At 42.0% G+C, this 68,788-nt stretch overlaps 8 protein-coding genes and 1 non-coding gene across 14 annotated transcripts in view; 4 read left to right on the top strand and 5 right to left on the bottom strand.

Annotated features, from left to right (window-relative positions):
- The window catches only part of LOC109898613 (heme-binding protein 1), a 7,898-nt gene extending 5,047 nt beyond the window's left edge, over positions 1-2,851 (top strand). The window contains exons 3-4 of the mRNA XM_020493647.2: positions 240-420; positions 561-2,851. Coding sequence (XP_020349236.1) covers positions 240-420; positions 561-738 — 359 coding nt within the window. The 3' untranslated portion in view covers positions 739-2,851. The remainder of the gene's footprint in view (positions 1-239; positions 421-560) is intronic.
- Positions 1,634-8,644, bottom strand: LOC109898614 (WW domain-binding protein 2-like). Its single transcript, XM_031827604.1, has 8 exons — positions 8,435-8,644; positions 7,519-7,627; positions 6,105-6,243; positions 4,500-4,592; positions 4,072-4,257; positions 3,727-3,810; positions 3,194-3,270; positions 1,634-3,081 (listed from the first exon to the last, which is right to left on the bottom strand). Exons 1-8 carry the CDS (start codon positions 8,491-8,493, stop codon positions 3,007-3,009), a joined length of 822 nt encoding a protein of 273 aa, XP_031683464.1. The 5' UTR covers positions 8,494-8,644; the 3' UTR covers positions 1,634-3,006.
- Positions 8,645-10,042: 1,398 nt separating this feature from the next.
- Positions 10,043-14,776, top strand: LOC109898611 (zona pellucida sperm-binding protein 4-like). 2 transcript variants are annotated; one of them, XM_031827603.1, is made up of 12 exons: positions 10,043-10,395; positions 10,493-10,610; positions 10,709-10,829; positions 10,947-11,081; positions 11,248-11,420; positions 11,576-11,655; positions 11,758-11,885; positions 12,032-12,215; positions 12,329-12,473; positions 13,528-13,594; positions 13,688-13,819; positions 14,586-14,776. In XM_031827603.1, the coding sequence occupies exons 3-12, from the start codon at positions 10,799-10,801 to the stop codon at positions 14,753-14,755; spliced, it is 1,245 nt and encodes a 414-aa protein (XP_031683463.1). In that variant the 5' UTR covers positions 10,043-10,395; positions 10,493-10,610; positions 10,709-10,798; the 3' UTR covers positions 14,756-14,776. The 2 variants fall into 2 exon arrangements, with proteins under 2 accessions (XP_031683463.1, XP_020349233.1); XM_020493644.2 differs by having other exon boundaries at positions 10,489-10,610.
- Positions 14,768-17,088, bottom strand: LOC109898612 (ribosomal RNA-processing protein 7 homolog A-like). Of its 2 annotated transcripts, none has more exons than XR_004210409.1 (7): positions 16,904-17,044; positions 16,407-16,549; positions 16,131-16,256; positions 15,897-16,020; positions 15,647-15,744; positions 15,370-15,577; positions 14,768-15,212 (listed from the first exon to the last, which is right to left on the bottom strand). XR_004210409.1 is itself a non-coding variant. In XM_020493645.2 (7 exons), exons 1-7 carry the CDS (start codon positions 17,021-17,023, stop codon positions 15,127-15,129), a joined length of 846 nt encoding a protein of 281 aa, XP_020349234.1. In that variant the 5' UTR covers positions 17,024-17,088; the 3' UTR covers positions 14,768-15,126. The 2 variants fall into 2 exon arrangements, 1 of the variants encoding a protein (XP_020349234.1); XM_020493645.2 differs by having other exon boundaries at positions 16,963-17,088.
- A 693-nt stretch (positions 17,089-17,781) lies between these two features.
- On the bottom strand, positions 17,782-23,331 carry LOC109897356 (polymerase delta-interacting protein 3-like). 2 transcript variants are annotated; one of them, XM_031827602.1, is made up of 10 exons: positions 23,186-23,331; positions 22,324-22,430; positions 21,493-21,905; positions 21,103-21,162; positions 20,870-20,944; positions 20,449-20,676; positions 19,447-19,524; positions 19,174-19,303; positions 18,957-19,023; positions 17,782-18,778 (listed from the first exon to the last, which is right to left on the bottom strand). In XM_031827602.1, the coding sequence occupies exons 1-10, from the start codon at positions 23,251-23,253 to the stop codon at positions 18,571-18,573; spliced, it is 1,434 nt and encodes a 477-aa protein (XP_031683462.1). In that variant the 5' UTR covers positions 23,254-23,331; the 3' UTR covers positions 17,782-18,570. The 2 variants fall into 2 exon arrangements, with proteins under 2 accessions (XP_031683462.1, XP_031683461.1); XM_031827601.1 differs by having other exon boundaries at positions 21,103-21,165; positions 23,186-23,326.
- A 655-nt stretch (positions 23,332-23,986) lies between these two features.
- On the top strand, positions 23,987-24,141 carry LOC116374538 (U12 minor spliceosomal RNA). The gene has a single exon (XR_004210504.1). It is a non-coding gene; the product is annotated as a U12 minor spliceosomal RNA (small nuclear RNA).
- Positions 24,142-29,679: 5,538 nt separating this feature from the next.
- fam234b (family with sequence similarity 234 member B) lies at positions 29,680-38,585 on the top strand. Its single transcript, XM_031827598.1, has 13 exons — positions 29,680-29,816; positions 30,897-31,436; positions 31,842-31,964; positions 32,221-32,472; positions 32,629-32,744; positions 32,930-33,089; positions 33,192-33,330; positions 33,409-33,609; positions 34,038-34,119; positions 34,214-34,378; positions 35,164-35,284; positions 35,391-35,620; positions 35,738-38,585. The coding sequence occupies exons 1-12, from the start codon at positions 29,780-29,782 to the stop codon at positions 35,618-35,620; spliced, it is 2,166 nt and encodes a 721-aa protein (XP_031683458.1). The 5' UTR covers positions 29,680-29,779; the 3' UTR covers positions 35,738-38,585.
- On the bottom strand, positions 37,707-41,062 carry LOC109898610 (NADH dehydrogenase [ubiquinone] 1 alpha subcomplex subunit 6-like). Its single transcript, XM_020493643.2, has 3 exons — positions 40,896-41,062; positions 39,398-39,513; positions 37,707-39,131 (listed from the first exon to the last, which is right to left on the bottom strand). The coding sequence occupies exons 1-3, from the start codon at positions 41,032-41,034 to the stop codon at positions 39,000-39,002; spliced, it is 387 nt and encodes a 128-aa protein (XP_020349232.1). The 5' UTR covers positions 41,035-41,062; the 3' UTR covers positions 37,707-38,999.
- Positions 41,063-41,308: 246 nt separating this feature from the next.
- triobpb (TRIO and F-actin binding protein b) lies at positions 41,309-63,709 on the bottom strand. Of its 3 annotated transcripts, none has more exons than XM_020493642.2 (13): positions 63,248-63,709; positions 61,511-61,567; positions 60,850-60,918; positions 60,641-60,730; positions 60,399-60,508; positions 58,470-58,902; positions 57,564-57,798; positions 57,278-57,389; positions 49,664-49,823; positions 49,401-49,514; positions 48,392-48,478; positions 43,828-44,028; positions 41,309-43,702 (listed from the first exon to the last, which is right to left on the bottom strand). In XM_020493642.2, the coding sequence occupies exons 1-12, from the start codon at positions 63,251-63,253 to the stop codon at positions 43,867-43,869; spliced, it is 1,635 nt and encodes a 544-aa protein (XP_020349231.2). In that variant the 5' UTR covers positions 63,254-63,709; the 3' UTR covers positions 41,309-43,702; positions 43,828-43,866. The 3 variants fall into 3 exon arrangements, with proteins under 3 accessions (XP_020349231.2, XP_031683459.1, XP_031683460.1); XM_031827599.1 differs by having other exon boundaries at positions 58,467-58,902; positions 63,248-63,683; XM_031827600.1 differs by lacking the exons at positions 61,511-61,567; positions 63,248-63,709 and adding an exon at positions 61,175-61,472 and having other exon boundaries at positions 58,467-58,902.
- Between the last annotated feature and the right edge of the window lie 5,079 nt (positions 63,710-68,788).

Genomic DNA, 68,788 nt, shown 5'->3' with positions numbered 1-68,788 from the left:
GGAGAAAACTCTTTCTATTCTACCAGAGGGTTCGATAGGGTTATTACCATGTTACTGGCACCTATTCAGTACTTTCAGATCTTTAAGGGTGACTGAAGAAGTGTCTACTCTGTTTGATGCTAGAGGTCAGTTTGAAACTGGGCCTAAGAGGATGCAATGAACTTGATGCACACATAAGACTGTTGCAATAAGTTGTCTGCTATCCCCTCTATCTGTCCTCTGTATCTTTGTTTTCCAAGGGGAGGCAATGGGGACGACAGCACCGGTTATCATCACAGTATATCCCAGGGACGACGGTGTGATGTCACGCCGTTTGGTGGTTAGCCTCAGGATTCCTACCAACTACCAAGTCAGTCCCCCTGTGCCCATCGACAGTGCCATCAGGATCGAGGATCGACCCGGCATGACTGTCTACTCACTGTGGGTTTCTCCATGCAGTCTTCACCTCACTTTGTTCTTTAATTCTTTACGACACAAAATGTATTTAATAATCATCAATTATTTGATCACTTATCCTCTTTCTCTCTCCTTTCCTATCCACCTACCCTTTCTTTTCACAGGCAGTTTGGTGGCTTCGCAGGGGAGACTGAGTACCGTGCAGAGGCCTCTCGCCTAACCAAAACTCTTGGTGAGACTGCCCCATTTCAGCGGAAACAGTACTTCTGCTGCACCTACGACCCACCAATGAAACCCTACGGCCGACGCAACGAGGTGTGGTTCCTACAGGAGGAGCCATAAGGGAAGCATTAAGACCGACTCTTAATAATAAACTAGTCACTTCCTCTCCTTTATCTTCACTGATCACTCCACATCTTGATCTTCATCTCCAAAAAATAGGATATGTGAAAATAATATGACAACAACAGGGGATTTGTTTTCAGATCAGTGCAAATTAAGGAGAGGTGATGCAAAGAAGTGTATTAGACTATTGAAAGGTCATAAAGGGGAGGGATGGGCAGCAGGCTACACAGTTACTGGTCCAAAGTAGTGCAATAGTACGGTACCATTATCAGTAACTGGATATTAAGTGGCCTGGGGTAGGAGCCACTAACCACAAAGTACCGCTGTGTGTTATAGGTGGTACATCATTAAGTTCTTATTTTGTACACCCAGGGGTTGACACTCCCCTTAAAACATGCTTCATAGTGCTTGGAAGAAAAGCACATTAAATCAGACTGTACACATATCACTATTCAGCAGTCTAATTAAAATTGCTTCACTTCACACACCATAAAAACAAAATGACAGTTAAGTATTCAATAAGTCATTAAATTAAGTTTTAAAATGCACAATTCCTTTTCCCAAGGGAGGGAATTGGAAATAAACTAGGAATTAAGCCATAGAGTAGTGATAGTAAAATGTTTTCCTTAGTATGAATTAGTTGGTGGGGAGGGTATGAAGGAGAAATATATTAGTCATTCCTTAAGTGTTATCATTTGAGATGTCTAATCCTTCTGTGATGATGACATGAAAACTTTAAGACAGCAGTTGTGTGTAGTGAATGTTTTGGTGTGCTTGTATTTGGAGTCTATGAATTGTAATGTTATGATTCTTGAAACTGTATTTTGAAATACCTCTGTATGGTGTGTGATTTTCTGTGAAAATATGGAGTGACGATATCATCAGGATTTGATAGCGTTTCATATCATATTTATTCAAGATATTACTAATACGATTTTTTGGTGCAAAACTGACGTTTTCTTTTTTTAGTTCTATACAAAAGAATGCTTAAAGTACTGGTACACCACTGTTTTGGATAGGTTTTACATAAACATTTATTTATTATTAGATTTTGAATCAATATGAAGAACTCAAAAGAAGGAATTAGGGTTTACAAACAAGATATTTCAGACATTTGATAAATTTAAGCAGATACTTAAAACCAACCAAACCTATAACCTAAAACTAGTACAACATGTCCTCACTATGCACTAAAATAGCAATTATATGGTTTGTTAGTCACTACAACCCAGTTTAAACAGGAATAAATTAGTGGTTTTCACAGGTTAATTCGTCACAACTGCAAGAAAGCACTGTGTAGCAGGCTAGCGGCTAAATAAATACATGGCCTAGTAACCCCACACTTGTGTAATTGCACAGAGAGTAGGGTTTTGGTTTCAGCCGGGCTTTGCATTCATCGATACAATATACAGGGTTCGACTAGGACATGGGTTATTCATGTTGACCAGTTATCATCTCTAGGCTCAACAAGTTATTTGTGAGATCTAGGAACATTGCACATTACCAATAATCTCACATACGTAGAGGTACATGTCAGTGCTCCATCCAATTGCCATATTCAAACAACATGTACTTCCTTTAATAAAAAGCCAGAAATAATCTAGAAAGGTATGGTGTACATTGAGAGCACTGGGAACTTCAGCTTTCATTCAAGGCTCCCTGGAACAAACTTAAACCACGCACCAACACAATGGAAACACTTACTGTGAACGTGAATGTAAAAATACTTTACAATACTAGTAGGAATAGAAATTGTCGTTTTGTTAATAAGCATCATTTTAATCGAAAATTGTTATAAAATGTATTTTGGTAATAAACCTCTGGATTTAAAAAATGCTGTAAATATTTAATGCCTATACATTCCCCATACTGCCCATCACATGTTCCTCAACAGGGCAGTTAGAAACCCTTTCCTATGTACAGGACAGTTCCACATTCTAACAGACTGAGGGAGAGAGAGCCGACCATGATAACTGAAAAGATTGAATACTTATCCGTTACGTGAATAACCATTTACTTGGCAATTGACAAAATAAACTGAGTGGGAGGGGGTGAAATGAAGCTTTACTCATGATTAAAAGGAAACATTCATCATTTGAAAATGTCCCAACATTGTTGTGCCTCAAAATTACTTGTGTGAATTGCCAGAAAATAATCTTGCCTTTTTGTCAATGTTGTACTTTATATTTTCCTTTCCAGTCTAATAATTATCATCCGATTAATAATTTGCCATTGCATTTATTAGGGGATGATGGTTATTGAGCTTTAGTTGTTCTTCTTCTCTGGATAGCCTGGGTAAGGAGCAGGAGGGGCAGAAGGTGCATATGGAGGAGGCTGTTCCTATGTGGGAATAAACAGTGATAGAATATCTTCAAAACGCTGAACTAAAAACATCAACATAGCATAAAGTGCATGCACTGAATGTACATGGAGAGAATAACAGGTCCCTTACCATGGGCATGTAGACATTGTGGGGGTTGTTGGGGTTGAAATAGGCGCTGCCGGCTGCCTCTGCTGCCTTGGCATTACCTGAGGATCAGGGAGAGACAGAGAAATGAGGGGAGAATAATGCACATGTATAGTAACTGATACAGAAGCACATGCTACTACAACTGTAGAGTAGGAGAGACAATGGAGCACACTTAGCACAGTATATTGCAGCAGGATACTCGTGACAAGACATCTTCCGGACTGAATGATGCACACTTCCAACACTTTCAATTCTCCAAAACCCACAAATAAACACACAACTGATATGTAAATGAGGAGTACTGAGTTCAGGCCAACTGGGTTGTTTCATGGGGTAAGGGAGACTAGGGGTGAGAGGTATTTTGTTTGTTTCTCCTTTTTAATATGATGTGTACCGTTTACGACATCAGCACTCCTTTCTCAGTGCCATGCGTCATGTGCTTCATATTGAGGCAGACTGATGGCATCAGACAGATGCAGCGATGCAGACATACAGAGAGAGACAGGGAGACAAACCTGCAGGGAGAGCAGCCCAGTTTTGAGGGGGCCCAGGATAGGGGGGAGGTGGGGCCATGTAGGCAGGGGCAGATGGGTACATTCCTGCATCACAAGAGAGAATACCCAAAACAGCCTTGGGGACACATCTTTACTTGAAGTAGTTATAAATATTGATACCAATCAATAAAATTCATACACTCATAACAATGGAGGCATTATCCAAAATATTTCTGTATTTAAGTGCTAGGCAATCTCTAATGTAAACTTCAATCTGCTAGCATCACACATTTGATTCTCAATTATTATGAACCAAACCTGCATAACATACAAACAGTTTTATAGCGATGATAAAGTTCTTTAAACCTGCGGCTGCCATAGGGTAGGGATAGCCCATGTTGCCTGGGGGAGCCTGGTAGAAACCATTCTGCTGGGGTGGGGATTCATACGGGTAGTTCTGAGGAACAGGTGGTGGGCCGTAGCCATTCATCACTCCAGGAGAGGGATAGCCAAAGGAGGCACCTCCGTTTTGAGCAGGAGGGGCACGAGATGCTAAAACAAAGTTGAGGGTTAATCTTAAAATACAGACTGAACTAAAAGAGTAACATGTATAACAAATATGTAGCCTAACAAATATAACAAACTTTGACTGCATTACCAGGAAATTCTTTAGTGATGTACATGTTAAATGAATTATTTAAATTGTACAATATAAACTGAGTAAAGCAGATACTGTATGTTGAATGACAAATAGGCTCTGTACTGACAAACATGGCAGTCATGAAATTACTTACCATTTGTTGCCAGTTTGAAGAGGTGCTGACCTAACTCGATGGCCCCCCCACTGGAAAAAGACATCTTGAAGCTAGCCTGGCCTTCCCAGCCTCCTGAAACCAAAGAAAGTAGAGTCAAAACATTGATGAGCACTGTGTACTTGTCTTTGCATTAAATTACACGTCTGATATTGAATTATAATCAGTGCTTTGGAGGAGATGTCACACTTCAATTTCTACTGTTGCTGCTAAAAACTACTACTACTACTGCTAAAAACTACTACTACTGCTGCTGCTAAAAACTACTACTGCTGCTAAAAACTACTACTGCTGCTGCTGCTAAAAACTACTACTGCTGCTAAAAACTACTACTGCTGCTGCTGCTAAAAACTACTACTGCTGCTAAAAACTACTACTGCTGCTAAAAACTACTACTGCTGCTAAAAACTACTACTGCTGCTGCTGCTAAAAACTACTGCTGCTGCTGCTGCTAAAAACTACTACTGCTGCTGCTAAAAACTACTACTGCTGCTGCTAAAAACTACTACTGCTGCTGCTAAAAACAACTACTGCTGCTGCTAAAAACAACTACTGCTGCTGCTAAAAACAACTACTGCTGCTGCTAAAAACAACTACTGCTGCTGCTAAAAACTACTACTGCTGCTAAAAACTACTACTGCTGCTAAAAACTACTACTGCTGCTGCTGCTAAAAACTACTGCTGCTAAAAACTACTACTGCTGCTGCTAAAAACTACTACTGCTGCTGCTAAAAACTACTACTGCTGCTGCTAAAAACTACTACTGCTGCTGCTAAAAACTACTACTGCTGCTGCTAAAAACTACTACTGCTGCTGCTAAAAACTACTACTGCTGCTGCTGCTAAAAACTACTACTGCTGCTGCTGCTAAAAACTACTGCTGCTAAAAACTACTACTGCTGCTGCTAAAAACTACTACTGCTGCTGCTAAAAACAACTACTGCTGCTGCTAAAAACTACTACTGCTGCTGCTAAAAACTACTACTGCTGCTGCTAAAAACAACTACTGCTGCTGCTAAAAACAACTACTGCTGCTGCTAAAAACAACTACTGCTGCTGCTAAAAACTACTACTGCTGCTGCTAAAAACTACTACTGCTGCTGCTAAAAACTACTACTGCTGCTGCTAAAAACTACTACTGCTGCTGCTAAAAACGACTACTGCTGCTGCTAAAAACGACTACTGCTGCTGCTAAAAACGACTACTGCTGCTGCTAAAAACGACTACTGCTGCTGCTAAAAACGACTACTGCTGCTGCTAAAAACGACTACTGCTGCTGCTAAAAACGACTACTACTGCTGCTAAAAACTACTACTGCTGCTGCTAAAAACTACTACTGCTGCTGCTAAAAACTTTGACACATAAACATTGTAAGTAAAACGAGATTGTGGTTTACAGAGTGATGTCAGCCTCGGAAAATATCTGGCCTTGGCAAATCACACTTGCGTCATTGATTCACTTCTACATGTATTCCTAGGACACATCAGGCCATACCTGGGACTGAAGGCCATAAACACTTTGCATGCTCTACAGTTATTTCCTCATGATGGTGTTGAATGCTACAGGAGGACAACAAACTGCTGCCTACCCCCAGCTTCAGCAGACACTGTGCCCCTGATGTAATTGGCGGCGAAGACTGGCTGCTCAATGCTGCAGCCCTTCATCAGGTAGTACGGGAACATCACAGACCCCAGGCAGTCCTTGGCATTACTGGACACAAACACCAACTGAAACGAGGACAAACAGAGCAATGGTAGTCTTCCAGTTTGTGATACTGCAGACAGGATGGCGTGAGTGGTGGAACAGAAGAGTCGTATGTCTTTGTGAGTTTTTATTTGTAGTTCATTTTTTACCCCCTTTTCTCGATATCCAATTGGTAGTCAAAGTCTTGTCCCATCGCTGCAACTACCCTACGGACTCAGGAGAGGTGAAGGTCGAGAGCCATGCGTCCTCTGAAACACGACGCTGCCAAGCCACTGCTTCTTGACACACTGCTCACTTAACCCGGAAGCCAGCCCGAACCAATGTGTCGGAGGAAACACCATCCAGGCTCCCAGCCCGCCACAAGGAGTCACTAGAGCGCAATGGGACAAGGACATTCCGGCCGGCCAAACCCTCCCCTAACCCAGATGACGCTAGGCCAATTGTGCGCCACATCATGGGTCTCCGGGTCGTAGCCGGCTGCGACACAGCCTGAGATTGAACCCGGGTCTGTAGAGGTGCCTCTAGCACTGCGATGCAGTGCCGTAGACCGCACCACTTGGGAAGCCCCCTTTTTGAGTTTTGATGTTGAGTCTTTTCCCAACAAAGTGATGTTAGGATATATAAGTTAGCCCGTAAAAACTTTTGTGCCAAATACATTACATTGTTACAGGTGTCAAGCTTATGGGCAGCAGTGTATAGGAGGGAGGTTCCTAGGTGTGAGAAGTGTGCAGAAGGGCATGAGACAAAGGAATGTGTAGCATTGGTGAAAGTAGTGGTATGTGTTAATTGTAGGGGTGCCCATGAGGCTGGAGATCAGAAATGTCCCGTAGAGGCAGGTTGAGGTTTCCAGGGTTAGAGTAGTGCAGAAGTTGTCATGTGCTGAGGCACTGAAGAAAGTAGAGGAAGATGGATCAAGGGGGAGGGATCCTGAGAGGAGTGGCTTGAGTAGTAGAACTGTACCAGTACAGCGGGATGTGTTTCAGTAAGATTGGATTTTTAGCATTTATAGCAATGGTTATCAACTGTACTGCAGGGATGGAACGTAAGTCATAGAGAATTGAGGTTGTGGTGGCAGCTGCAGAGATGTATTTGTTTTTTAGTGAGTGCAGGGTTAGATGGTAGGGTATTTGTAGATTTTTTTGTATTGATTTTTTAAAGCTAAGTATAAGGGAGTTATACTCCAGTCTAGTAGGCAATGCAACATTTATTGGATGCCAAACGCTATTAAACCTCATAGAAGAAAAAGGATTGTCTTCCAACAGGCACACAGGACCAGCATGGTCAGATAATAAACATACCCTGTATGGAGTGAGGTAAACAGTCCCTTTCTTGGTCCCCCTCAGCAGGTCTGTCTTGCTGGTGACATCACTGAAGGACAGCTCCACATTCTTGCATTCCCTCAACACACTAGTGGAGGATACATGTTCAGTTTAGGCATGTGTAGTGAATTTACTGATCAATAGGTATGGTATGTATGACAGGTCCTCCATAGGACAAATACTGTCGTAGAATCCTAGCAGAACCGAGTGTCAAGGGACATAGTGGGATTCTGTATGGTCTACATCATTTAACATAGGCCTACTATTGGCATTTCATATACTGGTTGGTTGGTTGGTTAAATCGGAAAACTTCCAGAATGTGCCAAATCTAACTATTATGAAAAGTTCTTTATTCGTATATTTCCTAAGTTCCTGTTACTTTATCAACTTCCTAAAACTCTGTCACAACGTTTACTTTAGACTCCGGTTGTAGTTGGGGCGGGCTCACTCTCTGTTGACTTTGCTGTGTCTACCTCCCTGGAAAACAAACTTATTTAGCTAGCTTACTCTTACACCTAGTTTGACTAAAGTAAGAAAATGTATCTAGCTAACGTTAGCTTTAATACGTTTCAAATGCGTAATGATGACTGACTGACTTAGTACTTAGGTAGCTTTTCCTGCCAGCAAGGCCAACAACAACGACGTTACTGACTGGTAGCTAGCTAAATTATTAAACTAGCTAACGACGTTATCACTACAAAATAGCGCTTGCTGAATAAATTTAAAAAAGCAACCCAAGTAGCTAACTGACATTGGCTAGACTTAATTAACACTAGGTACGGAAGCTATCTTGCTAGCTAGCTATTATTACCATAACAGCTAACGTTAACTTGCGAGTTAGCTAACTAAGCTACCTTTAGAAAGTGAGCTTCGTGGCGATTAATGATTCACTAACCTCTCGCCGTTGTTTATCAAAACTCCTCCGTTTTGAGAATGATTTCGATTTAAAGCCATGTTCAGATAGTCTAATGTACTCTTCGTCAGGTACAGCTACACACTGGAAATGAGAGGAATGCCCCAAAAACCTCAGTGTTACGTCACAGGGTCAGCTGTTTCATGTGCTGTGACTGCAATGTTCTGTTTGCCAACATTGTTTCCCATATTGTCAACAAGCCTTTGAATTGAGCTTGTCATATAATTCTAGTGTGTTGAGGTTAGGTGGGATATTTGAGATTGGTTTGGATGAAATAATACAGCATTGTGGTTGTGAAGAGAGCTGAGTAGGCCTAAGGAGAGTGAATGCTTTTCATATATGATTGATTATTGTTTAAATATCATCCATTATGTCATGTTTTTATAGAATGTGCTTCGAATTTGCCTCAGTCGTAGTCCAATACTAGAACATCTAAAGGGTGGCTATATATTCCAAATTGGATTATATAATTCTGCTTGTACAACCAACACATGTAATGGAAAAGTTAGTAGGCCAATTGTGTAATCAGTTTATGACTCATGAGTCATGACTTATGTATGGTCCAAAAAAAGGATGGAATACAGGAGAAAAAAAACTAAATGTGAATATATTTTCTCATCACTTAGTTTAACTATGTGTATATCATGTCCATTCCACTTTTAACTGACATGAGGCCTGTCTTGTCTCAGTGGGACAACTTTTAATTTAGCTGCAATTATGTAGATCACATGAATTTACAAGTAATCTTGCTCTATGATCTTCCTCAAATTGCTACATGCAAAAAGTAGACTTCCAAATGTTGTCCTATATAGCTATTTTTATCCTGTTCTGTGTCTGCATTACATGGGGGACAATACCATGCGTGGCCACAGTGACAGTAGGCCTACTGAACACAGTGTTTACAGCATAAAGATACAACGTTCTATTCCATTTTGTGGCTTCCAATATGTAGCAAAAAGATGGGCCTGGCTATGTAATACGATAAGATAGTTCTTTATTAATCCCCAAAAGGGCACATTTGATTGAACCAGCCAATACATAACACCACCAATAAATACACAATAAAACACAACAAAGGACACACTGACATTAAAAGCAGCACATCATCAATGAATATAAGTGCTCATGTTAAAAAGCCTCATAACATAGAATGGGTGGGTACAAGCAATCGGTACAAGCATTGCCATGGGGACTGAGAAATGAGCATGGTGACTGTGAGAGAAAAGAAGGGGATTGAGGTTGTTATGTAATAATTGCATTTACTGACCCTGAGGTGAAAATTAATTGCGTAGTATTGCATGCACAGTGCAAATGTGCCATACACTACCTTCACTTTACTTTGACCTTTTAATCAAGGGTGATATGTCCTCATTTTCCCTTGGACTCAACATAGAATTATAATGAAAGTCCACAATATAGCCAAACTTTTCCCCACAGTAGGCTATTAAAGAAAACAATTGGGTAAAAGTTGGAAGGATCCCTTAATAATACATCAAATGTATTCATAAAATAAAATGTTATCATTCATTCAGTCACGGATGTATCACATACAGCAGGCCAACTTACAGTCAGACTGTGATAATTGACTTAATCACCGGTAGGCTAACAATGTCCTGCCTCATCACTCTAATTACTGGTCTTACAAGACACGTTTCTTCACTACACAAATACCACGCAAAATATTACATTTGTCACAATTATATTGATAAATTGTGAATCATTCAACTAATTTAAACACAGCATAACCTGTAGCCTAACGATGCTACTTGTGATTTGTGTAATATTTGCATTCTTTGCGCCATATTACCGATGCCTTTCACCTCTCGTGCAGCAGAAAACCGCTCAAACTAGAGCACAAGATGCCCTGCCTCGAGTTACCTGCACCGTCCGACGAATACGCGCAGTTTTCGGTCAAGCGGTTCTTCACAACTTGCGTGTAAAAGGTAAATAGCCATTATATTTTAGCCCTCTGTATCTTCAGATTTGTTTGTTTTAATTAGAATGTATGGTATGCTGGTTGATCTCATTTTCCTCAGACAGGTCTGGAGTCAGTGTGCCTGTGCCAAAAGCCAAAGAACATTGTGGAGTGAGAAGGGGAGAGAAGAATGGTACTCTTTCTTTCCAGAGTCGATATGACAGTTGCTATACACAGGTTGAGGTATGGTCATGTATTTTTGATGTTCATTGCATTGAGAGGTCTTGGTCTGTGTGTAAACCTACTGATTGCCATATCAAACCACTTTGTTTTATCTTTAGGGTGACACAGTGGTTGTATCTTTGAGAGTCCAGCTGGATGCAGGGGATCAATGGTACAGGGTCAATATTAGCTGCCCCCTACTCAAGAAGATGGCCCAGAAACCCATCATCGGTCGCACCTGTGAGTTTATATAATTTCATAGGGAGTGAATTTTAGATGATTTATCCCACATAGTGATTACAGTACCATTTAGTACCACCTCTGTGAAAGTCATTCTTCCAATTTACTTTCCTTCAGCACGATCAGGAAAATGCAGCATCCATAGAGCTTTGCGTGTGGACTGTGGGCCCCAGGATGTCTCCAATGATGGCTGTCTCAAACTGGGATGCTGCTATGATGATCATGACTCAACTTGCTATTACAGAATGAACAGTAATGGAATTCGCTTTGTGTGTATTTTGTTCAATGGAGAACATGCTTCTGAAAGAAAGTATCAGCAGAGGGATAGTGACTGTCTTGGTGAGATTGGCGCATAGTGATTTCAGAGATTAAATGTCAAGAATAACTCCTTGTTTCTGTCTCCTCCTCTTGCTCTCAGCCTGTTCTCTGGATGGCCATTTTGTGTTCTCTGTGAAGGCGACAGACACTGACCCCCCACTCAACCCCAACAACCTTGCCATCAAAGGTCAGCCACAGTGCTCTCCTGTAGCTACCTCTGCAGATACAGCTGTCTTTAAAATCGGGGTGAGGGAGTGTGGCACAAAGATGATGGTGAGTCAGTAGGTCTAGTTTGCCTTCTGCCCTATTCTACAGTAGTATATTTCTGTCCTGAATACCTCTGGTAGTAGTATAATGCTGATTTTTCTTGTAATGTTGAATACTCTTAGGTATGCAAAAATACCTCGTTCCCCCTCTTATATTTACAGGTGAATGGGGATGTTGTAAGCTATGAGGTAGAGGTTGACGAACTGCATCCAAAGATTACAGGCAAACATTCTCCCTTCAGGTAGCTGAATTTGGACTACTTTACCATATCATGGCTTTAGCCAGAACCTAATTGCTTGAAACTACTATGGAGTAAATGTTTTGAATGAGACTTGGTTTGTAGTCTGCAGGTCCAGTGTCAATATGATGGGTCAGCTCTCCTCCACACTGATCTGTGGTCCTTAAACCCAACTAACCCTCCACCTGTGACTGCACTGGGGACTGTCAGAGTGCAGATGAGAATAGCCACAGGTACTGTAGTAAAACAATATGGTTTCCACAGACCAAGCAAGGGATGCCATATCCAATCACTGCAAGTATATGGCATCAAGAGTTGACACTTCACACACTGTTATACTGGTAGACCTCCATCATCCTGGCCCCTTTCTTTTTTCCAGATGAGTCCTTTACCTCTTTCCTCCCTGAGGACCAGCTGCCCCTGACCCTCTATCTGCATAAGCCTGTGTATGTGGAGGTGTCAATCACTCCACCCTCCCCTGACCCCAGTCTCTCCCTGCGTGTGCGTGACTGCTTTGCCTACCCTGCCTCCAGACACTCCGTATGGACACTACTCTATGATGGGTGAGAGGGAGGGAGACAAAAGTTTTCCTATACTGACTCAAGATTAATCACAGTGAATATGAAGACTGTCAATATTGGTTTAGTAGTCTCACCCCCTTCCTTCTCCCTGACAGCTGTCCTAACCCTCTGGACAGCATGAGGAGTTCTGTCCCAGTGGACAGTCGGGGGAAGACAACTTCTCACTCCCAGGTCAGGAGGTTTGATGTCAAGACATTTTCCTTCTTGGACCCTGAGACGGGCAATCCCAGTGTGGAGGAGGTAAGGTCTATCTTAGTTATCTGAACATTTTGCTAATATATACTGAACAAAAATATAAACACAACATGTAAAGTGTTGGTCCCATGTTTCATGAGCTGAAATAAAAGATCCCAGAACTCTTCCATATACACAAAAAGCATTTCTCAATGTTGTGCATAAATTTGTTTACATCCCCTGTTAGTGAGCATTTCTCCTTTGCCAAGATAATCCAAAGGTGTGGCATATCAAGAAACTGATCAAACAGCATGATCATTACACAGGTCCACCTTGTTCTGGGGACAACAAAAGGCCACTTTAAAATGTGCAGTTTTGTGTCACAGATGTCTCCGGTTTTGAGAGAGCGTGCAATTGACATTCTGGCTGCAGGAAGGTCCACCACAGTTGTTGCCAGAGAATTTAATTTTTAATTTCTCCACCATAAGCCACCGCCTCCGTTGTTTTAGAGAATTTGGCAGTATGTCCATCCACTCACACAACCACATGTGTAACTACGCCAGCCCAGGACCTCCACATCCGGCTTCTTCACCTGCGGGATTGTCTGAGACCAGCCACCCGGACAGCTGATGAAATTGAGTATTTCTGTCTGTAATAAAGCTCTTCTGCGGGGAAAAATTATTTCTGAATGGCTGGGACTGGCTCCCAAGTGGTTGGGCCTATGTCCTCCCAGGCCCACCCATGGCTGCGCCCCTGCCCAATCATATGAAATCCATAGATTAGGGCCTAATTTATTTATTTCAATTGACTGATTTCCTTATATGAACTGTAAAATCGTTGAAATTGTTGCATGTTATGGTACATTTTTGTTCAGTATAAATTGTCAAAGATCTCTTGGTCCTCCATCTGCTGCAGTGTTTCCCAACCCTGGTCATCGATGACCCAACAGTACACATTTTCATTGTAGCCCTGACAAGCACACCTGATTCAACTAATCATCAAGCCCTCAATGAGTTGAATGAGGTGTGTTTGTCCAGGACTACAACAGAAATGTGTTCTGTTGGGGTACTGGAGGACCAGGGTTGGGGAAAAACACTGATTACTGAATCTTGTCTTTCAGGTGTACTTTTACTGCTGGGTGGAGATCTGCACAGAGGAAGAGTGTAAACAACACTGCTCCATCACCTGTGAGTTTCAGGTCCCTATGTATTACATTCACCCCAACACTGAATTGGGTTATTTCATACAATAGTCATGCTGTCTTATCCTCCTCCATCCAGCACCTGATGGTGAGAGGGAGAGGAGGGAGTCTGGGTCAGATCTAGTCTCCCAGTTAGTCTCATTTGGTCCTGTGCTGTTGGGTCAGAACGGTTCTGGACAGGAACAGAATCATAGTGATCATCTGAATATAGGTAAGCACATTCCAAATAAGGGAGAGTGGGGTAAGTTTAGCCTTTTTTAAATAATTTGTTTTATATAGTCAACATCACTCTGTCAAGGGAAATGTGTTCTTTCTAACATATCTACTTATTTCAGGATGTGTATCCCAGGAAATAATCAAATTAATTTAAGCGTTTTTAAAACATGACTCAACTACTCAGGGTCAAGCTACCTACACATTTTTGTACTGAATTAAATATTACCACCATCTTCTTAAAATCATGTCTATTTTTCCCCCAAACACAATCACAATTGATTTAGTCTTAATCAATTCAAGCATATTTAAACACAGGCTTAACACCTAACAAACATTGCACTTTTTTTTTTTACACTTAACATATACCAGCAATAATGCCTTGCATTATGTCTGGGAAGAACTCTTAAATTTGCTCACTTGCCGTTGGCTCAACTTACCCCAGGGCAAACATTTTTACTATATTAACCCAACCCACACAGCTACAAGGATGCACTTTCATGCTAGGTTTAGGACCACATGGAAGCTTATAGACTCCAACTGATGTATAGAACAAGCTTTAAAATGATCCACTTTGGTTTAGATTGAAACATCTAACTCAAATTCATTAGACTTTTTTGGACCTAACTTGATTACCTCTTTCCATGTGGTTTCTTCCTTCAGACTCCATGAAAGGACATCTTCCTAAATATTTGGTCATGTTTTTTTTTTTGTTGAAACAAGGGTGTCTCAACTTACTAACATTTTCTCTTGTTGGCCCTCAGCTTTTCAGGTGTCAATGTACTCTGTCATTGTCATCTGTACCTCAATCCTGTTCTTCCTCCTGTTCTCTTCATGGTCAATGAGTTGTCAAGTGGCAGAAGTGAAAGAAAATGATGTGGAAATGGAAACCAGAAACAACGAGACTGGCCTACAGGTTGAACAAGCCCAATAAAGCACCTATATGAACACTTAATTACAATTGGTATTTATTTCAACTACCTTTAAATACCTTCACTGGCCATGTGCATTCCAATGCATCCAGTTTGCATTTGACACTTTGGTAAAGGTCACGTAAACTGAGTGCATAGTGCTGCACCCGAAAAGTAAATATCAGATATTAAAGCCTCCTATCCTACAGCCCCAGAAAGAGCAGAATATAAGGGTGTTGGAAAACCTGAAGTGATCCTAAGGTATTGATTCACAACTTTTCAATCGAATACCAATCAAACTTGTAGACTCCATAAATTACTGTATCAGTGACAAACTATAAAAATGGATTTATTGACATCAATGGTGGGGAGAATCTCAGAAGAAACTGTTGATTCAGTAAGGTCGGAACTTCCTCTGTGCTCTTAGCAAAGCAATTCGCTGTTTGTCTTCCTCAAACTTTTTTCTCAGTTCAGCGATGTCTGAAAGAGAGAATAACCCTTTTCAAAATGCAGAGTGACTGAGTAATATGGACAAAGTTAGCAGTGAAGCCAGAATGACTGAACAAAAATGAAAGAATACTGATTTCACCACACATTGTGCTTCTGTTGTGATCAAATGACTGGAACCATAACTTACGTTCTTTCTGTGTGTTTCTGTGCTGCCAGGTGTAGAAGTTCATGAGCTCCTTCCGCTTCCTTTTTCTGCTCTCCTTCTGCAGAGCTTTCTGATTGGATACCTCACTGTGGGGGCGGGTCTTGGTCCCGCTTTTACCCCTGGTAACTTTTACCCATCCCTCCTCATCCTCCAGCTGCTCCTCAGCCTCCTCCTTTTGTCGCTCTGCCTCCTGGGTAAGAAACAAAGGACGTTAACAAATACCAAAATTAAGAGTTGAGATTGAGAGGGAGAATCTGACCTGTTCTTTTCTCGTATCGTAATCCTGCATGAAGGTGTCAACTGCCTCCTGTAGTTTGTCTGGCTGAGCAAATGACTGCTTGTACTGATGAATCCATTCTAAAGACAAAGAAACAAAGTGAGACAGAAGTGGAAGGCATGTTAAATATGGTATTAAATCTGGGTGAAATGTCTTTCCAATTTAATACATTCTGCCAACATTTAGAAAAGAAAGACCAAGCATCTAGAAGAGGACTATAAAGCTCACTCACTCTGTAGACCTGTCCACACAGGTCGCTGCTCTGTGGAAACAACCAATGGGACATCATGGGGATGGGACTTCACTGCTGTAATACTGATGGCCTTCTGAAACACGATGTAACCCACTCTGAACCTCTGTGGGGAATGGAAACAGAAAAGGCTCAATACTGAATGGGTGTCCATAAGCACTTCAATAATCAATCTGATCTAAACACAGCGCTTCGTTGTCCTGATTCAGGGCATACCTGTTTTTGTGCTGGTGTGAAATACTTGGCTAGTTTGGGTCCTGAGTGCTCAAAGGACCCTGGCTTCTCCCTCAGCTCCACAGACTGAACAGGACCAAACTGAGAGAAGAGCTCCTTTATGACACCCTGAAAGACAGCAGAAAGAGATTAGTACTTTTATACCTTATTTGGCCACAGACAGCTGTAGCACAAACATTTCATTTTTCTCTAGACTTGCTAATAGTACAACAACCACATGCACACTGATTGTTGTAAAGACTCAATTACCAAACGTACCTCAGAGCAATATGGAGGAATGTTAAGGACAAACAGTGTTCTGTCGAGGGGTCTTTGTGTGGTTTTCTCTGCTCGCACTCTGTGCTCTTTTACACATATTTTGTGCTGGGCAACAATGTCAGTACTGAACTGTAGAGAAAGCACTGAGAAGAGTGGTTAAGTCAAAAGACAGTCAAAACAGACATCTGTCTAGGCAGGTCCTAACACATTGTCTAGAACTCCAGGGAGACGCAGAGGTTACTAATGGCTTTAGCCTGAGAGTAAAACATAGTAGACAATCTTTGCTTAAGCTACATGATGTAGTCTTCGGGAATGCAGTCCAAATAATATCGACATCAAGTTGACCGATTTTAATCTTTAAACACCATAAGGCGTCAATAACCTCAAGACTCATGTGTTTACAAAGTTTGGTCTTGAAGCAAGCTTAAGTTCAGTGTTCGACATACGTTGTTAGCTAGCGTGGTTGAAACAATCAGATCATGAGCGAACTAACTAACCTCAAATTATATTTTTTGACACATTTTCCGTTTACGTGTGTTATCTTAGCAATGGTTACCCGTAAAACCTCCTGGAATAACACAAGTCTGGTTGGCATGTTTCGACCTGGACGGCGCCATCTTCTTTACGACCTTTCACACAGGAAGTGGAAATGGATTGGTTGTAGTCTAAATATGCTTCATACAAATCCCCCCCACCAAAAATGTTAATACTACTTTTTAGAGGCTCTAGCTGTCTATCACAGCGGTTCTCAAAGTGGGGCCCAGGTGTACTGCAGGGGTCCGCGGCCAGATCTCAACATATGTTTTACATTTCATTTTTTTAATGACTAACAGATTATACGACGGTTGGCCAAGGGATCTGTGAAATACATTTAACGTATGTACTAGAATGTATCTACAATTTATGTCCTTAACCCTGGGCAATATGGGCCTAGGGAGGCTCAGGGATATTGGTATTCACAGTACGCCACCATTTATGAATGTTTAAACTCAATTATATTCCCAAATTAAAGCTTTAAAACAGCAGTTTGTACTCTGCCTCATGGCAAAATGTGTAGAATTAAAGCTACAACAACAAAACGAAAACTGCTAAATTTTCTCTGATGTCAAGAGCAGGGTCTTTTAAATGCTTCTTCCCAGGGCCTGGGTTCACCCAGCAATGCACACACCTTGTAGGCCATTTAAAAAAATTGCGCTCGTGTTGTAATCTGTTTATAAGGGGGTCCCTGCTGAATTTGCTATCACAGAAAGGATCTCCAGCCCCAAAAGGTTTTGTGAACCCCAGTCTAGCAGACAGACCTAAAGACACAAATGCAAAATTATCAAAATTCTATTGCGAAATAAGGATATGAACCAATGATTTATATACACACACATCTTTATAAAGCAACATATTTATTGGCAGTAATTACCTTGTACATAGATCTGACCTCACTACCATATCTTCATGACTGACATAAAAGGCAGCTGTAAAAAGCAATTGTTGAACATAAGTTGAGCAAATTAGCATGACTTCTCTAAGCTGCACAAAAAGCAATAAAAAGTAAAATAACAGCCACAAATAAGCATAGAACCTGAAAGCCACAAAAAGAACAGCAAACCAAATACCACAACGAAATACAAGCATGTGTACAAGTCATTCTGAAATCAAAATGTATATTATGTCCAGTACAAGAACCACTGCTGCCTGTAGTTCATAGTACAAGTATCTTCATGAGTTCATGCATCAGGTCATAGTGAGACCATTGGTTGGGGGGGGGGGGGGGACTCCAACCAGCACAAAACATCTCATGATTCCAAGGGGGGGTGTTCAATGTGAACTATTTGAACAGTTGTAAAAGTGAACCATGTGATACAAAAAATACCCACAACTGTCCAGTTTATCCCCCCACCAAATTTGATTAAAACAATAAATGAACAAATCAGACTGCCTCACATTGGTCCGTTATGAGACATGCATCTATGTAATATGCCATGGCTACAAATGTTTTTCTTTCCTAAAAATCTGGACGACGGCATCAGTGTGTTAATTTTAGATGTTACAACCTGCCAATGATCTGTCAAAGTTATACAAATACAGTATCATGCTATTTGATCATGTCAGTAGATGTCTCTGTCAAACAGGAGGGTGGATGTATTTTTTGTTGTGTGGATGTACTAGAAAGTTATATCTTAATGCGGAAGGCTGTGCACTGTGAACCAGGAGACTCTGTGGTAGAGGGGGTCTGGACAGTAGATTTGAACAGGGCCTTGAGGATGGTCTGGGGATCCACCTCAGGTGTGGGCTGAGAGGAGGCTGGACGACCCCCGGGGCGAGACAAAGAGAGGGGCAGGCCTTCTTTCCTTCCACTGCCTGGAGTGTCACTGAGCCTCCTGTGAGAGAAAATTAGGTCCATGTAAGATTTTATATGATGCTGAAAGACAACGTGCATTGCAATTGGAAAGGAAGAAATCAGGCACATTGTGGACTACAATATAATACTGGAAAGTTTGATTTGCATGTAATGCAACCAAGGGGGCAGTGAGAAATATGAATATAACAGAGACTTACAAAAGAATGGGCTGGTCTGAAGTGATGACATTCCCCTGTATGTGAAGATTGCACTTCATGGGCTGGCCTTGGGAAGAGAATGAATAAAGATTTAAGAAAGTAAAACCAATGCCTTTTAAGATAACTATTCATCATCACCTGCCTCATTACCAGAGGCTGGTGCCCAAAAAACTCAATCAACCTTAAAATAAATGTTGCCCTTGCTGAAGGCCCTTACCATCCAGACAGCGGTTGTTGTATTTCCTGTAGGCGCTCACAGCATCCTCCTTCCTCACAAACACCACTTCAGCAATCCCTACCTTCACCAGCCTTGCTCGCTTCAAGGCACCGCACACACAGAACAGCTCCTGTGGACCGTCACAAGAACACAGGAAAAAGGTCAGTTGAATGTGATAAATGAGTCATGGCTGCATCGTAAGCAGGTCTGCAATTTACACACACAGCTAGAGAATCTAAAACAGCAGAGAACTGAACAGCATGAGGCACTTACCACTATGTCCTCTTCAGTGACACGGGGGTGCAGATTATTCACTGTTATCTTAGTCCCCTCCAGAGGACTGAAGGTAGGCTGAAGGGGTGCACCAAAACACTTTACAATCAAATACATATACAGCTCACACCAACACAACATGCCAATGGTAGGCGTTACGTTCATCTATCGTCAACGAGAAAGAAGTAGGTTGAATACTGATCCAGAGGATTGCTATGCTGCCAACTAGTGATGATAAAGGCCCAGTGCAGTCCAAAATGTGACTTTCCTGTGGTTTATATACATTTCCAAACTATTCCAACTAAGTTGGAATAATACTGTGAAAATTATAATGCCTTTTTAGTGTAGGAGACATTTGAAAAGACTCAGCCTGTTGAGGTGGGATGGAGTTTTGGCCTGCCTGGTGACCTCACTTTGCAGTATATTAGTCAATAGACATAAAGAGTTCCAAACCTCTCTGCCAATAACAGCTAGTTTTCAGTTTTCCCCTCCTCACTCAGACCACTCCCAGACAGTCCTAGCAAAATTGTACTGTTTGGAACTAATTTTACCGCTTGTTAAGAGCAGGGGTGGGCAAATCCAGTCCTCGGTGTCACACCTTTTCTCCATCCGTAACAAACAACTGATTAATCAAACTGCATTCTAAACTGAAGATCATGATTAGGTGATTATTGGAGTCAGGTGTGTTAGCTGGGGCAAAACTATGACACCAATCAGGACCCCAAAGAATGGAATTGCCCACCACTGGGTTAGAGAGATACTTCTGACAAGGAGGCCATTTATCTACTTCCCCAGAGTCAGATGAACTTGTGGATACCATTTGGATGTCTCTGTCCAGTATGAAGTTAGAGGTAGTTTTGCGAGCCAATGATAACTAGCATTAGCACAATAACTGGAAGTCAATTGGTATCTGCTAGCATCCCTACCAACACATTCCTATAGAGATGACCTTATGTAATCCAGTGCTCAAGTAGCTGGGTGAATGGACATGTGGATACTGACCTGTGGGGGTGGAGGAGGCTGGGAGCTGGTCTCCGCTGTGGGCCCTGACTGCCTGAGGGTCCTGGAGATGGGCTGTAAGGCGAGAGCAGAGGAGCGGGAGGCCCCTACACTAGGGTTGGGCCTTGTGGGTGCCACAGGCACTGGGGGACGAGGAGCAGTGTACGCATCGTTTTTGACTACTTTAGTGATGGGGGCTGACATAGTGAAAGGGCAGCCCAGGGTGCCAGGCTGTTGGAGAAAGAGAGGAAGCATTGAAACTTTTCAATTAATGAATGGAAAGTTTTGAGAGTGAGACACCAATACAGCCAGTGTGGCAGTATTAAAGGGATATTCGAGTTACATTGAATAATAAAGAATTACAGATAATTTAGGGAAAAGCAACAGAAAGAGAAAAGTTAAGAAAATCTAACAGTCTTCGCACCCGTGACTGTAGCATATGGTTGCCAGTAGTGGTCTTCATCTGTTTGCTAGGGATATCATCATCACCTGAGAAAGACTGAGCGAGAGATGGTAAGTTACTTACTCACATATGCATTGCAGTGGCGCATGACCAGGAGAAATCAACCAAATTCAGTTGATATACTCTAAAGCAAATTTGAATCAATTCTGCCATCTAACCTTCTGATTTTTATCTTTTCAAAAAATGCCCCTTACCTGGGAACCCCTGCTTGGCATGTTCATATGGATCCCACTTGACATCCCTACCGGCCTTTGCTGCTAAAAAAAAAAGTTTAATAAAATCATTATTCATAAGGTAAATTAATATATTTGACTCTAAAAGCATGCTACCAATAACCAAATAGAAAATAAGCCTAGTTGAATTTTAAACTAATTTCCAATTAACTTTAGCTATCAACTATGTTTGGAGTGAGGCTATGCTTTACCACTAAACTATGCAAGAATTAGCATTTTCTCTTATCCGTGCACATCTTGAGTGACAAGTGGGCCAATTCTGTCTAGTAGCTAAGCCTGGATAATATTAGAGAAGATCCTGGACCTGTGGTTACTGTCACTTTGGAGCCAACTGTCAGCCTGATCACTTACCTGGATGGTTTTGGTGATCTTCATGGGTGCCGCCATTCCTTGGCTTGGTGGAGCTCCAATGCTCCTCTTGAGGCTCAGCCTATCACGAGCATCCATCATCCTCTTAGGTGCACCCCCCAGCTGTGGCGTAACCCCAGCTCTACTGTTCATTCCTTGTAGGTTGGGGGTAAACTGCCTGGCATTTGCACCGGCAATGTCGTTGGTAGTGTGTATCTGTATCTGCTGCACATGTGTCTGTAGCTGTGCTGCTGGTATCTGCTGTAAACTCTGTGGGGTAACATTAAATGTATTCTGTCCTCCTTTCCGTGAGTTGATCATCTGTCGGGCATCCTGGACCCCACCTGCTCCTCCACGGATTCGAAAGCGGGCATCTTTCTGGCCAAGTTTCTCTCTGGCATCCTTCACTTGAAAAGCTGGAGGAAGCGAGAGCAGAACAAGAGTGAGCAGAAGGCAAGAACCAATTCCAATGTCTGATCTGATTTGCCCCAGCTAACACACCTTAAGAATGCTTAACAGAACGTAATGTAGTCCAACAGCAAAATGTGTAGTTTGAAACAGATTATTTTGTAATGGGGCTTAGGTAAGAGACATCCAGATGAGGCATATACATAGATGTCTTGAGTCTCAATAAGCATTTTTCAACAGGGCAACAGGCAGGTCCTCACAAAAAATACCTGCTTCAACTCTGGCAAAATGTATTATTTCACCCATTACCTTGAGCATTGCTCCAAAAGAAGTTCAGAATTAAATAATTGTTTGAGTTCCAACAAAGTAATTCCATTGAATATTTGATACTACTGAAAATGTATCCAGGTCTGTTTTTTTGGTTACCGGTTCCCCCTCCTCCACCAAGTCTCTGTCTGACATCCGTCATCCCAATTTTCTGTCGAGCATCAAAGGTCCTCCCGACCCCTCCTGCACCCCTGCCGAACATAGGCCTGAAAGACAAGAGGTCGACATTGGTAGTCAACTAGTTGTAGCCTAATCCTACATGATCTAATATCCACATTTAGCGCGTATAAGACCAGCTATATTATTTGATTTTGCCCTACATTCAGTATGGCTCTCTTAGGTATACTCAAAGCAAAATAAAAAATCAAATAGTATAACGTCAGCTGTTCTGATATGCGCTCCTTGTGTTTTCCAAAATGTGAATATTAGATCATGGACGACTAGGCTACAACTAGTTGACTACATATGGCTCTAGATAGAGGTTCTACAAGACTGCCTCGCGCTCTGTACCATATCTATAGGTATACTAACTAGCTAGCTATACGTTTTCGCGTGTGTAACCATTGTTAGTTTATAGCTAACTACCTAACGTACATTCCAGCGACCTGTTAACCTTATTCGGTTCTTTTTTGGTCGATAGCTAACTTACCGTCATCAAATGCTGATAAAACATTATTTTTTACCTTGTTAGCTAACTAGTTAAACGGAGCCCTGATAAATAGCTAGCTGTGCGTATTTGGCTCGTTGAAATTAGGGAAATCAGTGTCTGCAGTGAAACGATATAGTAGCTACATGATTGTAGCTAATCCAACGGCGAGTACAGGCCTTGAACAGGACCGCTAAGGAATTGAAATAGCCTAGGCTTTCTGGAATTATTATTTTTTTCATTACGTTGAATGATACAACTCAAGGTATACCGTTCATAAATTGCATTCAAACTCATAAATAGCTAAATTAATACATTTTAACTGTTTCTTTGTTGTTGAAACCGCGTCGACGTATCACTTCGTCCAAAGAAATATCTTCCATCTTCTTTGACTCAAGCGCGTGAATGATCGTAACTGGACGGAGAAAAACTAGAAGAGACTATGGAAGGCAAGTTGGATCAAAAATGGCGAACTCAATAAAATATTTATTCGAGAGCTCCTTGAAAAACTACATTGTTGAATTCAATTGTGTGTGTGTGTGTGTGTGTGTGTGTGTATATATATATATATATATTGTTTGAAATACCAATACAGATCTGTTTAACTCTTACATTTGTTTAGCAAGATCTAAAAACCAGAGTGTATTATTTTAAGAGAAATTCATATTTTTTTGGTTTTAAAGGCCTATTAGGTTATGTGAAGTGTCAATGATCACATCAATGCCATTGGTCATCAATTAACAAAAGATTATACTTGTAACATAAAACAAACAAATATAAATCAATTACACAGCCTTAGAGACCTCTGGTATCGATTGCTCTTCACGAAGTAAAAAAAAAAAAATGCGGGGGTAAATGAAATGTTTTATCTTTCCCATCAACCTTTGCGCTCAAAATCACTTGAAACCAGTGTAAGTAAGTAAAATCTCGAAGAAAAGCTATATTTTACCTGATTAAATGGAGGAATGAAAATGTACAATTATATATCACATAATGCGCTCAGAAAATAAAATGCAGCTGTAGGTTTATACTTTTGAAGTGAACGTCAATGGTAAACACCATGAGTGTAATAGTCTGCATATAGAGGTAACTAATGCCCTCGACCATCGATTGGTTATGCCTTAAACTGATGAGTAAGGAAAATAACGACGCGGGGTGACGCCCGTGTCCTCGCCTAGATTTGCGAGATCAATTTTTGAACGGGTACAGGTCCGCCTGTTTAGGTGACTCGCCTACTTTGTGAGATGCCTTGCGGGACATGGATCTGCCCCGACCTCTCATGTAAAATATAAACCCCTTTTTAATTTATTTATTTTTATTTTACCTTTATTTAACCAGGTAGGCAAGTTGAGAACAATTTCTCATTTACAATTGCGACCTGGCCAAGATAAAGCAAAGCAGTTCAAATCAAATTTTATTTGTCACATACACATGGTTAGCAGATGTTAATGCGAGTGTAGCGAAATGCTTGTGCTTCTAGTTCCGACAATGCAGTAATAACCAACAAGTAATCTAACTAACAATTCCAAAACCACTATCTTATACACAGTGTAAGGGGATAAAGAATATGTACATAAGGATATATGAATGAGTGATGGTACAGCATAGGCAAGATAGGCAAGAGGCAAGATACAGTAGATGATATCGAGTACAGTATATACATATGAGATGAGTATGTAAACAAAGTGGCCTCGTGACTAGTGATACATGTATTACATAAGGATGCAGTCGATGATATAGAGTACAGTATATACGTATGCATATGAGATGAATAATGTAGGGTAAGTAAGTAACATTATATAAGGTAGCATTGTTTAAAGTGGCTAGTGATATATTTACATCATTTCCTATCAATTCCCATTATTAAAGTGGCTGGAGTTGAGTCAGTGTCATTGTCAGTGTGTTGGCAGCAGCCACTCAATGTTAGTGGTGGCTGTTTAACAGTCTGATGGCCTTGAGATAGAAGCTGTTTTTCAGTCTCTCGGTCCCAGCTTTGATGCACCTGTACTGACCTCGCCTTCTGGATGATAGCGGGGTGAACAGGCAGTGGCTCGGGTGGTTGATGTCCTTGATGATCTTTATGGCCTTCCTGTAACATCGGGTGGTGTAGGTGTCCTGGAGGGCAGGTAGTTTGCCCCCGGTGATGCGTTGTGCAGACCTCACTACCCTCTGGAGAGCCTTACGGTTGAGGGCGGAGCAGTTGCCGTACCAGGCGGTGATACAGCCCGACAGGATGCTCTCGATTGTGCATCTGTAGAAGTTTGTGAGTGCTTTTGGTGACAAGCCGAATTTCTTCAGCCTCCTGAGGTTGAAGAGGCGCTGCTGCGCCTTCTTCACGATGCTGTCTGTGTGAGTGGACCAATTTCGACAGATACAACGACACAGAGTTACACATGGAGTAAAACAAACATACAGTCAATAATACAGTATAAACAAGTCTATATACAATGTGAGCAAATGAGGTGAGAAGGGAGGTAAAGGCAAAAAAGGCCATGGTGGCAAAGTAAATACAATATAGCAAGTAAAACACTGGAATGGTAGTTTTGCAATGGAAGAATGTGCAAAGTAGAAATAAAAATAATGGGGTGCAAAGGAGCAAAATAAATAAATAAATAAAAATTAAATACAGTTGGGAAAGAGGTAGTTGTTTGGGCTAAATTATAGGTGGGCTATGTACAGGTGCAGTAATCTGTGAGCTGCTCTGACAGTTGGTGCTTAAAGCTAGTGAGGGAGATAAGTGTTTCCAGTTTCAGAGATTTTTGTAGTTCGTTGTTTGTAGTTTCGGGATACTACTGATACAAGGTTACACAGAACCAGAATGGAATTATATTTTCCATGATTGTAACGTACTAAAAATAGAACGTCTATAATAGTACTTACTGCACCTTCTACAAAACATTTTTCAACATAAAGAAAATCTCTGCCTTCTATTTCTCTAACCACGTTCCATCAGCAGATTTATGCGGATAATGTCATACTGTATTAAAAACATTTTTAGACCGAGTAGGCACATTTGCTATTGAACAAAATAGTTTTTGTGACAATTATCGGCAGTTGAAAATGCGACGAAAACACATTGAATTTGAACTGTTAAAATCGAATGTTGTGTGCAGCACGTCATCACGCAGTGATTTTGATGTTCAACAAGTCAGTTTAGTGGAAACATACCGCTGGTGAGAAAATGATCATATTTTTTTTGCTGATTTGGGAATATATGCATCTGTTGCCACTTGGTTGGAAACCTAGCTAATAACCATGTTTCCACCCACGGTTTTTAGATGAGTATAGTCATATCCTATGAAAAAAATCCAAAAGTTGTAATGGAAACAGGACGTTTCGGTACAATTATATAAATGCAGACAGGTAATATGTTCCTCTCTACATGGTAGGGTCCTTTTTTGTTGGTAAAATGAATGATGGGTAACATGGTTGTGGAAATATTCGCAAATATTGATCTAGTAACCATCATATCAAACTAAATTTGGGAGTCACACGAAGATGACGTGATGGGTACCCCTCCCACTACGATTTGAGAAACCATGCAGTTTATTAGGCTACAGATGAAATCATTTATGATGAATTTCACAGGGTGGTGAAAGTGCGCGGTGATTATTGATGCTCCTTTTCAATAAATATTAAAATACGTCATCACGCCCAGATTTGTATCAGCAACAAGTCCGTTTCTTGGAAACACCACTGGTGGGAAAATGCGCATATTTTCTTTATACGTATACTTAAATATTCACTTTAAAATCTGTTGTCGATGGAAACCTACTAGTTATTGACCATAAATTGTTTCCGGAATTTCCACCAAAACCCGAGTGCATTTAACTTTGTGCCACGAGGTGGCAGTATTGTATATATATTTACAAAAAAAATGGTAGGCCACACAAAAAGGTAAAAATACTGTAAAACCAAAATGTCTCAATACAGTTATAGAAGCATACAGAGCTGTGTGTGTGTGTGTGTGTGTCGGTGACGGTGACGGTGTCAAGGACATGATATAGTAGATGATTTTTAACTGATCATTATTTGTCATATAATTTCCTTCCTGACCATGTGTGAGCATGACTAAGTATGATGCCTTGTATTTGTGTCCCATATCTGTATTTTCTCAATCCATCCTACTGTCACTACCAGACCTACCACAGCCAAGTGGTAAAACATCTTCCCATGCAGAGCTGGACACAGGCAAAATCAGATGAATCAATGTGAAAGGTCTCTCATGTGGTGAAATATAATTTCAACCACAAAAATTGTATTTTGTAGCCTCCTTTCCAGTCCGTAATGAAACAAGGTTCCATTAATGCACCATGAAAGTCAGTAAAACTGTTAATTATGTTTGTTTATCAGTCATTTTATGGAGGGGTATTAACCAGAGGCGGTATAGATTCTAACCATCTCTGGTACTAATAACCACTAAAGAGCAGTAGAGATGCGTGAGTAAAATCACTGGGAAAGCCAAGCCAGAAAAAACGACAACATACACCAGTTGAAAAAAGTATGTGGACACCTGCTTGTCGAACATATCATTCTAAAATCATGGGCATTAATGTGGAGTTGGTCCCCTTTGGCACAGCGGTCTAAGGCACTGCATCTCGGTATTTAAGGCGTCACTATAGACACCCTGGTTTGATTCCAGGCTGTATCACAACCGGCCGTGATTGGGAGTCCCATAGGGCGGGGCACAATTGGCCCAGCGTTGTCCCGGTTTTGGCTGGTGTAGGCGGTTATTGTAAATAAGAATTTGTTCTTAACTGACTTGCCTAATTAAATAAAGGTTAAATAAAAAAATAACAGCCCACTGTTCAGAGAAGGCTTTCCACTAGATAGTGGAACATTGATGTGGGGACTTGCTTCCTTTCAGCCACTAGAGCATTAGGCCTGGCTCTCAGTCAACATTACAATTCATCCCAAAGGTGTTCGATGGTATTCAGGTCAGGGCTCTGTGCAGGCAATTCAAGTTCTTCCACACCAATCTCAACAAACCATCTGTATGGACCTCACTTTGTGCAAAGGGGCATAGTCATGCTGAAACAGGAAAAGACCATCACAAAACTGTTACCACAAAGTTGGAAGCACAGAATCGTCTAGAATGTCATTGTATGCTGTAGTGTTAAGATTTCCCTCCACTGGAACTAAGGGACTAGCCCGAACCATGAAAACAGCCCCAGACCATTATTCCTCCTCCTCCAAACTTTACAGTTGGCACTATGCTTTGAGGCAGGTAGCGTTCTCCTGGCATCCGCCAAATCCAGATTTGTCCATCCTTCTGCCAGATGGTGAAGTGTGATTCATCACTCCAGAGAATGCTTTTCCACTGCTCCAGAGTCCAATGGCGGCGAGCTTTACACCACTCCAGTTGCTCGGCCATGGAAAACCCATTTCATCAAACTCCTGGATTACAGTTCTTGTGCTGATGTTGCTTCCAGTGGCAGTTTGGAACTTGGTAGTGAGTGTTGCAACCGAGGACAGACCATTTTACACGCTACACACTTCAGCACTAAGCAGTTTTATGAGCTTGTGTTGCCTACCACTTTGCGGCTGAGCCGCTGTTGCTCCTAGACGTTTCCACTTCACAATAACAGCACTTACAGTTGACCGGGGCAGCTCTAGCAGGGCAGAAATTTCACAAACCGACTTGTTGGAAACAGGCATCCTATGACGGTGCCACGTTGAAAGTCACTGAGCTCTTCAGTAAGGCCACCACTGCCAATGTTTGTCTATGGAGATTGCATGGCGGTGTGCTTGATTTTATACACCTGTCAGCAATGAGTGTGGCTGAATCAATAAATTCCAATCATTTGAAGGGGTGTCCACATACCTTTGTATATATAGTGTATGCGTTGTTTGTTCTTTAACTTGTAAGTTCATATGCATTGTGCTGGGATGTATGCCTAAGGCAGAGACAATAAGAAGACACAGTGGCAGAATAAATTCAACCACTCCTTTGTTTCATCACAAAACCGGAGAGTAATCTCTGTCCTGTAAAGTCCACAAAGCATATTGCATGTAGCAATCAGTTTCATGACCTACAGCATGGTGAAGAAAGTAATGTTTCCGACATTTTCGGACTACTAAACAACTATTGATTTAGTAACACAGAGAGTTACTGCAAGTCGCAATGAAAACAGGAGCTGCCTCCACTATTTCAGCACCATTTCAACTTCGACATTTCAACACCATCAAATCACCTATGCTAAGTCTAATAAAGGGGCAACTAAAATATAGCAAAAACAATTTAGTCCAATCAATGTAAATTAAATATGATGTGGCTGTCCATGGTTCTGATTTGTATGTGTGTTTGTGCGTTCATGCAAGAAGAAAAAAACATGTTGACTCACCTAAACTGGCTTCCCTTGACACCTTTTTGGAGTTTCTCAGCGCTGATTGGCTATTATTTTATTAGATTTTTTTAATCAAGGGGGACAAAATGCTCGCTCGCTGGCTTCCCTTGCATTCAATACTACCAGCGGTAGAAATGTCATACCCTTTATGACCAGACCGCATGAGATAGGTGGCCTACACATACAGATAAAGAGGGGCGCTGTTTTGCTTTCTCGGATACTTTCTCCGGTGAGATACGGTTCAGCCTCTTGCGCATTGAAAGAAAATTATGAAAACACAGAGAGACGGAAAATACATACATTTCTTTATTGGTACATTTTTATGGGGGAAGCCTGGCTTCCCTTGGCATCCATGAACACACCCAACTGCTAAATAGCATCTACTGACTTAGCTTCTTCCTCTCTGCGACTATGTTTGGTAAGAAAAAACGTTGTATCCCAGAATGCACTCGCTTACAGTCCCGAAACGTCCACACAGTCTGGCACACACACACAACAGTTATTTGGCGCCTCCGTCGGATGAGAGGATAAATCCTGTAGCACAGCGCCGTTACAATTTGCAATGGCTGCAGCTTTGTCCCGTGCTCTCAAATTGCCTGGTAAGAGACGCGTTGCAATTATTTGTGAAATAGATATGATTGATTAGGTGAAAAGGATGTTGTGTAGTCTTTGTACCAGTCGTGTCTCATTGTTGTTTTGGTGTCATTCTGTTAGCTCATGTGAGCTAGCTAGAACAGCCAGCCAGCTAGCCACAGTAATGTTGATTGCAATAACACAAAATCAGGTTTTTATTTGTTTAATGACAGTCCAGAATTGAGAGGTGAAAATCGACACTTATTTTCAATGTTTGATATTTTGTTTCTTTTCAAGCTTTAATAGAAAACCATTGCATCATTCACAATCCTATGTGCCGCACTAGCTAGCTACTGTACAGTACAGTAAGGTGCCTCATCGAAGTCGCTTGATTGCTCAGTGCTCACTGTCAAAATACTGTTATAACATATTTAGCTACTTGCTTAAATCTCGTGTTCAACAAATAACTACATATAAGGCCATGTAATGGGGGTCCTTCATTTAACTTGGCAATTATTGTCATGCCAAACAATGAGCAATAGAGTCGGCAAGGGTACAACAGGTCTGGGACCAGGGTAGGACATAATTCATTTGGTGTTAAAATAAACTATATTTGAGTAACTTCCCGGGCCTTTTGGGATGCCTATCGTTCTATCAGGCACCACCATGCTCTATCAGATCATTCTAGTTTCACCTGGGCTTTGTTTCCCGAACAGATCTGTAGACCCCTGTCCTGCAGTCAAATGACCAAATCGAGCTCTAGTGGCCTCAAGGGTGGAATGTTATTAATATTTGTCAGAATATCATAATTAATAAACATTATCCAGTGTTTCTATGTCATATGGTTTTGTTATATTTCATTCTTCTGTGATCTATATTAAGTGTAATATTGGGATGCAAACTCAAAATGTAATACATTTCAACTCTATATCTGACATGTACAGGTGTCTTCATTTTTTAAAGCCCATAACCATGTGTGTGAAGTGTCTACATTTGTTTCAACGTAGATTTGTTTAAGACTAACAAGAAACAACTCTGTAACCCTGATTTAGTCCACTGCAGTAAAAGGTTAACCGTGTGTGTCTTTGTGTGTATGTCCCTCACAGGGAAGAAGGGCTCGGAGCTTGGAGAGTATGACCCCCTCACTCAGGCCGACAGTGAGGACGAGAGCGAGGAGGACGACCTGGTCCTCAACTATCCCCACAATGGCCTGGGGAGGGGCAACTGCATGGGTACAGGTACCTCAGAGCTGAGAGGGAGCAGAACAGGGAGGCTCGTAGGGGATGAAGATGAGGCAGAGGAGGACGATGATGAGTGGAGAGAACGGCTCCCTGGAAAAAAGAGGCAGGAGAGAGCGGAGAAGGGCATGCAGTACTGGAGCCAGAGGGAGACAAACAGGGATGAGGGAGTAGAGGATGGAGGGGGGCTTGGGGCCTCTGGTGGCCCTGGATTGGGTGTCAGTGCCAGTGCTGACCCGGACGGGAAGAAGGCTAAGGTGAGGGGAGCCATCCGGGCAGCGTTTTTCCTGGTGCCTCTGGTCTGTGCCATGCTGGTGGTGCTGCTGTGTGCCTTTCTGGTGCCTTGTCAGCATGGGGAACTGGACAAACGGCCACAGTGGGAGAAAGAGCTGGGTGATCATGTGGGAGGTGAGTGAGGAGTCTAATGTATAAACAATACACATGAAACAGACTACAGTCTACCCATATGTTGCTGGTTGCTGATACCAATACACCTCTCCCTCACAGCAGAGAAAGAGAACTACAGGTCAGGTCCAACTGGTCAGACGGAGTACACTAGTGCTTTAGATTAAGATAAGCACACAGTCAACATTACAATAAAGTCAACTGTATGAGAAAGCAGTTGAGAACACAAAACTCAGATTTAGCTGACTGTCTTTGTCAGGGGGTGGATATTACACAGTCTGGATTACTATGATTACACATTACCGTGATTATTATAATAGCATGTTAGCAAAGCAACCGCAGGTCTAGTTTAGTAAATAGTAGTTACAAACCGTTCCTTTCTGTAACAGTGGTTTTCTTCTTCTTCAGGTGTTACCCCACCTCCTCTTGCACTGTGGGATGTTGACAATGACTCAGTTGAGGATGTGCTAATAGGAGTCACTCAAAAGAGCAACCATACCCATCTCTCCAGTTCTGCGGGGAACAACAAAGGTATCTATGGAAACAGCAAGGGACATTGTCATAGTAACGAAAAGGATATTTTCAACCCTCATTTTTAGGCGTTATTCTCTCTCAAGCTTACCTCCTCACTGTACACCATAAAAATCTACCAGTGATTATGTAATATTAATCTCCATATCTAATCCTGCCTAGCCCCAGTAAACTGCTGAGAACACACAATTTGCCACACGTAATAAACCCCACCCACCTTTACCCCCTTATCTTTCTCCCTCTCTGTCTCTCCCAGAGTACAGTGTGGTGGCCCTATCTGCATTCAGTGGTGAGGTGCTTTGGAGGAGGGCCCTCAGGGAACCTGTGGAGTCTATCCAGTGTGGGCTGCAGTACGAAGCCCACCCATCACCACTGCCAGCAGGGGGCGCTGCCCTCAGAGCCCTCCCCAACAGCGCCATTCCCCTATCTGCCCAGAGAGACAGAGCTAGCGGCCCTGTGTGTCTGCTCATCGAGTCTGCACACCTCACTGCTGTCAACGGCACCACAGGTCAGACAACAACCACAGAAATGCATGGCTTTTAATGGTTCAGTTTCACAGCTACAAGCATGAACATTTTAGCAGTTGTGTAGATGTATTAATAATGTGTTGTAGTTAATAGTTTTATGTTCATTAAGGAGTAACCTATCGTATTTTCCTCCTCAGGGAAGAAGCTGTGGTCGGTAGCACCAGGGGAGATCCAGTCCCAGGCAGTTTCCCTGCCAGATCTCCAAGGTGACTCTGTTCCTGACTTGCTGATTGCCACTTTACCTGCTGACCAGGTATGACAATCTCTGGCTTGGCACCTATACATATTTATTGCTGTAATAAGACAATTGTTATTATATAAATCATATTATTATTACAATATAGACCATACTCCCAAATCGTCAGAGTCACTGTTAACAACACACATTTTCCAGTCAGTCTAAATGCTCCCATCAAACTGTCTCAAACTTATTTTCAGGTGTCTGACCTCTCACTGCTCCTGCTGTCTGGGCTGACTGGAGCTATGCTTGGACATCCCGTGACCTTTAACCTCACGACCTTTAATGTCTCTGGAAAGCTGATCGGTCCCCTGTTTCATGAGACACAGCTGGGGGCATATTACATTCTATTTGGACTAGGTAAGGGATGCATTTTATATCAAGCACAGTGACTTTGAAAAAAATATGTTTCTTATTTGAAATGACTAAATGTCTGATAATGTATCTGCTATACTAACTCAGGCACTGTAGAGGCTGTATCCCTGGGAGATATTTACACTCAGGCTACTGGAAAAACACCAATATCCCCTGGTCTAAGACTAAAGGAACCTGGCTGGGAGAAGCTTAGGAAAACCAACTCCTCCCTCATACACATCTCCAGGTAAGGCTAAGAAAGTGCTCGGTTACACAATTACAATAGAGTGCCTGTTTGAATGACTGTTTGACTTTCTCTGTCCAGTGGAACTGAGCAAGTGGAGTTCTTGGTCCCCCTAGTGGCTGGCTTGTGTAACAACCACAACAGCCTGGACTCCATCTCCAACCTCAACTCCAGCCGCAGTGACTGGGTGCTGGTGGGTGGCAAGCTCTCCAGCAAGCTCTCTGTGCTGAGAGAGAAGGACGCACACACCGAGTGGACTCTTACCTCCTCAGCCATACACAGGTAGGAAATATGGTCACCATGATATATGAAGAAGTTTATCATTAGGGTGTATATGACTAAGCATAAAAGGGATAGCATCAAGTTTTGTCACGTGCACAAGTGCAGTGAAGTGCATTTCTTGCAAGCTCTTTTCCCAACAATGCAGATATCAATATCTCAAACTATAAAGTAATACCCTATAATAGTAGTTTTCAAACCTCTCATCGGGGACCCCCAGAAGTTTCACAATTTAGTTGTAGGCCTGAACTAGCTCAAGTACTTGAGCTAATCAAGGGCTTGGTAATTAGCTGACATGTTGAATCGGGTGTGCTAGCTCTAGAATAGTTCAAATATACGGAACGACGGGATCCCCGAAGGAGAGGTTTGAAAACCCCTGCCCTATAAAGTTATAGAGCTAAAATAACCTGAATCATTTATTATTGTTTCAGTCGTCCAGCACCAGGCCAATTCAACGATGATGGAATCCCAGATCTCCTCATACAGAAGTCTGGGGCCCCTAGAATGAGAAAAGTATAATCTCTTCTACAAACACTTACACCTATTATACTTCTCAGACAGTTGTACATATTTACAAAGATGACCATCCATCTCTATGTGATCTCAGGTTCAGGTGGTTGATGGAGCCAGTGGGCGTAGTCTGTGGGAGACAGAGTTTATTTGTCCACGCCTTGACCTGGAAGGTACCTCCATCATGACATCTGGTCAATCAGCTTTCCTTTTCTGGGCCGGTGACCCTGTCAGACCACCAAAGAACCTCACCAAGACAACTGTGAGTCCCTTGTTGAATCCTGACGAGGAGCAGGAATACATTTTCTACGAGAGAATGTGTTATGTTTGTTCATCCTTCAGTAGTATAGGCACAAGGGTTGGGGTCAATTCCAATTTTATTTGAAATTGCAATTAAATATTTGAATTCACTCATGAAGTGGAGAATTTATGTTGAATTCAATTCAAATTTCAACAATCGTCAAGTTATGGAATTGGAATTAGACTGTTTGAACTATTTGAATTGGAATTTAATATTTGTACATTTTCCAGTTAATGGAATTAATGCAGTTAGTATTGAAAAATGTACTGCAGGATTTGTTTAAAATCATTTAAAGTTGTATTTCAATATTTCCAGTATAGCTAAGCTGTATGGATATTGATATGATCAGCCTGAAAGCCTGAGGGAATTTAATTTCGGAATGTAATTTGTGGAATTGTTAGGGATAATATTCAATTGGGAATTAAATTCTTGGAATTTACCTAGCATTGGAATTGAATGATCTCTGAATTCTAAGACTGACCGTAGTCATTTAGCAGACACTTTGGATAATTGACAAAAATTTAATTTTTATTGAATTAATTTGAATTTACAGGAAGAGATAATTGAATTAGTGGAATTAACCAGAACCCTGCTGCCAGGATGTTAACAATAGTCAATGTTCAGGTTGGCAGTCGGAAGATAGAAAGTCCCTTTTGGTGTCTCCCATAATTTGTGGAATTAACCCCAACCCGATAGGTAAAGGATTACATATTTGAAATCTATTTTAAGTCTTGCTCTGTTAACAGGTGGCACCAGGGGCGGTTCAAGCCATGCCAGTCATCCGAAAGCTCTTCATGTTACATCCTGCATATCCCACAATCCTCCTGGAGCTCGCCAGCACCACAGACACCATTCTTACTGCTGCAGGTGATACGTGCTGTGCTGTATTTATAATTTTATAATTGTGCATATTATTATGGCTGTTGTTAGTAGCACTGCTGATCAACTGTTTCTCCCCTTTTCTCTGTCTTAGTGAGTTACCAGGAGCCGCAGAAGGATGCCTCCTACATTACTGTGTCCTCCCGGCCTACCTCTGGCCTGGGGCCTGGGTCTCGGGTGGTGAAGAGCATGAGCCTCAGGGCAGCAATCACTGCTGGACAGATTGTGAGGCTGGGAGAGAGCAGCACCGCAGGGGTACCAGTCAGACCTGGAGTATTTGAGATAAACAAGTTCTTCAGGCGTCTCACCTTCAAAAACCATTAGGTAAAAAAGGGAGGGAACATAGCTAAGTATGTCCAGAATATGCTTTATATGACATGATGTTTGTGGTGTCTGTGTAGTTTCAGATGACGAAACACATCGTTTTGTTTTCCTGTGTAGAGAGGAGTTATCATTTGTATTTACATGATCCGAGGGAAACCACTGGCGGGACCAAACCTGTGGAAACCCCATGATACACACCAAGTGAAGGAGATTTATCTCAAGCTGTTTACATTTCCACTTTTGTCCAAAGTACGATTTTAATTTCTATTATTACTCATCTCACTTGCTGAAAAATATTTATTTTGCTGTATTTGTATTATATGTGTATATATTATGAGTTGACTTATTTATTTATGACTAGTCCTTTTTATTGAATTTAATATATCAATGACTATTTACCTTGTTTGGGGTGAATGGAAATCAAAATATGTAAGTAAGTACATAGAAGAAACTTCTGGAGATCAAGCACAATGATTTGAATGATAGGTGTGTAGGTGTAAGGTGTCCATTGCACAATTGGCACCTCACTCGTTTAGTATATTTTTAATCTACAGAATGAGAGGCAATTACCCAGTTAATTCCTCCAAATACATTCATTCCCCTCTCATATCCACTTTTTCAATTAGGCAATTGAGGTCTGTGTTCAAGTGGAATTACCCAGTTATGTAAAGGGGGTCTGTACATATTCTGGCTGTAGGGTAGAGTGGGGTATGTTGAGCCATTTTTTACATTCAGTATCACTACATCAAGGAAAATACAGTATTCGTTCCAACATTGATATCTACATATATTTCAGGATGTTGTGTATCCCTGAAAATAATCAGAATTCATGTAAACATTTAAGTTTTGAAAACAGCTCATTCAAAAAAAAGTGGTTTCTTGGCACAACTTATGCACAAGGACAGAGTAGGTTGAGCTACCTTGGGTTAAGTGGGTGCTGGTAGGTCAAAGTTTAATTAATGGAATGGGGGTGTGGTATATTGTATGTCTACATTCAGATATAGATCACTATATTCAATATTATTAACCCTTCCATTTCTTGACCAGTTGTCAGGGACAGGGATGTTGTTTCGATGTGCCAATTCAAAGGCAAGTTCTCTGCATGAGGCTACAAAGCCCATGAATGCAAAAAATACTGAAACTAATGGTGTACTAAGCTCATGAAACTGGTCTGCAAGATTCTTGATAGGTTTAGCATGCTCAGACTGTCATTGGTTAAGACCTTGTGTGCCTCTGCTACTTGGTCACATGATTAATGTTGTATGGTTTCTTAGAAACAAGCGGTGTCTAAACTAACCTTAAGGCTCAACTTACCCCACTCTCCCCTACAGTATTTACTGATATGCTACTTACTGAAAGGTTTACATTTCTTTAATCAATAACTATTGTAGTGATGATACATTATTGCTGAGTGCCATGTATGGTAACTGCATTTTATTGCTATTGGTACTTGTAAATATTGCTGACATACTGGAAAACATTTACAGATTACATGAAGAAATAAATGTACTGCTGCAATTCTTAGTGTTTTGTACTACAGCTGTACTACGGATTCAGCTCCGTTTGCAATAAATTATCATAAAAACACTTAATTAATCATGAGAAATATTAGAGTAAAAGGAGGGCGCAGGCTCAGGGGCGGTGCTTGGGTGCATCCAAAATAATCTCTTTCTGCATTGCTGAGAGCGTCAAAGGCTTGGAAGATGGCCTCGGGCTTGGTTCGTCAGGCCAGACTGTTGGTGTTGAAAAACAGTCAAGGACCAACATTTTCTGGGTTTTATGCTAATGCATTCAGAAAGGCACTCATTACCGAACAGTTGTGTACTCAGCACCAGGTGGTATTTTGCCAGAACCCAAGAAGGTGAGTGATGTCTGTTGAAAATATGAGCAGGTCATTTATGAAATGAAAGAGGCAGAGGGAGGAATTTAGTAAAGGTGCCTGAAAGGTATGTAAGTAACATTATATCTTGTAACTTAATAGGAATGTTTAATCGCAGGTAAGATCTCAGTGAACCTATACCTCTCCATTTCACTGGAAGTGTTATAATTACATGCCTGTTTAAATGTGTAAAGCATGCATCATGTATATTATTTATGACATACATTTTTTATTTTATCCTGGTTGTCATTGTCTATAAAATCACACAGCATTGCAGGCTAACATAGATATGTTATGGTGATGGAATTGTTGACAATTGTCCAGACCTCATTTGGCCTTTTCCGGATTGCTGTGGTTGTGATCCCCTTCCTGTATGTCGGAACTCTGATCAGCAATAACTTTGCTGTGCTGCTGGAAGAGCATGACATCTTCATCCCTGAGGATGATGACGATGATGACTGAAGGGTCTGTATGCTCCAACATATGACCTGGGTATGTTGTGTGTATAATGATCAATAAAATCAACTTCAGACGATTGATCTCTTAACATTTAAGCAATAAAGATGACATTTGACCTCGCGGAAGATGAGGCCTATTACTGTGTTCTCCCTCAACAAAGCGTAATGTGTCACCTCTCATGACGTGTGACAGCTGAAAAGACTTGAGGATCTCAAACTCAAAGCATTGCTGGTGCTTCTCTCCCCATCCATTGTGATGTGTGCCTGCCTGGATACAGAGCTGTTTTAGAGAAGTGGTGGGACTAATTCCTCCCTAGTTATAATACATGCACAGATAAGTCTTACTAAATAAAATAGATCAGTGTGCAGAAGGAAACCCTTGGATCAGTTGCTTTTGATTTAGCCAGTGATATCTTCTACATTGATGGAAATATTTGTTCTGCTTTCAATCATTCTGGGGATATTGATTTATTTCGGAAGACCTTAAACAGGTGACAGGCCTGCATAGGTGTCCTTATTTATCTGGTTTCTGATATAGGTTATCAAGAACCCTTGGTGCTTTTTATTCCAACCTGTTGCATTTGTTTTTGATGAACTGATCTAATAAAGTCGACCTATATGTAATGTCTGTCAATGGCATGTCATTCATGACTATTTAAACTATTCGGAGGCTTATCAACTGGCTTATTGAATTGGAGTGAGTACAGGGTAAACACAGGGTCCATGACAACCATACTGATATCCCTTGGTCTCAGCATCCATCTTCTGAACTTAGTGATGATAAGGGCTAGTTTGCACAAACACTTCTGTATCACATGAAAGTACCTCTACTGTGGCAACGCAGAGGAATAGCTATGCAGTGCACAAGGAGAGCCTTCCAACTTCAAGTGGGAAGTAACTGTCTCATTACTGTTTTCACAAAATCAAAACATTTGTACAATGAGGACTTGACAAGATTGGGTATCATGTGTATATTTACAGTTAAATAAGGGAAAGCCTCTGTTACACTGGACAAAACAGGGTGGAAAGTACAGGGAGCAGTTCAATTGTCATGTCCAACATAAAATCTGGACAGAAAGTCTGCAGGGCGTGGTACCTCTGTCTCATGGAAATAGCGCATAATGTGGGTCTTCTGCTTCCAGACATTGATGGTCTCCTGCAGCTCCATCTTACCCTATTGTAACCAAAAGTATGAAAAGGAAACATCACTCGCTACACATGATACGTGACCATTGAGCTTTGTAAATATTCCCGTCAACGTTGTTTTCTTTGAACGATTTGGATGCGTCACATGTAAAATGATGTAGAGCATGACAGCCCAGTTCTCTAGACAGTTTGTATCTCGGTCTAGCAGTATAACACTAACCCACCATGCCACTAAGAAACTGGGCTAACTGCATGAGAGAACATTGACTGCTTGGGGGAGCCGAGTAGACTAACCTTAATGACAAGCATGTCAATCACACGGGGGTCATTGACGTGCTTGTTCCTGTCAAACATCTCCCTCACTTTGTCTGTTCCCTGGCGAGCTGTGATGTCCAGCTGAAAGGTAGTCACTGTGGGACAAAACAAGACAAGATGTCGTCCTATAAAATTCCCACAACAAGCTCAAAGAAATATGTACATTAATGCATTTACTTGTCACACTCCCTACTTATCACATTGCTAATCATGTGGCCTATCTGCAAATTTAGGAACATGCTGTCTTACACCAGCACATCCCAAACATGCTCAATGGGTGATGTGTCTGGTGAGTATGTAGGCCATGGGAAAAACTGGGACATTTTCAGCTTCCAGGAATTATGTACAGATCCTTGCGACATGGGGCAGTGCATTATCATGCAGAATCACGAGGTGATGGCGGTGGATGAATGGCACGACAGTGGGCCACGGGATCTCATCAAGGTCCATTCAAATTGCCATGGATAAAATGCATGTGTTCAGTGTCCGTAGCTTATGCCTGCCCACACCATAAAACCCACCAAGAGGCACTCTGTTCACATTGGTGACATCAGCAAACTGCTCTCCCACACGACGCCATACACGCTGTCTGCCATCTGCCCGGTACAGTTAAAACTGGAATTGATCAGTGAAGAGCACACTCCTCCAGCGTGCCAGTGGCCATCAAAGGTGAGCATTTGCCCACTGAAGTCGGTTACAACGCCAAACTCAAGACCCTGGTGAGGACGACAAGCACACAGATGAGCTTCCCTGAGACAGTTTCTGATTGTGCAGAAATTCTAACTTCAGTTGTGCAAACCCACAGTTTCCTCAGCTGTCCGGGTGGCTGGTCTCAGATCCTGCAGTTGAAGAAGCCCGGATGTGGAGGTCCTGGGTTGGTGTGGTTACACGTGGTCTGTGGTTGAGGCCGGTTGGACGTACAGCCAAATTCTCTAAAACAATATTTAAGGCGGCTTACGGTAGAGAAATAAACAAACTCTGACAACAGCTCTGTAGTCAGCATGCCAATTGCACACTCCCTCAAAATGAGACATCTGTGGCATTTTGTGACAAAACTGCACATTTTACAGTGGCCTTTTACTGTCCCCAACACAAGGTGAACCTGTGTAATGATCATGCTGTTTAAATCACCTTCTTGACCTGGCAGGTGGATGGATTATCTTGGCAAAGGAGAAATGCTCACTAACAGGGATGTAAACCAATGTGTGGAACATTTCTGGGATCTTTTATTTCAGTTCATGAAACATGGGACCAACATTTTACATGTTGCAATTTATATTTTTGTTCAGTGTGGACACATGGCCATAGATTGAAAGTATATGTTAGCTCACTTAAATCGACAAGATATGTAGCCAATGAGCTAAATAAATATGAAGCTAGAGTGCCTTACAGCTAGTTAACGTTAGCTGTCTTAGCACGACCTTGACGCTGGGATCCAGCTCGTGTGGATCTAATACAAAGGGAGAGCTGGTTTTACCTGTGTTTGGAACCTCTCTGTACCAGGCACGATACAGTTCGCGAACTCGGCGCTTGGCTTCATCCAGATCCCTGCTGAAAATCGGTTTGACAACTTTAGCAGCAACAGAGACTGTCCGGGTCGCCGCACTGGACGCCATGTTTGTTTCTTTTATCTTCTTCTCTGGTTTAACATCGTTAATAATTCTGATTTGAAACACGTATTAGTGCTGCCACCTGGTGTAGAGGGGGACATGTATCTGCTTCATGTGGGCTCACTTTCTCAACCCCATCGAACACCTTTGGGATAAATTGGAACACCGACTACGAGTCAGGACTAACCACCCAACATCAGTGCCCGACCTTACTACTGCCATTAGACGAGCCCTAACTGGGACTAGTGTACATCAGCTGAGTATGGATGATTCACACGGCTGTATTAACATGCATTTTATTGCTTGTAAAATGATGGTACTTTACAAAGATATCGCATGCCCTACATTAAATATTAAAAACATTGTCAAAAGACAGTCTACTTTATCATCTCTAAAAATAGAAGATAAAAAAAACATTGGCTCATTGACGCAACACTACACATTTTTGTGGCACAATCAATCATGCCTACACAATGTTGGGAAAGGATCGCAAACATGCATCTTCTTAGCCTCATCAAAAAAAAAATCAAGAATCCTTGCGAGACGACAACATTTCATCGAACTTCTACAAGCACTTATCCAGTCACAGAAGGCACTATATAAAACAAAAAGCACATTCAGATGACTTGTATCTACACACTGGAGGAATGAGTGCGATTTCCAATTTGGCTTCCCAGGATTTTACAGTTCCAAACCACTTTCTCTGTGTCAATCCCAAATGTAAATAGTTATTGTTCACAATAGAGACCCACATTGTAAGATGATATTACACGGAATAAAGCGACAAATAGGTTTGCGAAGTAAAATGCGTACAATGACAACAATCACCGAGAGCAACCATTGTTCACGTACAACATGAAGGTCGTTCCACCTCAAAAAGCACAAAAAGGCTGGATACGCCACCGTCTCAAATTGTTTCTGTAGTTAGTCAGAGATACGATTAGCATTCCAGAAACATTTAGTTTAAATATAATTTAATCTCATGATCTTATTGATTGCGCCCAAATTGGAATTAACTTCTTCCTACCAATGAGTAAGACCCCAACAAATGCCAATACTACCCCAACAAACAGTATAGTTTCAGTTATGTTCAACAAGTTGCTTGAATATTCCAACAAGTGGCAGCTTTCTGAAAGGGCTATCCCTATGGTGCAATTCTCATATGAACACTTTTTCTACATGTCCAAAACTTTGATGGAGAAATGGTCTAGGGACTAAAATGTGACAACCCTAATAAAATACATTGCATGGCAGTCATGTTTTTCAATAAAAATAAAAATAATTAGGGAACAGCATTGCGATTAGTGACATTTAGCGTTAATTCCAACCCAATACCATTACAAAACACAATACATTTTATGTTTGGGACTTATATCACCGAAGACCATAACATTGAAACCATTAGAACTGCTATAGAGTAAATGGTTGTCTTGTTCACCGGGAACGGTCAAACAGGAACTAATCCAGACCTTTTTTTAAAGGGAATAAACCGCACACAGGGCGTCCGTTTGCTGGACACATTAAGCATAAAATGACAAACTGAATTGCTTCCATAGAGGACTGGCTTGAAATTTGGCAGATGACCACACAATGTATTTTCATGAGCCAAATCTATTGGTTTTGTTTACAAAGTTGCAAAGGATTGTTGTGACCTGTTTAATAAACATAAGAGACCAGCAAAATATATAAGAGTGCGGCAGTATAGCAGGACCACGGCATCTAATGGTCAAAACCTAGTACTTTCAAACTACTTTATGGTAAATAATGCAAGTGACTTCAATTATTAATTTCTCTGAACGTGGAGAGAAAAAAAAAAAAAAAAAAAATTCACCAGATTCATAGGGAATACATTACATAGTATGGAGAAGTACTCCAAGCCGCAGCTTTATACTACTTGTTAAAACAGACATAGGGTGTGGTGGGTTTTGACAATGTTATGAGATTCCTCATGTCTTACTCATTAGTAGGAAGATGTTTGGTCCCAATCGGATGTTGGATACTATATTGAATATTATCTGAATCCTATAAATAAAAAAATGGCCAATTTGGGTGCAATCCCTTACCTTTCTCAGAGATCAAATTAAGTTTCAACAAAATGTTTCAGGAATGTCAATCTTACCCATTGCCAACTACAGAAACTATTTCAGAACAATCTGAGATGGTGGGTGTCATGGCTTGCTGAAATGGCATGGAATGACTCATTAGTATGTTCAAATCCATGCTCTGAAATGAAAATAGTTTGGTTTTTGGCGAGAATTATATCCTGCTTCCTTATTCAGCTTTTGACAGTAGCCAACATGTTGACCAACTGTTTATATGTTGGCTACTGTCAACATGTAAATAGTAGGTCTACATGTAGGTAGGTATGCAGAGAAAGGTGCTGTTTCAGGTCACAAATACATCACAGCAACAGTCTTTACACAAATAATCCAGTTTCTCAGACCAATATTTTCATTCACTCACTCTCGCACATCAACAATAGAAAAAGTTTAAAAAGTGCAGATTAAAATTTGCGCGACCCAGTGTAATATGACCGATCAGCTGATACTAGTTTATGCCACTCATTGGCTGAATGATTGAAAGCTAAGGCACTATCGTGGTCCCTCGAGCCGGCATCTTCTGGTGCGAAGACTTCTGCTCCTCTCCTACTTCAGTCACCATTGTGCCCACACAACTAGAAAAACAAATAAATATATTAATAGGCTACCACAGTTTCATCATAGAAGATCGATGTAATCAACTATTTAAAAGCTGTGTGAGCATGACTATGTAGCTCTTAATATTGAGCTACGTCTATACCTCTCTGTGTCTCTGAGCTAGAGCCCTTGTGGCGGTCTCTCAGTGTCCCAGGCTGTTGCCTAGTTTCTGGCCCTCCTGCAGGGCAACCATGGCCAATCTCAGGTGCTCCCTAAGGCTCTGGATCTCCCGCTCACTCCTGCTCTTCATACCACCCAGCTCCCCGTGCACCTCTTTATACCGCTCACAGGCCGACTGCTTCTCCTATAGGGGTAAGGGCACACAGACAGAGGTTTATCAGATGGACAAAGTATACCTCTTCCACTCTGGGCAGAAATACAATGTTGGGATGGACAGAATAGCATGAGGACTTGTTGCTTTCCTCTTGTGATTGACTTGGAACCATCAACCACACAAGACAGCTTTGCCAACTTGTAGATTAACATTCCAGTTTGTGTGAAGCATTAAAGTAGTCTCCACCTACACATTGTTTAAAAACAAAACCAACATGTGTGCAGCTATGGGACAAAACAGAAGGGGTTGGCAACACTGTTTTTGATTGAACTGACCTGAAGACCAGGTGTGTTGAATTTAGGCAATCACCGAGCTGATCAATTAGCTCAGTTGGTCAAGTGTGGTGCCTAGTTGGAACAAAATCCTGCAATACCTGTGGCACTCCAGGAACAAAATCCTGCAATACCTGTGGCACTCCAGGAACAGGGTTGCCTACCCCTGCAATAGACTGTTGATAACATGTAAACTCTCGTCTCAAAATGTCTCTCAAACACATTGTTACAGTTGTTGGCAAGCTAGCTAACAAATTTGAGCCATTTTAGCATAGACATCAGTCAAAACATGGTATCAATAAGATATAACGAGCCACCCGTGATTCCCCACATGGCAGCTTGTTGTTGCCAATTCCACGGTAACGGAATTATTCCGGGTTCTTCTCACTTTAAACTGTATGTCAAACAAAGTTTAACCAACCATACAACTCCACGCACAATTTCCACTGAAAACTGTACATAAACTCATTTAGTGGAAGAACTGTGCAGATGCGAAGTTGGTAAAGGAATTATGGCAAAAACTCCCTCAGGTTTATATGCGACCACGTTTTCCAAAAACTCAAGTATCTTCTCCGAATTAAGATTCAAAGATGTCTGCAGAAAGAATGCGGTGTCAGCTATGACACAGCACCTTGAGTTTATTTTGGTTATTGAACTACAGTAAGTGAAGAGGATTTATACCTGGTAACTGAATTACAATAACGAAATTACATCATAGGTCCCTGATCTATACTACACAAAAAATGCATAATTATGGATATTGTTTCACAAGTGCTTCCGAGTGGCGCAGCAGTCTAAGGCATCTCAGTGCTAGAGGCATCACTACAGACACCTTGGTTCAATTTCAGGCTGTAAACAACTGGCCGTGATTGGGAGTCCCATAGGGTGGCACACAATTGACCCAGTGTCGTCTGGGTTTGGCCGGTGTTAGCCGTCATTGTAAATAAGAATTTGACTTGTCTAGTTAAATAACCTTTTTAAATAAATGTACTGTACTACTGTATTGTATTTCACTGCACTCTGTTCTACTCACTGTACTATCCAAACTTGTGAAACATAAGTCTATAATGGGCGGACCAAATCTTAACCTATCTGCGGACGTTAACATCAAGGCTAGGGTAGACTGACCAAATTTCAATGTCCCGTGTCGGTCAGTTCTCAGTGGGTGAGGATGCTGGTTACAGTTAATGGAAAGAGGGGGCTCATGGGTAGGTGTAAGTAAGAGCTGGGAGAGGTGACATTAACTGGAGAGAGAGGGGTTTGTAGATTTATTTTGCAAGTGTATATATATATATATTTTTTTTTAATGAAATATCACATTGCCATAAGTATTCAGACCCTTTACTCAGTCCCTAGTTGAAGCATTACAGCCTTGAGTCTTCTTGGGTATGACTCTACAAGCTTGGCACACCTGTATTTGGGGAGTGCCTCCCATTCTTCTCTGCAGATCCTCTCAAGCTCATTCAGGTTGGATGGGGAGCATTGCTGCACAGCTATTTTCTGGTCTCTTCAGAGATGTTTTATCGGGTTCAAGTCCGGGCAACTCAAAGCCATTCAGAGACTAGTCCCGAAGCCACTCCTGCATTGTCTTGGCTGTGTGCTTAGGGTCGTTTCCTGTTGGAAGGTGAACCTTTGCCCCAGTCTGAGGTCCTGAGTGCTCTAGAGCAGCTTTTCATCAAGGATCTCTCTGTACTTTGCTCTGTTCATCTTTCACTCGATCCTGACTAGTCTCCCAGTCCCTGCCGCTGAAAAACATCCCCACAACATGATGCTGCAACCACCATGCTTCACCGTAGGGAAGGTGCCCGATTTCCTCCAAAATTGATGCTTGGAGTTCAGCCAAAGAGCTCAATCTTGGTTTCATCAGAGAATCTTGTTTCTCATTGTCAGAGTCCGTTAGATACCTTTCGGCAAACTCCAAGCTGGCTGTCGTGTGCCTTTTACAGAGGAGTGACTTCTGTCTGGCCACTCTACCATAAAGACCTAATTGGTAGAGTGCTGCAGAGATGGTTGTCCTTCTGGAAGGTTCTCCCATCTCCACAGAGGAACTCTGGAGCTCTATCAGAGTGACCATCAGGGTTCTTGGTCACCTCCCTAACCAAGGTCCTTCTCCCCCGACTGCTCAGTTTGGCCGGGCGGCCAGCTCTAGGACGAGTCCTGGTGGTTCCAAACTTCTTCCATATAAGAATGATGGAGGCCACTGTGTTCTTGGGGACCTTCAATGCTGCAGACATTTTGTTACTCTAACCCAGATCTGTGCCGACACAATCCTGTCTCGGAGATCTACGGACAATTCCTTCGACCTCATGGCTTGGTTTTTGCTCTGACATGCACTGTCAACTGTGGGACCTTATATAGACAGGTGTATGCCTTTCCAAATCATGTCCAATCAATTGAATTTATCACAGGTAGACTCCAAATCAAGTTGTAGAAACGTCTCAAGGATGATCAATGGAAACACGATGCACCTGAGCTCAATTTCGAGTCTCATGACAAAGGGTCTGAAATGAAGTAAATCCGTTGATGCATCCGTTTAACACTTGCAAAAAAAATACAAAAAAATTAAATATAATAAAAAAGTTATTTAACTGGGCAAGTCAGTTAAGAACAAATTCTTATTTACAATGACGGCATTCAATTATGGGGTATTGTGCGTATATTGAAGATTAAGAATTGTGCAGAATAAGGCTGTCACGTAACAAGATGTGGGAAAAGTCAAGCGGTCGGAATACTTTTCAAATGCTCTGTATGAACTTTCATTATCTTCCCTGCTCATGAGGGAGAGAAATGAGAACAGATCTTAGTTTTTGGTCATGAAACTACAAAGCAATACTTCCTAGACTTACTAAAGGTAAACAATTTCTCCGAAATTAAATATAAAGTGTTGATAGTAGTTGGCAGGGGTCTTTACTTCAACATTCTGTGTTTTGATGATGTATTCTAATAGCTTAGAAAACATCTACCAGAAAAAGTATTAAAAGACCCCTTTTCCATCCGTTTATCCACAAATCAAAGCCTTCACTTATGCCACATTTTTAAGTTGGAAAACGGTTGAAAATGTATCAATAGCTAGGATCCCATCAAATTGGCAACAGATTTTCATGTGAATATTCAAAAATATGCATAAAAACAAGACAGTATGCACATTTTCCCATCAGAGAAGTGTTTCCATCAAATTGACTTGTTGCGGATAAAAGGCTGCGTGACGACGTAATGCACATAAAAATATATTTTGCGGTACCGAATAAAAAATACAAGTTAAATGAGTTTCCATCACATTTTCAACTCTGATGGTTCTCACAAAAAGTTTGCGTTATATAGCGAATGTACCCACTCTAGTATTGGCAAATGCTCTCTAGCCAATAGCTCGCAGATTACCCTAAATTGTGAGATTATTATGGACAAGAGTGAGAATTTCTATTTGTCAAACAACAGCCAAGCATTGATGATCATGTCACCAGAACAAGATCCCCAATATTGGAAACCACAACACCTTGCATTTTCACCACCCTTTGAAGTTCATAATTTATTTAATCTGTAATCTACTAAACAGCATGCTTTCCTGATGAGTCGTAGTAGGAAGACCACACAACATCACATGACTCCAGGTTTACTTCCATAAGATGGTTATTATAGCAATATTTGCGCATAAAAGCTTTTCCACTGACATTTCCCACATCATTTTAGACACAAAAAGACGCCACCTTCTCTAGTGTATTTTACGTCGACATTTGGAAAGTTTAGCAAAAAATTATTTTTCCATCAGGCCTGTCATGAATGTTTAAAAAAAAAAAACTGGTTTATGCCTTCATTTCCCAAAAATATAGATTCTTATCTTTCTTTTGACACCCAATTTGATATGCTCCTATGAACTTCAAGTTGGTGCTTATGGATCCTTTTACATGGACATGCCCCTAGTCATCTGACCGTTCAGAATTCTAATGCATGCCTCCTGGCCATATCAATAGACACACATCATTTGTGACGTTGTCAGCCAACCCGTCTACAGATTAAAACATTAGACCTTTATGCCTGCACACAAATGCACAGTGAACCAGTACCGTGTTCAGGAACTGAAGTTCGTTCCTCAGACAGCTGATCTCCTTGTGCAAGTACTGCACCTCATTCTCCTTCACCCTGAGAAGAACCTGTGACAAAACAAAATAATATTATTACAAGCTAACAAGAGTGATCAACCCAACATCTAAGACACTGAGCAGACAAAGAGCAACTGTCCCTCAAAACGTATCATTAGAAGAAACATGTATTCTAAATGTCATAATTGACTACAAAGTGTAAATAGGATAATTTTGGTCATAATGTCAGCCTCGTCCAAAACAGAGTTTTGTGAGACTTGTCGTCGTGACCGCAACACAGCGTAAATGAAGGTTGGGTTTGTTTCAATCCTGCCCACATCTGGCAACACGCAAGTATTCATCAATTCGCAGTACAGCTGCACGCAACCCGATCGTAATGCCTGTGGTAACTTTGGGTTGACTAGTTAGGGACCATCGGTAAATTACACAATGTACATGGAAAAATAAGTCCAATAGCTCCAAATTTCAATAACTTAACCTCCAAATATAAATTGTAGAAATTAATCTAGCCCCGGAGGTAGGCTATCCAAAGTCAAACCAATTTTGCCACGGTCGCACAATAGCCAACTGAAGCTAAATGGCAAAATAACTCTTCCCACCTGCGAACACACACACACATCAAACCACCTCTTGGTTGAATTCAGTCATGGCCGCTAGCATTTCTTAAATGAACCAAATTAAAAAACGAGACCAAATCAGGAAGTGCAGCCACCCTTTAACAAATTCACTTGTGTTGAAAACACCTTTGGTGTCTCCATGGGGCACAGCATCCAACAGGGGGCAGTGTGTTTCAGTGTGCAGTCAATGAAAATTCACACCACACACATTCTTCAAGGCATTTCCCTACATAATAACCAACTGCACGCTGCCTTTCATAAACCCTTCCCTTTCTATTCAAACATGAGACAAGTGCCCCCTATGTCATTGTTGTAGGTAGAGAGGCTTGTTATGGTTGAGGGGCTCTACAACTTACCTCCAGCTCACAGGACAGCCTGTCCTGGTTGTCGTGGGAAACGCCCTCCGACCCCTGGCCCGTGACGATGGAGCGCATGCGGCTGATCTCCTCTGTCAAACGGGCCTGTAGGTCCTGAAATGTGAAAACATTGATAGTATTATTGAGCATACTGACAAACCGCTGAATGTGTCATAGATAGGCATTGCTTGTCATTAACAAAAGTGTTAGGGTAGAGTAGGCTAAATGCAGAGGACCAGCTGACCTCCAGACTCCTGGCTCACCTGGTTCTCTTTCCTCAGCTGCTCCAGCTCGCCCTCCTTGTGAGTGATGTCTTTATCCCTCTCCCCGTTGCTCTGCTCAGCCCTGTTCAGCTCCAGACACTTCTGGGAGTACCTCTCAGACAGGCCGGACAGCTCCCTCTGCAGGGCCTGGGTCTCTAACCTGAGGGGACAAGAGAGGATATAAACTATATATTATGCCTGAGATTAAAAGCAAAACTGGGGCCTCCCAGGTGGAAGGCACTGCATCGCTAGCTGTGCCACCAGAGATTCTGGGATTGAGCCCAGGCTCTGTCGCAGCCGGTCGCGACCGGGAGGTCCATGGGGCGACGCACAATTGGCCTAGCGTAGTCCAGGTTAGGGAGGGTTTGGCCGGCAGGGATATCCTTGTCTTATCGCGCACTAGCGACTCCTGTGGTGGGCCGGGCGCAGTGCACGCTGACCAGGTCGCCAGGTGTACGGTGTTTCCTCCAGCACAGTGGTGCGGCTGGCTTCCGGGTTGGATGTGCATTGTGTCAAGAAGCAGTGCGGCTAGGATGGGTTGGGTTTCGGAGCATGCATGGCTCTCGACCTTCGCCTCTCCGAGTCCGTAAGGGAGTTGCAGCGTTGAGACAAGCCTTACTACCACCAATTTGATACCACGAAATTGGGGAGGGAAAAAAAGGGGGGAGATAAGCTTTTTTTTTTTATATATATATATATATATATATTTATTAACTGGAGACACTACTGGTATTCTGTAGAAAACTTGACACTGCACTGGCTGTGCACAGTCAAAACAGAAGCAGCCATGTTGTGTTAAAATGGCAGACCAACACGGTTTTTCAAAAAAAACGAACCGTGAAAATGGTGGTGAGGGTGGGTGTGCTTCGTTATGAGTAATTCTGTTTTAATCAAGAGATTTTGGTACAACAATGGTTTTGATGGAAACCTCTGCCTACACCCATTAACCACAAATGCTAAATGAAAATCATAATTGACACACGTAAAAGTAATTTTCATTAACACATCATTACAGCTGGAATTTGAAATACAGTGGGGCAAAAAAGTATTTAGTCAGCCACCAATTGTGCAAGTTCTCCCACTTAAAAAGATGAGGCCTGTAATTTATCATAGTTACACTTCAACTATGACAGACAAAATGAGAAAAAGAAATCCAGAAAATCACATTGTAAGATTTTTTAAATGAATTTATTTGCAAATTATGGTGGAAAATAAGTATTTGGTCACCTACAAACAAGCAAGATTTCTGGCTCTCACAGATCTGTAACTTCTTTAAGAGGCTCCTCTGTCCTCCACTCGTTACCTGTATTAATGGCACCTGTTTGAACTTGTTATCAGTATAAAAGACACCTGTCCACAACCTCAAACAGTCACACTCCAAACTCCACTATGGCCAAGACCAAAGAGCTGTCAAAGGACACCAGAAACAAAATTGTAGACCTGCACCAGGCTGGGAAGACTGAATCTGCAATAGGTAAGCAGCTTGGTTTGAAGAAATCAACTGTGGGAGCAATTATTAGGAAATGGAAGACATACAAGACCACTGATAATCTCCCTCGATCTGGGGCTCCACGCAAGATCTCACCCCGTGGAGTCAAAATGATCACAAGAACAGTGAGCAAAAATCCCAGAACCACACGGGGAGACCTAGTGAATGACCTGCAGAGAGCTGGGACCAAATTAACAAAGCCTACCATCAGTAACACAAAATATAACTTTTTGGTAAAAACTCAACTCGTTGTGTTTGGAGGACAAAGAATGCTGAGTTGCATCCAAAGAACACCATACCTACTGTGAAGCATGGGGTGGAAACATCATGCTTTGGGGCTGTTTTTCTGCAAAGGGACCAGGACGACTGATCCGTGTAAAGGAAAGAATGAATGGGGCCATGTATCGTGAGATTTTGAGTGAAAACCTCCCATCAGCAAGGGCATTGAAGATGTAAAGATCCCAAACACACCGCCCGGGCAACGAAGGAGTGGCTTCTTAAGAAGCATTTCAAGGTCCTGGAGTGGCCTAGCCAGTCTCCAGATCTCAACACCATAGAAAATCTTTGGGGGGAGTTGAAAGTCCATGTTGCCCAGCAACAGCCCCAAAACATCACTGCTCTAGAGGAGATCTGCATGGAGGAATGGGCCAAAATACCAGCAACCAGTGTGTGAAAACCTTGTGAAGACTTACAGAAAACATTTGATCTCTGTCATTGCCAACAAAGGGTATATAACAAATTATTGAGAAACTTTTGTTATTGACCAAATACTTATTTTCCACCATAATTTGCAAATAAATTCATAAAAAATCCTATGAAAATTACAGGCCTCTCTCATCTTTTTAAGTGGGAGAATTTGCACAATTGGTGGCTGACTAAATACTTTTTTGCCCCACTGTAGATTAAATTATGTCACTGACTTTCACACAATACCCCATAATGTCAAAGTAGAATTATGTTTTTAGAATTTAACAAATTAATAAAACATTTAAAGCTGAAATGACTCAGTGTTTAACATGGTTTTTGAATGACTACCTCATCACATACCATTATCTGTAAAGGTCCCTCAATCGAGCAATGAATTTCTAACAGATTCAACAAAAGACCAGGGAGGTTTTCCAATGCCTCGTAAAAGGGCAGATATCGGTAGATGGGTAAAAAAAAAAAAACATTTAAAAAGCAGAGGTTGAATATCCCTTTGAGCATGGTGCAGTTATGAATTACAATTTGGATGGTGTATCAATACACCCAGTCACTATAAAAAAAATACAGGCATCCTTCCTAACTCAGTTGCCAGAGAGGAAGGAAACCTCTCAGGGAATTCACCATGAGGCCAATGGTGACTTTAAAAAGAGTTTAATGGCTGTGATGGGAGAAAACTGAGGATCAATCAACATTGTAGCTACTCCACAATACTTAAAAATTATATATATATATATATATTTTTTTTTTTTCACCAGGTAGGCCAGTTGAGAACAATTTCTCATTTACAACTGCGACCTGGCCAAGATAAAGCAAAGCAGTGCAACAAAAAAAAACTGTTACGTGGGATAAGCTAAAGCACAGTCAATAACATAATAGAAAAATCTATATACAGTGTGCAAATGGCGCAAGGAGGTAAGGAAATAAATCTGCCATAGTAGCAAAGTAATTACAATTTAGCAAATTAACACTGGAGTGATAGATGTGCAAGTAGAAATATTGGTGTGCAAAAGAGCAAAAAAGGTAAATAAAAACAATATGGGGATGAGGTAAGTAGTTGGGTGGGCTATTTACAGCTGCAGCGATCGGTAAGCTGCTCAGATAGCTGATGCTTAAAGTTAGTGAGGGAGATAGAAGTCTCCAACTTCAGCGAAGTTCCAGTTCGTTCCAGTCATTGGCAGCAGAGAACTGTAAGGGAAAGGCGGCCAAAGGAGGTGTTGGCTTTAGGGATGACCAGTGAGAAAAACCTGCTAGAGCGCGTGCTACGGGTGGGTGCTATGGTGACTAGTGAGCTGAGATAAGGTGGAGCTTTACCTAGCAAGGACTTATAGATGACCTGGAGCCAGTGAGACTGGCAATGAATATGTAGCGAGGGCCAGCCGACGAGAGCATAAAGGTCGTAGTGGTGGGTGGTATATGGGGCTTTGGTGACAAAACGGATGGCACTGTGATATCAAACTGGATGCAGTCTGAGTAGTGTTGGAGGCTATTTTGTAAATGACATCACAGAACTCGAGGATCGGAAGGATAGTCAGTTTTACGGGGGTGTTTGGCAGCGTGAGTGATGGAGGCTTTGTTTGCAAAATAGTAAGCCAATTCTAGATTTAATTTTGGATTGGAGATGCTTAATATGAGTCCGGAAGGAGAGTTTACTGTCTAGCCAGACAGCTAGGTATTTGTAGTTGTCCACATATTCTGATGCTAGTCGGGCAGCGATCGGTTGAAAAGCATGCATTTAGTTTTACTAGCGTTTAAGAGCAGTTGGAGGACACGGAAGGAGTGTTGTATGGCATTGAAGCTGATTTGGAGGTTTGTTAACACAGAGTCCAAAGAAGGGCCAGATGTATACAGAATGGTGTTGTGTGCGTAGAGGTGGATCAAGGAATCACCCGCAGCAAGAGCGACATCGTTGATATATACAGAGAAAAGTGTCAGCCTGAGAATTGAACCCTGTGGTACCCCCATAGAGACTGCCAGAGGCCCGGACAACAGGCCCTCTGATTTGACACACTGAACTCTATTTGAGAAGTAGTTGGTAAATCAGACGAGGCAGTCATTTGAGGAACCAAGGCAGTAGAGTCTGCCGATAAGAATACGGTGGTTGACAGTCGAAAGCATTGGCTAGGTCGATGAAGACGGCTGCACAGTACTGTCTCTTATCGATGACGGTTATGATATCGTTTAGTACCTTGAGCGTGGCTGAGGTGCATCCGTGACCTGCTCGGAAACCGGATTGCACAGCGGAGAAGGTACGTTAGAATTTGAAATGGTCAGTGATCTGTTAACTTGGCTTTCGGAGACTTTAGAAAGGTAGGGCAGGATGGATATAGGTTTGTAACAGTTTGGGTCTAGAGTGTCACCCCCTTTGAAGAGGTGGATGACAGCGGCAGCTTTCCAATCTTTAGGGATCTCGGACGATACGAAAGAGAGGTTGAACAGACTAGTAATAGGGGTTGCAACAACGGCGGCAGATAATTTTAGAAAGAGGGTCCAGATTGTCTAGCCCAGCTGATTTGTTTGGGTCCAGGTTTTGCAGCTCTTTCAGAACATCTGCTATCTGGATTTGGGTGAAGGAGAAGCTGGGGAGTCTTGGGCAAGTAGCTGCGGTTGGCCCGGGGTTGGGGTAGCCAGGAGGAAAGCATCGCCAGCCGTAGAGAACTGCTTACTGAAATTCTCGATTATAGTGGGTTTATCGGTAGTGACAGTGTTTCCTATCCTCAGTGTGGAGTGTCCCAAAACTTTTGAGTTAGAGCTACAGGGTGAAAATTTATTTGAAAAAGCTAGCCTTTGCTTTCCTAACTGACTGTGTATTGGTTCCTGACTTCCCTGAAAAGTTGCATTTCACAGGGACTATTCGATGCTTGTGCAGTATGCCACAGTGTTTGTGCTGGTCGAGGGCAGTCAGGTCTGGAGTGAACCAAGGACTATATCTTTTCTTAGTTCTCCATTTTTTGAAAGGAGCATGCTTAAAGGTGGTGAGGAAATTACTTTAAAAGAATGACCAGGCATCCTCTACTGACGGGATGAGGTCACTATCCTTCCAGGATACCCGGGCCAGGTCAATTAGAAAGGCCTGCTTGCAGAAGTGTTTTAGGGAGTGTTTGACAGTGATGAGGGGTGGTCGTTTGACCGCAGACCCATTGCGGATGCAGGCAATGAGGCAGTGTCGCTGAGATCCTGATTGAAAACAGCAGAGGTGTATTTGGAGAGCAAGTTGGTCAGGATAATATCTACGAGGGTGACCATGTTCATGGATTTAGGTTTGTACCTTAAATTTACTAACCTAAATGACAGAATGAAAAGAAAGCCTGTACATCTCAAGGGTGATCAATTGAAAGAGGATGCACCTGAGCTTAATTTCAAGTCTCAAACCAAAGGGTCTGAATACGATTGTTAAAAAAAATAAAAAAAATAATAATAAATTGTGGGGGGTATACTGGGCAAACATTTCCAAAAAAAAAACTGTTTTCGCTGTGTTATTATGAGGGGTGGAAGAAGTCAAGGGTTCTGAATACTTTCCGAAGGCACTGTAATTGTACAAATTACCTCGACTAACCTGTACCCCCGCACATTGACTCGGTATATATCCTTGTTATGGTTATTTTAGTGTGTTACCTTTTTATTTAATCTTTTACTTCAGTTTATTTAGTAAATATTTTCTGCATTGTTGGTTAAGGGCTTGTAAGTAAGCATTTCACGGTAAGGTCTACACAGGTTGTATTCAGCGAATGTGACCAAATGTTATTTGACTATAGCATGATCAGAGCATCTGCTAAATGAACTAAATAGAAATGTATATAAAAAAATGAACAATTGCAAAGCATGTTGAGTATTATTCTATTGAGCTCCACCCTGAAACAAGGCCAATAATAATGCCCAGTGTGCTTTGCAGTTTATTTTGGTATGTTCATTTTCACTTTTATATTTTGGTCATTTAGCGGACACTCTTTTTCAGATTGACTTGCTCAACTAGCATCACAGGCATGGTAACCCTTACTGAGAACGTTGCTGCTGTTCGGGTCGGCTAATTGCAAATTCATTTTTGTATTTTAAAGCACATGTATTTTAATGACATACAAATAAATGGTATTTTGTAGTTTATTTTGATATATTGACCTTTATGGTATTTTGCATCTGTATTTTGTGATTGTATTTTGTCCATCCTTGACCATAGGCTTAATGGTAAAATGCACAGGAGGGGATACTTCAGGCAGAGCTAAATTCAATAACCTGTAAAATGTTTGTGTTCCTAGTTCCAACAGTGCAGTAATATCTAACAATACACACAAATCTAAAAAGTAAGAAATATTAGGGTGAGAAAGTCCAGAGTATATACAGTGCATTTGGAAAGTATTCAGACAACTCTTTTCACATTTTGTTACATTGCAGCAAATTCCCCTCATCAATCTACACAATTAGCCCATAACAGCAAAGAAAAACAGTTTAGACATTTTTGGGATGGTACCAGGTTTCCTCCAGATGTGACGCTTGGCAATCATGCCAAAGAGTTGAAGCTTGGTTTGATCAGACCAGAGAATATTGTTTCTCATGGTCTGAGTCCTTCAGGTGCCTTTTGTCAATGTCCTTCTCAATGGCAACCCGGAACATGTCCCAGATCGCGTGATCATAACAGTCTTTAAGCAAGGATTCCGATTGGTCAGATCAGCAGTGAATAGACCTTAGCACGGGTACTTCCTGTTTGAGTTTCTGCCTATAGGGAGTAGCAAAATTGAATCGTGATCTGATTTACCGAAGGGATGTCGGGGGAGGGCTTGTTGCCCTACCAGAAGGGAGAGTAACAATGGTTGAGAGTTTTTAAAGTGCGAGTACTGCAGCCGATGTGTTGATAGAGCTTGTGGCATTTTCTTCAGATTTGCTTTATTAAAGTCCCCAGCTATAATAAATGCGGACTTGGGATATGCGTTTTCCAGTTTGCACAAGGTCCAGTATAGATCCTTGTGAGATTACGCAAATTCGTTGTTGTTTTTTGGAAAGCAACATCGTCGCCAACATTTTCTTGCATCCATCTGACCATGCAGACTGCAGAGTGAACAGCAAGAAAGTGCTTGTGACTCCATGGTTAAGCAATTGCTCTCTTCTTGAGTGGCAGGGAGCAGGGCTTCATATGGAAAGCGGCATGAAGCAGGAGGAGTGAGACGACTGAAGTAGCAAACTGAGTAAACTACAAAAACTGACATTACACGTTGGAGTTGCTCATCACATTTAACAAACCAAATATTCAAATACCATTATAGAAGAAGTAAAAACTCAAACCGGTCCGTGCATCAACACTGGTATATAGCCAAATAACGGAATAGTCAAATAACGGTATACCACCCACGCCTAAATTGATGATACAAAGAAAGGGGGTACTATGTATGTAACGGTGTGTGTAAGGAACGAGTTGCGTTTTGAGCACTCACTGCTGCTGTGAGCGTATAGTCTGTGTGTTGGCACTCCCTCCACCAAGCCTCTTTGCCTTCTCCACCTCTCTCTCCAGCTCTTCCCTGTGGGCCTTCTTCAGTGTCTCCATAACTAAACCACAGAGAGAAAAGGGAGAATGTGATGTTTATGGATCTAAAATCAAAAATTGTATTACCCCATGAATTGCTGTGGTGTTGACTGTTCCATTCCAGTCCTTGAACTGGGGAACTAATGACATCTATGTACAATTTTGACCCCTGACCCCATGACCCTGTGACCTCTGACCTTGTGCTGTGTCCTGGGTCTCCTCCCTCAGCACCCGGTCCCTGTCCCTCTCCAGCTCTCGGGTCTCGCGGGCATGCTGCTTCTGCAGCTCCTCCAGGGCCCGTTTGTGGGCCCGCTCCATGGCCTGAAGGCTGCGGCCGCACGTTGCCTCCCGACCACAGCTACCTCCCCCCATCCTCCCCCCACCCCACCCTCCTCCCTGCAAACGCTCCAGCTGCTGCCTCAGAGACGCCACCTGAGTGTCACAAAGGTAGAGAGGCGGTAAAGCTCACTGAAAAAGATGGAGGCGGCGGGGTATGTAATTACTGGGTTGAACCGAACTGACATGCGAGTAGTGAAGGGGGATTTGAATGCCATATTCCATGTAGTCATATCAATCCCACACATCATGCATCTCAAAGGCAATGTTAGGGACTGTATGGATCATAGACAAAGGGACAGTGCAAGGAATACATTCATCTGGATCAGATTCCAGCAACCATATGATATGATTGTATGATCTGCACAAGTCCTAAAACTACCCCTGTGAAGACACAGTAGTCAACTGCACACTATAAAATGTTATCATAGGACACATCACTCAAAGATGGAATGAGACTTTCAGCAGTGTTTCCACTATTGACATCTGATAAACTCACAGTTCTAGAACCAGGGAAATGTCTTAATGTATTTTTCCGGGCAAACCGGTATTGCTAACTAAGCCCCTATTATACCCTCCTCCTTGGTATTTTGAAGAATGACAGGGTCAGTATTACTGCAGAGGGCCTGATTACCATCCTGCATGCATAATAGAGCAAGCCTAGTGTTAAAGAGTTCCACTTCATATGTAGATGAATCATCTAGATGAAGAGTAAATTTGCATTTATTTATTGTGTTTGCAAATTGAAAAACATCTCCACGCACTACCTCCCTCTGCAGCGCCTCATTGGCTGGATGGCTGGACCGTGAGCCCATTGGCAGTAGTGACCTCATCTCCTTTAGTGGCAGCCGCTCAAACTCTACCCACTTTCTCTCAATTTCCTCCTCTGCTCTTATCCTGGGGTCTGAGCCTACACCCGGCCCTTTCCTCGACAGCACCTGCTCCCATGTGCTACTGGTCACATCTCTGCTCCTCTCCTCCTGCCATTGGGCGTGCTCCCTGCCCTGCCCCTCCCCTGCCTCTCTCTGAGTGGCTGGCAGAGGGCTGGAGGGGACAGGCACTGGTGACAGCTCGACACAGTCAAATCGGCGTACAGTGGAGGTGGTGAATTCTGATCCAGCATCACCGTGGCGAGAAGGTGGTCGACGAGAGGAGGCCAGGGAGCGAGAGTTCTCCTTGTCACTACTGCTGTCAGGCAGTCTGGAGAGGAAGGACAGGGAGAGACAGTCAGACAGAGAGAGCGAGCGCAGATTGATAAAGTGACAGTATAATAGGGCTGTGGCCGTCATTACATTTTGTCAGCCAGTTATTGTCATGCAAAAGACTGCCTGTCTCACGGTAATTGACCGTTAATTAACAAACACATTTAGCATCTCCAGGCCTCCATGCATACCAGCCACTGATGCAGACCTTTGGAACATCTACATAAAAATAAAGTAATAAATCAATTTAACTTACACCATCACAACAATCCATTATTTATTTTAGTCAGGTCTAAAGAAACATGATATGAAGAAAATGTATTTCAGAAGAACAGAATATGAGTTGGCCTACTGTGTTATCTGGCTATGCTCCATGCTATATACTTGTTTATTTAACTGACAAGGTAAGTCCAGTGCCATCATTTTATATTACATGATTTTATAGTAAGAAGAATAGAATTTAATTTAGCTGAATAAAATAGAAAGTATATTTTTCCCCCATTCGGCGCATATGAGCTTAAAAGCGATAATTTTAAAACAGGTCCTATACGCTAGATTTAAAGTTATTTGGCAACTTTAGTTGTGAATGATACAAAACTTACAATGCCTTAGAAATCAAAACATATATGGACTGCATGATGAGACTATAGGCTATTGAGGATTTGAGAAAGTAGCAAAAACAGTTTGCAGTCTGCTTCTTGCCTCAGGCTGCACAACAGTTCTCTCATCAAGTGAGTATACTGTAGGCTAGACAAATTACGTACCAAATACATCTTAAATTATTTTAAAAAATGTTTTTCTGCCATGTGTAATATGCAGTAGGCTATGTATTGTATAACAGCTCAATCAATTTTAATTCAGGGTTTTTGTTCCGGCTTGGGCTCATATAGGCCTACGCATAAGCTCAAATATGAGTATGGGTGTTGTGAATGAATCTTAGAAAGCACTGTCCATTTCCTTGTGTTAGGCTTTGAACCAACATCCACAACGACCATGTTTCACTCTCAGTTTCAACCTGCTGTTGAACTTCTTTCTTCAAATTGATCATCACAGCAAGGTGAGTTTTAAAAGCATGAGACTGTTGGATGTGATTTTTAATTGCATTTGCATTGCTGTCAGAGTGGTAAGAGGGACAATAGAGCCCTGAGCACCAGGCCAATAGGACCTGATGGTTGTTAGCAAGTTGGGTACTACCAAAGCACGTCCCAAGTGCACAAGAGGAGATTACCACGACTCAACGGTCACGTGGAATTTTACTGCGGTCACGACTCACGGTGTGGTGGTAATATGGTCACTACATGGTCACTACATAAAATAAATCCCTGGTGATTCACTATGTAAGCAACATAACATTACACATGATTGAGACTTGAAGTAATCCACAACTGCCCATGGACTTAGTAGCCCACCTGTACACCAGTATAAGAAAACAATAGGCCTCCTTATGTGACTTTTGTATTTGCCAGCTGGGACACAGAGGGAGGAGGAACTCACTGTGTAAGGTCTGGAGAGCTGCTGGGCCGAACACTCTTCCTCAGAACCTCAATCCAGTTCCTCCTGATCCCTGCAGTCATAGCTGACAGTGTGACAACTGCCTCCCTCGTCTGACCGACAGTCAGGAGAGAAGAGTAGAGTAAGAAATGGAACGGGTGTGGTGAGGGAAAGAAATCATTCAAATACCTGTCACTCATCCTCACATATCATAGAAAATTATTGGAACAGTGAAAAACACTCACCTGTATTTGAAATCCATAGTTCTTCTCTACATCAAACTCAGACACTTTTACACAAGACTTCAGGTCAACCTCCCCGTCCAGATCATCCTTCTGTAAGACACAGTTAGGAACAAACAAGTAAGACTACAGACACATATCAATAACTCACAATGTATCCCCTAAGACAATTATTGCAATAGTCAATAACTTTGAAGCATTTGAAAACATACCTCCTCCGCCCCAGAGTCTCTGTAGTACCTCAGACCAGCATCGGTCAACACAAACCAGTGCTTCTTCCACTGCAGACACACACATGCCACCAGTTAAACCAGCACTATTCGACCAATCTGATGCATTAATGCACACAAGCAGCTAAGTGACAGTTCACAGCAAGACATCTTTCAAATCAAGTTAACATGGACCAATGAAACCTATGGAGTACACAGTGTTTAAGACATTATGACAAGTATAATAAGAGTGCTTAAAGTGATGTATGGGTCATCTAAGTGTTTGTATTGTGAATTCAAAATGAGTTCAAACACATAACATACAAACCTAGCACACAGATGATACAATGAGCCACAAGCTCATATGAGGACGTTTCATACTCAGTCTTATCCTGCTAGAACATACCGGTTGTGCCTGCCTGGGCACACCAAGCTATTACTGGGATAACACATGGATAGTCTGCAGCTATCGCCTTACGCACAAGCTTTCTCATTAGGAGATAAGGAAAGAAGGCGAGAGAAAGGAGGAGAGGAATCAAACAAGAAAGCAGAAGGGAAGAGAGCTAGAAAGAAAGAAGAAAACAGATAAACAAGTGATACATGACTTCTGACTAAATAAGACAAGAAAGAAAGTCATAAGAAATGAAGAAAAACATGACTTCACCTCTCCATTCTCATCCAGTTTTGACATCCATCCCTTCTTGAAGTTAAGGAGGTCGGGCTACAAGAAAAGACAAAGTGTCAGGTTAACGGAACCGTTTTGAAGAAGTGAGACGAACACAAAAGTAGAACAAAGGATGCCAGCGTAGGATGTTCATAAACAAAGACCAACATTTTTCCATGTAGAAGTTAAACAAGGGCAGGCGTTTCATGCAGTTAGTGCACCATGGCAAACACCTGCGTGTACATTCAAATGTGTGAGGACATGGAAGTTGAGAGGGTTTTTAGAAGTGTTAAAGACAACAGGAAACAAAAAAAAGCACACCTTTGAGTGATGAGAGAGAAGACAGAAATAAAAATGATTGCTAAGGTAACAGTAACAATCAACATAGGAGACATGGGGAACTAGAGCAGAACACTATGTAGAGAGATTTGAAGGCAATTTAATCTACAGACTAATATGTTACTGACATTTAACCACTGCAGTCTCAACTATTTCTAGGAATCCTTTCAGTTTGTAGCCAGGGGAAAACCTGTGAGGTACTTTACAGAGGTGGTGATCCTGGATCAAGATTAGGAAGCTTTTTCCATCTACATTCCTCAGTTTGGGTCTTTATCTCCTTCAACCCTCCCCCTCTACCTGACATCACTGCCTGTTCTCACTGGAACTCATAAATTGTCACATTGTAAACACCACTGTGCTTTGTTCCAGCCAAACCATTACAAGGCCTGAGGAACATTAACAGGCAGATGTATGGTTACAGCATGAGGTAGACTTAGAACCACCTTCCCATGAGTTGACTAATGATAACATTAACAGGCAGATCTATGGTTACAGCATGAAGTAGACTTAGAACCACCTTCCCATGAGTTGACTAATGATAACATTAACAGGCAGATGTATGGTTACAGCATGAGGTAGACTTAGAACCACCTTCCCATGAGTTGACTTATGATCAAATGTGTCCTCTAAGTAACTATGAGCATACTGGTGTATGTATGCGTCTCTCAAAGCATTTCGACTAGATAAATGCTTTAATATCATTTTGAAATTAGACGCAATAAACGAATAGTTGGCAACAAGAGGAAACATCGGAGGCAAGCTGTTAACGTTATTTCAGCAAATGGACGTTTTACAAAGTGCCAGGATGAGGATGACCCACCCGCACACAGAAGTATACCTTTAAACACTTGCTTATTCATTTGAAGGAATAAACTATAGGTTGTTTATAGAATCATGCATTTATAGATTCCTCAAAGACCAATTTCAAATATTATATAAAATAAGGGATCTAACTAAACAAACGACTGGGGTGAGGTGTTCGTTTGCACATGCAAACAGTCAATACATGGAGTTCAATGTTGCTCTAATTCAATTGACACTTAGAACTGTAAACAATTGGATAACCCTAATGCGCTTACAAATACAATACGCATACATTTTTGATTAGCCCTGGCAGCCCTTGGCAATGGCATAAATTACAGCCACAGGTACGCAAAAAAAAACATAACGTTATGTGTAGAAAACAAACTAGAAAATAATTAAAGGCCACGAAACAAGAATATAGACACACCCACTCCCCGAATTTAAACGTAACCATTTTAATCACCAATGTTCCATGTTGCCTAATGGTTGCGGCGAACAATTAAACATTCGTGCAACAATGTCTTGGAACACGGTTCAGTTATAGACTCCAAAAATGGAAATGTAATTCAAGTAGTGGCATCAAGGCAAACGTACCGTCATGTTAGTAGGACCCAGGAGGCAGTTGAGAGAAAAACAAACACTTAAAATAAAAAATATTGTTGCAATAGCCTACTCGTCCAAAAAGTGAATTTTGTACTAATGTGATCGGGGTTGAATAAGTATTGCTTCAGTTTTCTACCTGCTGATCCGTTCGCTTAAAAACTTGTCTGCATAGCAGGAAGGCTAGAAACTAAAACAAACCCCGCCATTTCTACCCCTCTTGGGTCGGTGAACTGTATCTTATCGCTCAAATATATTTTCCATTGACTATTTCAACAGAAACGGAAGATTATAGACATCATTGACACACACACACAACCCTTGAAAGCCACAATTTCACAACTTTTTTTTTGCCGTTTGTTAAGATGTTTTTCGTTCTGCACTCTCGCCCTGTTTGCCACTTCCTGGGCGGATCTGTAAGAATCGTTTGAGCAAACAAGCTAACCAATCAAGTGATCAGTGGGCTGCTCAGAGCATTTGAATATTGAAATATAGACTGTACACTGCCAAAAAAGCAACCAATGACACCTACTTCCAGACCACATAGCTTCTACTAAAATACACATTAAAGCATTTATGACATTCCTTAGTTGAGTAGCTAGATTATTTATGCTAACTCGGTAAAATCTTGTGAGGCTATTTTACGCCGATTCTCATGCAAAACGTTAATTAAACGGTGTCACACGGGAGTGACCAACCCTGCATTTGTCCAATAGAAACTCTCGTTTTAGTTTAAAAACGTTCCTAACTTTTTGGACTAGTGATTACACCCCAGGCCAAGAATTTGAAACACATGCCCCAGCAGCCCACAATTGACAATGCTCACTCTATGAAACGCCAGTAGGATTCAGGTGAAAGAAACGGACCTACAACCCACGGACATACTTCAAAGTCTGAATTAAATTTAGGAATGTTAAAAGAAAGCATTGAAGTCACACTGCATTTGAATTGAACAGAGAAGCCCTATACCAGTTTATAAAAGCAGTTTACAGCAACTTCTAGAATTCATAACCTGAATAAATGGACAGATATGTGTTTGTAACATTGTAAACAAAATAGACTGCATGCAGAAGGAAAGCATTGTAAAACTAAACTTTCAGATTAGATATACTGTACACTAATAAGCATGTGAGTAAATAAATACTAGATGTTGACCATTATTCAAAGCAGCAACAGGGCAATAAATATTAAAGACACAAAAGCCATTTTATAATAGGATCGGAGAAGGAAGTTTGGATGTGGGCAGGTGAATGTTTACTCTGGCCTTTTCTCAATTGGATTTGCTCAACTTCTGCATCCTCTCTCACCTCCTTTTGAAAAAGGTAATCGATGAGAGGCAGTGTAGAGAGGGGACGTGTAGAATGTATAAATAAAATTATATATTGTTTTTGAACATGTGCATGCTTTTCTCCTCAGACAAAACGAAAGCTGGTTCAAAGGGGGTGCGGCAGATTTCAAAACTCCTCTGCGAAGGACTCTGGTAGGATACACATGACTATCCTCAATGGAAGGTGGCTATCGAGGTGGGAAGGACACTCTTCCGTTCGCCTACTAACAAATTGACATCTCCTCAACCACAACGGTTTCCGGATCACGGAGGAGAGAGGATGAAGGACAGAATTTTACCCAAATGAGAAAAGGTATATACATGCCATGCCCCTTAGTAGAGGAAGTTTAGTTTATGTAAACTGAAGGAAACATAGACTGATGACCTGTGTACATGGGACACCTTCTGCATTAAATTAGACAACCTCCATAAAGAAAATATACAATTTGATACAGGCTACAGAAGGCACACACAAGTAGACCTGTACCTGCATTTGTTCCAAGGAAGAGCTATGTTGTGCCCTCCATGGACTAGCCTCCTCCTCTATAGTGGGGCTGCTAGGCCTCTGTAAAGGATGAGATTGTAATTATTAGTGTAAATGTTTCTGGTGTTTTGTGGTGTAAAACTGAGCGGGTCAAGCATAACACATCAACCCTGTAACCCATAGAGAGACAGGCTACACATTTTTAACAATGCCATTTTTTGTGAAGTTTGCATTCAATTATCACTCCGTGTTGCACACAACAAGCTTCCATTCCCCCTGTCACAAGTGGATTTATGGCTGATTTAAGATGAAAGATGAAATCGTCAACCCGGTTACTTTATTTGGCACTTAGCCTCTTGGGAGAAATACTTTATGAAGTTGAACATGTGCTCTTTATGACAGAATGTTAAAATTAGGTGAAATAAAATGTTTATTTTGACCAAGTTACAGTACACTTCTCAAAAGGCACTAAATTGGCAGAACAACTCACCTGCATGTGCAAAGAGGTGGACGAGTGTACTCGAGACAGTGTACCTCTGCTGCCATTTTGCCATTCTATGTGGTTTCTCTCTAGGTCCCCTGAGTCATCTAGCCACTCTCTGGAGGGATGCTTGGAGAGGGAGTGGCTAAAACATCAGACACGTGACATTAGATACAACATATTAATACTTAAAAAACTGTCAGTGACACAATGCTGATGTCACAGGTGAAATACAGAGGGAGAAACCACAGCATTACCTTGCGGACAACAATGGAAAACCCTAACCTTGCTGGTTTGAAGAGCTCCTGTCTCCCTGAGGGTCGGTTTGGAGTCTGTCCAACATGACCATGCTGCTCACTTTGGAGGACAGGCTTGACCTTTGGTAGATCGGCCATCATGGCGTACTCCTCCCTACTCCTCTCAGTTGACTCCCCCGACAACTGGCCAGACTCCGAGGACTCCATGGAACTCTGGGACGAGGTGTGCCTTTGCATCTGAGGGGAGGGACTTAGGTTGCGGTTGGTCAATCCTTTTGTGTTTGGGGAGGAGCTATGAGTCTCCAGACCCTGCCTACTACTGCTACTCCTAGTGGTTTCCCAGCTGACAGCAGATGCCCTCTGAGAGGGGGCAGATGTTTTGTTCTCTCTGCCCTCTCTGGATGGGGAGGTGCTATGTAGGAAGTGGGTGGAGCCTCGCCAGGAGCCAGGGGAGGGGTTAGAGTCAGGCCAAGCATCACCGTAACTGTCTTTTCTCTGGTAAGAGAGGCTGGAGTCACCACCACTGGTGGTTTTCCTGAGGAGTGACTGACCTGGTGGGTCATTGCCTCTTTTGGATGGTGAGGGGTTGTGACTGTCACGGCTCCGACCGCTGAGGGCCCCACTCTTCTCAGATTTGTGTAGTAGTGATTGGCCGGGGGTGTCATGGCCCCTACTTAAAGGGGAGGGGCTACGACTACCACGACTTTGACATCTGACAGAGCTGTTCGTCTCTGATTTACAAAGCAGTGATTGGCCAGGGGCATCATATCCCTTTCTCAAAGGGGAGGAGCTTCGACTGTCTAGACTTTGACTATTCAGAAAGTTTTGGGATTCACTTTTGCACAGTGATGACTGGCTCGGGGTATCATAGCCTCTCCTAGAGGGAGAGGGGGTAGGACGATCACGACTTTGACTTCTGACAGAGCTGTTCGTCTCAGATTTACGAAGCAGTGATTGGCCAGGGGGATCATATCCCTTTCTCAAAGGGGAGGAGCTTCGACTGTCTCGACCTTGACTATTCAGGTAGCTGTTGGATTCACTTTTGCGCAGAGATGACTGGCTAGGGGCATCATAGCCTTTCCTAGAGGGAGAGGAGCTTCCACTGTCACGACCTCGACCATTTCCATAGCCACGTGTCTCACTTTTGCATAGCAGGAATTGACAAGGAGTGTCAAAGCCACGTCTAGAAGGTGAAGAGCTACCACTTTCATAGGTATAAACATTTAAGTCATTCCTAGAAGCTGATTTCCTCAGAGATTGTCTTTCGGCATCATAACCCTCCCTAATGGGAGAGCCACACCGGCCGCCGTGTCGACTATGACCATTGAGAGAACTGTTCGTTTCAGATTTGCGAAGGAGGGACTGGCTGGTGGCATCGTAACTCCTCAAGGGAGAAGAATTGCGACTTTCACAACCATGACCATTTATCAAGCTGTTCCCATCAGATTTGCGAAGCAGGGTTTGGTTGGTGTCATAAGCCCTTCTTGAGGGAGATGAGCTTCTGCTGTCACGGCCATTTAAGGAGTTACTTGTTTCAGATTTGCGGACCAGGGATTGTCTGGGGCGTTCGTAACCCCCCCTTGAAGGGGCGGAGCTTCGTGTGTCACGTCCACGACCATTTAAGGAGCTGTCTGCCTCATTCTTGCGCAATACACTTTTAAAATCTGAAACAGAGTTGACCTGTGATATGGAACCAACTGAACTGGCCATCGATATTACATTTTTATTCAAGCCTCTAATATCAACACCTCGTCCAAAAGAGCTCTGGGGGGGACCTCTAGAAGTCTGGTCCCTCCCCTGAGACCAGCCCTCAGAGTCTAAGCCCCGTCTGTTGAGGTAGGTGGTACATTCACTTCGTTTGAATGGGAAGGTGTTTGGTAAGGGTGAAGAGGAGCGGGACAGGGAGGAGCTTTGTCTCGATGAATTGAACTTCCCAGACTCCTGATAGGAAGGGGAGTTTCTTCTACTGTATGAGCTGTTGAAACCCCTCCGGTTAGTGGAGGCCAGGGATTCTGCTATCTTAAAAGGGGTGGGGCTTGGGGAGCGAGGGCCCACCTGAGCCTCAACCTCGATGATGAGATCAAATGCGTCAGGAGGTTCAGGGATTTCCAGAGGCAGGTCTGGGTTTAGTATCTCTGGGTTTAACCTCTCTGAGGCCAGCCCCAGGTTAGGGTTCCTGAAGGGGATGGTAGCTTTGGGCTCAGGGCTCCGGTTGCTGTAGAGGGGGTGTCCCCTCTCTGAATGGCGGTAAACGGGAGGGGGGCTCTGATCCCTGAGAGAACGGGCACCTTTCGCCCTCCCCAGAGAGAAGTAGCCACTTTCACGATTCCTTTCTTCTTTTAACCCTAAAAAATAAAAACATTCCATCACATGGTATACTAAACGCTGTAATTATTGTTACATTCCAAGGAGTTGTAAGGATGTCCACAACACAGTTCTACAAGATACTTCCACACTACTATCAATAAGTCCCACCTCAACTCATGATATTGAACACAGGTACCTGACAACATCATCATGTAAATAACACCTATGAATGTAATAGGATACAGTTGAAGTTGGAAGTTTACATACACCTTAACCAAATACATTTAAACTCAGTTTTTCACAATTCCTGACATTTAATCCTAGTAACAATTCCCTGTTTAAGGTCAGTTAGGATCCCCACTTTATTTTAAGAATGTGAAATGTCAGAATAATAGTTAAGTGAATGATTAATTTAAGCTTTTATTTTCTTTCATCACATTCCCAGTGGGTCAGAAGTTTACATACACTCAATTAGTATTTGGTAGCATTGCCTTTAAATTGTTTAGCTTGTGTCAAACATTTCAGGTAGCCTTCCACAAGCTTCCCACAATAAGTTGGGTGAATTTTGGACCATTCCTCCTGACAGAGGTGGTGTGACTGTGTCAGGTTTGTAGGCCTCCTTGCTCGGACACACTTTTTCAGTTCTGCCCACACATTTTCTATAGGATTGAGGTCAGGG

Source organism: Oncorhynchus kisutch, linkage group LG6 (assembly GCF_002021735.2).
Source record: "Oncorhynchus kisutch isolate 150728-3 linkage group LG6, Okis_V2, whole genome shotgun sequence".
NCBI lineage: Eukaryota > Metazoa > Chordata > Actinopteri > Salmoniformes > Salmonidae > Oncorhynchus > Oncorhynchus kisutch.
The sequence above is the reverse complement of the archived record's forward strand: the minus strand, read 5'-3'. Positions and strand labels throughout refer to the sequence as shown.

Bases quoted from the DNA above. Each gene is read 5' to 3' on its own strand.
- LOC109898614 (XM_031827604.1), bottom strand. From the start codon at position 8,493: ATGGCTTTAAATCGAAATCATTCTCAAAACGGAGGAGTTTTGATAAAC. The intron at 3,271-3,726 runs GTTTGTCTCCCT...CCTGATCCTCAG, and splicing joins CTGGGCTGCTCTCCCTGCAG to GTAATGCCAAGGCAGCAGAG. The intron at 3,082-3,193 runs GTAAGGGACCTG...ATTCCCACATAG, and splicing joins ACAATGTCTACATGCCCATG to GAACAGCCTCCTCCATATGC.
- LOC109897356 (XM_031827601.1), bottom strand. From the start codon at position 23,253: ATGGAAGATATTTCTTTGGACGAAGTGATACGTCGACGCGGTTTCAAC. The intron at 19,304-19,446 runs GTAAGTGCCTCA...GACGGTCCACAG, and splicing joins TCACTGAAGAGGACATAGTG to GAGCTGTTCTGTGTGTGCGG. The intron at 19,024-19,173 runs GTAAGGGCCTTC...TCTCTTCCCAAG, and splicing joins CAACAACCGCTGTCTGGATG to GCCAGCCCATGAAGTGCAAT.
- LOC109898612 (XM_020493645.2), bottom strand. From the start codon at position 17,023: ATGGCGCCGTCCAGGTCGAAACATGCCAACCAGACTTGTGTTATTCCA. The intron at 16,021-16,130 runs GTATGCCCTGAA...CATTCCCCACAG, and splicing joins TCACACCAGCACAAAAACAG to AGGTTCAGAGTGGGTTACAT. The intron at 15,213-15,369 runs GTAAGTTATGGT...TCTCTCTTTCAG, and splicing joins CAGAAACACACAGAAAGAAC to ACATCGCTGAACTGAGAAAA.
- LOC109898611 (XM_020493644.2), top strand. From the start codon at position 10,212: ATGCTACTTGTGATTTGTGTAATATTTGCATTCTTTGCGCCATATTAC. The intron at 11,082-11,247 runs GTAATGGAATTC...TCTTGCTCTCAG, and splicing joins TTGCTATTACAGAATGAACA to CCTGTTCTCTGGATGGCCAT. The intron at 12,216-12,328 runs GTGAGAGGGAGG...TCTCCCTGACAG, and splicing joins TGGACACTACTCTATGATGG to CTGTCCTAACCCTCTGGACA.
- fam234b (XM_031827598.1), top strand. From the start codon at position 29,780: ATGGCTGCAGCTTTGTCCCGTGCTCTCAAATTGCCTG. The intron at 31,965-32,220 runs GTATCTATGGAA...TGTCTCTCCCAG, and splicing joins TTCTGCGGGGAACAACAAAG to AGTACAGTGTGGTGGCCCTA. The intron at 33,610-34,037 runs GTAGGAAATATG...TTATTGTTTCAG, and splicing joins ACCTCCTCAGCCATACACAG to TCGTCCAGCACCAGGCCAAT.
- LOC109898610 (XM_020493643.2), bottom strand. From the start codon at position 41,034: ATGGCGTCCAGTGCGGCGACCCGGACAGTCTCTGTTGCTGCTAAAGTT. The intron at 39,514-40,895 runs GTAAAACCAGCT...TTTGTCCCACAG, and splicing joins CAGAGAGGTTCCAAACACAG to TGACTACCTTTCAGCTGGAC. The intron at 39,132-39,397 runs GTTAGTCTACTC...TGGTTACAATAG, and splicing joins TTGACATGCTTGTCATTAAG to GGTAAGATGGAGCTGCAGGA.
- triobpb (XM_031827599.1), bottom strand. The intron at 60,509-60,640 runs GTGAGTGTTTTT...ACTGTCGGTCAG, and splicing joins ACTATGGATTTCAAATACAG to ACGAGGGAGGCAGTTGTCAC. The intron at 57,799-58,466 runs GTGCGTGGAGAT...TGTGACACTCAG, and splicing joins AGGCGCTGCAGAGGGAGGTA to GTGGCGTCTCTGAGGCAGCA.